General features: G+C 38.7%; 2 protein-coding genes across 2 annotated transcripts in view; both read right to left on the reverse strand.

The window, feature by feature from the left end:
* Positions 1-799, reverse strand: part of LOC114305540 (Ribosomal RNA processing Brix domain protein) — a 4513-nt gene extending 3714 nt beyond the window's left edge. The window contains exons 1-3 of the mRNA XM_028250652.2: positions 640-799; positions 169-378; positions 1-59 (exon numbers count right to left, since the gene is read on the reverse strand). The exon at positions 1-59 is cut by the window's left edge and continues 83 nt beyond it. Of these exons, the coding sequence (XP_028106453.2) occupies positions 1-59; positions 169-365 (256 nt within the window). The 5' untranslated portion in view covers positions 366-378; positions 640-799. The remainder of the gene's footprint in view (positions 60-168; positions 379-639) is intronic.
* Positions 800-46492: 45693 nt separating this feature from the next.
* LOC114285166 (protochlorophyllide reductase, chloroplastic) lies at positions 46493-49216 on the reverse strand. The gene is made up of 6 exons (XM_028228181.2): positions 49168-49216; positions 48972-49132; positions 48729-48827; positions 47658-48198; positions 46951-47309; positions 46493-46864 (listed from the first exon to the last, which is right to left on the reverse strand). Exons 1-6 carry the CDS (start codon positions 49214-49216, stop codon positions 46709-46711), a joined length of 1365 nt encoding a protein of 454 aa, XP_028083982.2. The 3' UTR covers positions 46493-46708.
* Positions 49217-72089: the final 22873 nt, after the last annotated feature.

Below are 72089 nucleotides of genomic sequence, written 5' to 3' on the forward strand. Positions count from 1 at the left end.
TGTTATCCTTCTTACAGTGGGGCAAAAGTGACACGACGTTCAACATCAAATGTCGATACCTAAATACCATAGAATTCATAAATGTCATTGTCATGGACTAATAAGAACATTTCCAGCATGGGAAAAATTTTAGAAAACAAAATTTGATAACAAATTTCAATTATCAACCTGTAATTAATGCGGCGAGAACAAGTGACCAAAACTTTCTCTTTATTTCTAAAAACTGTAGAATCAGTTACTTTCTCTTCAATCTTATCTTTATCTTTCCAACCCAAAAGTGTTCTTTTAGGCCTCTCTTCAGCACTCTCATCCTTCTTTACAGTTACAGCAACCTCTGCTTCACTATGTTTCCTCTTCTTTCCCATTGTTCCTAGAGATCTATCACACAAAACAAGAATCAATTTATGAATTCAATCCTGAACAACATTAACATTAGGTCATGAAGCGATAATCAAACAAACAAAACAACAAATCATCAAGTTCAATGAGAAAACAATGATTCAATTGATTAATCAAATTATGATGCTATAGTTACACAGAGGCATGGACACAAAGGTATACAAATTGAATATTTCTATATACAATCATGATAGGTCGAAACACGGTGAAGAGAATAGGAAACGAGGTATTGATGATTACCTGAACCACAGAAGAAAGAGAACGCAGAGAGAGAGAGAGAGAGAGAGAGAGATTCTTGGGGATGTTGCGACCTTAAACCCTAAATCCTGATACAGCTTCGCCCGATGGGCTTTTGTACACTGACGAAAGCCCGAGGGCCCAACAGGCTAAAAGTTGGGCCGAACTAAACCTACCGCCTAATTAAACTAAATTTGTGCTCCACTACGTGGATATATATTTTTTGGGTTATTTTATTTTGTTAAAATATATGTATTAAATTAATTGAAAAAAATATGAAGTTTGAAGGATTATTTTAAAATAAAAAGTAAAATGGCCAAGAAGTACAAATAAAATCATGGAATTTGTGATACAACATTGACTATGATAATAATGAGTCAGTTTTAAGATACTTGTGTATATCCTAAAATTATAAATTATAGTATTAGTGTGTATTTTTTATTAGAGACATTAATAATAATATGGCTCATATATAATAACTATATACAAACATATCATTGTTACTATTTTTATTATGGAATTATGGTGACGTTATGGAATTAAGATAGAGAAATTAGAGACAAAGAAGGAAGCTCAAAGATGGAGAGAATATGGAGAGAATTTACATACTTCATTATGTTGGTATAAAGGCCAATATATAGATTTACAAGAAGGTGAATACAAACAAAAATATAACTTAATGCATATCTAACATATCTAACTTTGCAAGACTTTTCGTCCAAAAGTTGCAAAGTTTCTAACGCTTTAGGCAAGCCTAGTCATAGATTTTATGAAAAGTCTTCATAAAAGTAAATACAAAGAGACAAAATAGTTAAAGGAAAAACTACAATTATTTACTCTGTGCTACAGTTTTCACAATTATATACACTGATACACACTGTCTACCTTCCCCGGTTTTCAAAGAGATAGACTATTGTAGATAAGTTTTGGCTGAGCGGCTTTGTTGTGTAGCGTCGGCTGAAAGGATGTGGCTGATCACTTTCCGCTTAATAATGCAGGTTGCTCCACGTGTCCTGGATAAGGTTGGAGTCAATCAGGAGACAACTGCATTTGATAGTGGGGTCCACTATGCTTCCATCATGTTGATGAGATTGTGATATTCTTCATCAGTCTCTGATGGAGGGGAATCCAGATCTTGGCTGTATTGCTCATTCTGGAAATGTTCTACATCATCTGCGATCATGGCTAGTTCTAACGGAAGATCCAAATTATTTCTCTTTTTGAGATTTATTAACATGTCAAGAGCCTCATTAATTTGTGTAGGAGATCTTTGATATGTTATGGGAAAATAGGTTACAAATAATATTCTACCATCTGTAACCATGAATGGCAATTTTGCTGAGCCATGGATGTTGGACGCTGCTTGTGAAACAGATATTAGACTGTCTATCCAATATTCTGTCAAAGAAAGTTTTTGGATATTTTCCAATCGCTCTCTCCGGTGATCTTCATCTAAATAATCATCTTCAAATTCAAAATCTTCAGTTTTTTTAAGATACCAAATCTGGTATGGTTGGAAAAAATGTTCTCGTTCTCGTCAACCAACAGTGCTGGAGATCCAGAAAGTAAAATATTTGCTCCATCGAAAGCCTTTTACTATCCATGAGAGCATTGCTTTGATGATCATTGGATAATCTATCCATTGGATTGGATCTAAAATTTGGAAAATAACTTGATTAGTTGTTCCCCAATCTATATCCTCAAAAAACCACATGTCATGGTTTGCCATGATAGTTATTTTGAGAATTCCATCATTCAAATTTAATTTATCATAAGATCGTTCTAAGATTTGTCTAATCTTATCATGATGATCTTCAACTCGATTTTTTATTAATATAAAAAATTCTTTTGGAAGCAAAGTTCTTGCTTTTTCAAATTATTAATATATATTTTTAGCCTTGAATTATATGGAAGTATGGTTGCCATCAATTCCAGTAACCAAAATTGGATGTTTCATTAATGTCCATTTTTCCTTTGGTATGGCATTCCATTTACATGAGTTAACTGTAGCTCCTGTGTCTATGAGAACACTGAGGCTATAGGGTTTATAACCTGCAAAATTAAATGTTCCCAATACATATGTATATCTTCTTTTTCCTTGGCTAGGAGAAAAAATAATATCATCATTTTTTGTTTGAAAATGATACATATATGCAGACTTAATATGTTCAAGTTTTCTTGTTCCTGAAAAAATAGGAATCTGAACATTGTTTGAAGTAATAGACTCTTGATTAGAATTATTACTTGATTCTCCAATGCTTAACTTTGAAAATGATTTGTTAGGAAAATCTTTTTCGAATACATAAGTTGATCTTTTAATTTTTGGAACTGTATTTTCAATATATAAATTTTTTCCTGATGCCTGCATTTGTAATTGTGCAGGTTTTTTTATTTTAGAAGATTCTCCTTGTCCCACTAGGTCTTGGATTAACCATTGTCGAGGGGTTTCTAAGTCGCTCCAATTCATTAGACGAGGTTGTATTACTGTGTCAAATGGTCTTGGTTCAAAGATTTCAACGATTTTATTATCGTTTGATCTTGTTTTTGTTTCAGGAAATTTGGTTAATTCGTGAATTGTTTTCCAACGAATAGCCAAATCATGAGAATTTGATTTCATTCCTAATCCTTGTGTTTTAATTCTTATTCTGACTGTATCTTCAAGATTAGGATCGTTTATGGAAATAAAGAAATTTGGTCTAACATTAAACCAAACTACTCCATTAGCCAAATTAGACTGAATTCCTCCAATGATTGCTTTCATTGGGTCGAAAAACCTTTTATCAAAAATTACTGCCAAAATAGGAGTATATATCCCTTAGCGAAATAAGGTTGTTATGGTTTCTTGAATTAATCCAGTATGAATATATTGAATTTCAAGATATTTCTTTTTCCATCTTGCAACCTTTTTCTTATCAAAAAAAGGAATATCAATATTTCCTTCTTCTGACCATTTTGCTTGAGTGTTACCACTGTATTGTTCAAACACTCTTGCTGAAAAGAAGTTGAATTTTGAAAGTTTATAAATTTCTAGAACAGCAACTTCTTGCATTTTTTCGAATTTTGCTAATTCTTCGTCGGTAAAAGCTTTTTCTTCCCCGATTACATCTCCAAGTCGAATTGCCTGCAATTCTTCTTGAGATATATTATCTGCTTCTTGAGATATTGCTTGACTATTATTAGTCAGCATGAAGATTAGTTCTTCATCTGAACTTTCTTTATCACTAGAAATTTCATATAAGATTTCTTCTTCATCAGAAATTTCTTCTCCATATATTATTTCAAAATCTTGTTCTTCAAGGACTTTGATAATTTTCTTTGCACTTTTTCCCCTTTTTGGGCATTCGGGTGCATAGTGACCTTCTTCGTTACAAATGTAACATTTACAAGTTTTATTTTTTAAAACACTTGTTGGTTTCTTTTTTCGAATATACTTTTTCTTTTTTGAAAAGTTTTGTTCTTTTTCCAAGGTTTCCATTTATATCTTCTACGTTTTTTGGAAAATCCTTTTCTTTTAGGAAATGTATTACAACCAATTTTCCAATTTTCTTTTAAAATTTTATCACAACATTTTTGACCATATGGTGAGTTAGAAATTTGATTTTTTATTTGTTTTTTCGCCTTTGCTTCTAGACACCAATCTACTATCAGCCTTAGAACATAATTAATGCGAAAACCAAGATTATCATATTCTTCCTTCCCCATTTTTTTGAGAAAATCAGGATATGTTTTAATAGATAACACATCCCATGGATTAGGGAGTTTATGAAAAAATTGATCTAGCCAGGGTTGATTTGCTGGTGGATCAATAAGATAATAATATTTTTTAAAAGTTTGAACATAGTCTTCAAAAAGACAAATATTACATAATTCTAGTTTAATCAATATATAATTTGCATCGGCTTGCAAATTAGTATCTCCTGCAAAATCACATAAATTTTCTTTTATGATTTTTGCAAATTCAGCTAAAATTGTGTCAAGTGTGAGAAAATTTGTTAACAAAGCCGTTTTTTGACTTTTTTCAATTTCAGATTTTTCCCACTGTCTTAACCATTGCAACACATCTCCCTGGAGAGTTGCTGCAATATAATCAAGGAATTTTTCCTTTGATCAACTATTTTTATAATTGGTAATAATGATGGACAAGGATTGTGCCCAATCATCTATTGCTTGTGGTTGATCCCTAAATGGAACATGAGACAAGTCTAAATAAGTACCATTTTGAGCTATTGGATACTTATGATTATTATCTTTTCTAGATATTACTAGCTCAAGCGTAGGATTGGAGGTACTTCCAATGTTAGTATCATTTTTAACTTCATTTGTTTGAATAAAGTCTAAATTTTCTCCATCTCCCCATGTGCCAAATAATTCGGGATCAATTGGCTCTTTTGCCTTTCTTTTCCCTTTATTTATTTCTGATGAAATATCTTCATCTATTGTTTCTTCAGATGAGGATGATTGGCTGTCATCATCATTAGTTGACATATTAATATCATAATTAAAGTGTTGTAAAAGAGTTTCATTTTCTAGATAAGTTTCTCTTATCTGATCTAGTAGCCTATTTCTTTCATCAATACCTAAATCTGGGTCTTTATATAATTTTCTCCAATAATCTAATATTTCAATAATATTTTCATATTTAATCCTATTATAGGTATTGGTTTGAAGTACCATAATATCTTCTGTACCATAAAATAGCCTAGAGATGTAACTATCTCCTGGACTATTCATTCCATCATTGTTTATGAAGGATATAGTTTCTAATTTTGTCACCAAATTGTTTATTTGATTTTTTGCTTCTTTATTTAAATCAATATTTGTTATAGAACCCAAATTGTCTATTTTAGATTCTATAGACTCAACTTTGGTCTCTAGATAATTTTGATTTATTTTTTTATTTTTATCTAATTTAGAAAACCAAGAACACATAATATCTGTAATATTATTTAAACTAGAACACACACTATTTATATATGCAGATTCTTTAGTAATATGCAAACTATGATCATATTTATTATTAACATTATTTTTTGTATTTCCAAAGCATACTATATCGTCAGAATTAATTGCCATTTTAGATTGTTGTTGGTACCTAAGACCCTCCTAGTGTATTATCTGGTGCCTAAAGCCTCTCTTTATGATCTTAAAGACTTAATTATGGCCAATTGTCAAAAGATCTTAATGAGTATATGGGCTTTGACATACGCTAAGCATATAGGTTTTACAACAACTATAAATGAAACAAATAATTATGAAGATATAAAATACAAAGGATACACAAAAAACTTAGACGGATTTTTAAATAATTTTTTTTATAACATAAAATACACCATACAAACTTATATATATATCAAAAATTTATACATAGATAGAAATACTTACATAGCTTGATCTTACTTTCAAAAGCTCTTCACCAAGTTCTGATACCAATTACAAAACTAAAAAGGAAAGGAGCTTTTTACTATTTTTATTATGGAATTATGGTGGCGTTATGGAATTAAGGTAGGGAAATTAGAGACAAAAAAGGAAGCTCAAAGATGGAGAGAATATGGAGAGAATTTACATACTTCATTATGTTGACATAAAGGCCAATATATAGACTTACAAGAAGGTGAATACAAACAAAAATATAACTTAATGCATATCTAACATATCTAACTTTGCAAGACTTTTCATCCAAAAGTTGCAAAGTTTCTAACACTTTAGGCAAGCCTAGTCATAGGCTTTATGAAAAGTCTTCATAAAAGTAAATACAAAGAGACAAAATAGTTAAAGGAAAAACTACAATTATTTGCTCTGTGCTACAGTTTTTACAATTATATACACTGATACACACTGTCTACCCTCCTTGGTTTTCAAAGAGATAGACTATTGTAGATAAGCTTTGGCTGAGCGGCGTTGTCGTGTAGCGTCGGCTGAAAGGATGTGGCTGATCACTTTCCGCCTAATAATGCAGGTTGCTCCATGTGTCCTGGATAAGGTTGGAGTCGATCAGGAGACAACTGCATTTGATAGTAGGGTCTACTATGCTTCCATCCTATTGATGAGATTGTGATATTCTTCATCAGTCTCTGATGGAGGGGAATCCGGATCTTGGCTGTGTTGCTCATTCTGGAAATGTTCTACATCATCCGCGGTCATGGCTAGTTCTAACGGAAGATCCAAATTATTTCTCTTTTTGAGATTTATTAACATGTCAAGAGCCTCATTAATTTGTGTAGGAGATCTTTGATATGTTATGGAAAAATGGGTTACAAATAATATTCTACCATCTGTAACCATGAATGGCAATTTTGCTGAGCCATGGATGTTGGACGCTGCTTGTGAAACAGATATTAGACAGTCTATCCAATATTTTGTCAAAGAAAGTTTTTGGATATTTTCCAATCGCTCTCTCTGGTGATCTTCATCTAAATAATCATCTTCAAATTCAAAATCTTCAGTTTCTTTAAGATACCAAATCTGGTATGGTTGGAAAAAATGTTCTCGTTCTCGCCAATCAACAGTGCTGGAGATCTAGAAAGTAAAATATTTGCTCCATCGAAAGCCTTTTACTATCCATGAGAGCATTGCTTTGATGATCATTGGATAATCTATCCATTGGATTGGATCTAAAATTTGGAAAATAACTTGATTAGTTGTTCCCCAATCTATATCCTCAAAAAACCACATGTCATGGTTTGCCATGATGGTTATTTTGGGAATTCCATCATTCAAATTTAATTTATCATAAGATCGTTCTAAGATTTGTGTAATCTTATCATGATGATCTTCAACTCGATTTTTGATTAATATAAAAATTTCTTTTAGAAGCAAAGTTCTTACTTTTTCAAAAAGACAGTGTGTATCAGTGTATATAATTGTGAAAACTGTAACACAAAGCAAATAATTGTAGTTTTTCCTTTAACTATTTTGTCTCTTTGTATTTACTGTTATGAAGAATTTTCATAAAGCCTATGACTAGGCTTGCCTAAAGTGTTAGAAACTTTGCAACTTTTGGACGAAAAGTCTTGCAAAGTTAGATATGTTAGATATGCATTAAGTTATATTTTTGTTTGTATTCACCTTCTTGTAAGTCTATATATTGGCCTTTATGCCAACATAATGAAATATGCAAATTCTCTCCATATTCTCTCCATCTTTGAGCTTCCTTCTTTGTCTCTAATTTCTCTACCTTAATTCCATAACGCCACCATAATTCCATAATAAAAATAGTAAAAAGCTCCTTTCCTTTTTAGTTTTGTAACTGGTATCAGAACTTGGTGAAGAGCTTTTGAAAGCAAGATCAAGCTATGTAAATATTTCTATCTATGTATAAATTTTTGATATATATATAAATTTGTATGGTGTGTTTTTTGTTATAAAAAAAAATTATTTAAAAATTTCATCTAAGTTTTTTGTGTATCCTTTGTATTTTATATCTTCATAATTATTTGTTTCATTTATAGTTGTTGTAAAACCTATATGCTTAGTGTATGTCAAAGCCCACATACTCATTAAGATCTTTTGACAATTGGCCATAATTAAGTCTTTAAGATTCTAAAGAGAGGTTTTAGGCACCAGATAATACACTAGAAGGGTCTTAGGTACCAACAACAATCTAAAATGGCAATTAATTCTAACGATATAGTATGCTTTGGAAATACAAAAAATAATGTTAGTAATAAATATGATCATAGTTTGCATATTACTAAAGAATCTGCAAATATAAATAGTGTGTGTTCTAGTTTAAATAATATTATAGATATTATGTGTTCTTGGTTTTTTAAATTAGATAAAAATAAAAAAATAAATCAAAATTATCTAGAGACCAAAGTTGAGTCTATAGAATCTAAAGTAGACAATTTGGGTTCTATAATAAATATTGATTTAAATAAAGAAGCAAAAAACCAAATAAACAATTTGGTGACAAAATTAGAAACTATATCCTTCATAAACAATGATGGAATGAATAGTCCAGGAGATAGTTGCATCCCTAGGCTATTTTATGGTACAGAAGATATTATGGTACTTCAAACCAATACCTATAATAGGATTAAATATGAAAATATTATTGAAATATTAGATTATTGGAGAAAATTATATAATGACCTAGATTTAGGTATTGATGAAAGAAATAGGCTACTAGATCAGATAAGAGAAACTTATCTAAAAAATGAAACTCTTTTACAACACTTTAATTATGATATTAATATGTCAACTAATGATGATGACAGCCAATCATCCTCATCTGAAGAAACAATAGACGAAGATATTTCATCAGAAATAAATAAAAGGAAAAGAAAGGCAGAAGAGCCAATTGATCCCGAATTATTTGGCACATGGGGAGATGGAGAAAATTTAGACTTTATTCAAACAAATGAAGTTAAAAATGATACTAACATTGGAAGTATCTCCAATGATACGCCTGAGCCAGAAATATCTAGAAAAGATAATAATCATAAGTATTCAATAGCTCAAAATAGTACTTATTTAGACTTGTCTCATGTTCCATTTAAGGATCAACCACAAGCAATAGATGATTGGGCACAATCCTTGTCCATCATTATTACCAATTATAAAAATAGTTGGTCAAAGGAAAAATTTCTTGATTATATTGCAGCAACTCTCCAGGGAGATGTGTTGCAATGGTTAAGACAGTGGGAAAAATCTGAAATTGAAAAAAGTCAAAAAACGGCTTTGTTAACAAATTTTCTCACACTTGACACAATCTTAGCTGAATTTGCAAAAATCATAAAAGAAAAATTATGTGGTTTTGCAGGAGATACTAATTTGCAAGCCGATGCAAATTATATCTTGACTAAACTAGAATTATGTAATATTTGTCTTTTTGAAGACTATGTTTAAACTTTTAAAAAATATTATTATCTTATTGATCTACCAGCAAATTAACCCTGGCTAGATCAATTTTTTCATAAACTCCCTACTCCATGGGATGAGTTATGTATTAAAACATATCCTGATTTTCTCAAAAAAATGGGGAAGGAAGAATATGATAATCTTGGTTTTCGCATTAATTATATTCTAAGGTTGATAGCAGATCGGTGTCTAGAAGCAAAGGCAAAAAAACAAATAAAAAATCAAATTTCTAACTCACCATATGGTCAAAAATGTTGTGATAAAATTTTAAAAGAAAATTGGAAAATTGGTTGTAATACATTTCCTAAAAGAAAAGGATTTTCCAAAAAACGTAGAAGATATAAATGGAAACCTTGGAAAAAGAACAAAACTTTTTCAAAAAAGAAAAAGTATATTCGAAAAAAGAAACCAACAAGTGTTTTGAAAAAGAAAACTTGTAAATGTTACATTTGTAACGAAGAAGGTCACTATGCACCCGAATGCCCAAAAAGGGGAAAAAGTGCAAAGAAAATGATCAAAGTCCTTGAAAAACAAGATTTTGAAATAATATATGGAGAAGAAATTTCTGATGAAGAAGAAATCTTATATGAAATTTCTAGTGATGAAAAAAGTTCAAATGAAGAACTAATCTTCATGATGACTAATAATAGTCAAGCAATATCTCAAGAAGCAGATAATATATCTCAAGAAGAATTGCAGGCAATTCGACTTGGAGATGTAATCGAAGAAGAAAAAACTTTTACCGACGAAGAATTAGCAAAATTTGAAAAAATGCAAGAAGTTGCTGTTCTAGAAATTTATAAACTTTCAAAATTCAACTTCTTTTTAACAAGAGTGTTTGAACAATACAGTGGTAACACTCAAGCAAAATGGTCAGAAGAAGGAAATATTGATATTCCTTTTTTTGATAAGAAAAAGGTTGCAAGATGGAAAAAGAAATATCCTGAAATTCAATATATTCATATTGGATTAATTCAAGTAACCATAACAGCCTTATTTCGCCAACAGATAGATACTCCTATTTTGCCAGTAATTTTTGATAAAAGGTTTTCCGACCCAATGAAAGCAATCATTGGAGGAATTCAGTCTAATTTGGCTAATGGAGTAGTTTGGTTTAATGTTAGACCAAATTTCTTTATTTCCATAAACGATCCTAATCTTGAAGATACGGTCAGAATAAGAATTAAAACACAAGGATTAGAAATGAAATCAAATTCTCATGATTTGGCTATTCGTTGGAAAACAATTCACGAATTAACCAAATTTTCTGAAACAAAAACAAGATCAAACGATAATAAAATCATTGAAATCTTTGAACCAAGACCATTTGACACGGTAATACAACCTCGTCTAATGAATTGAAGCGATTTAAAAGTCCCTCGACAATGGTTAATCAAAGACCTAGTGGGACAAGGAGAATCTTCTAAAACAAAAAAACCTGCACAATTACAAATGCAGGCGTCAGGAAAAAATTTATATATTGAAAATGTAGTTCCAAAAATTAAAAGATCAACTTCTGTATTCGAAAAAGATTTTCCTAACAAATCATTTTTAAAGTTAAGCATTGGAGAATCAAGTAATAATTTTAATCAAGAATCTATTATTTCAAACAATGTTCAGATTCCTATTTTTCCAGGAACAAGAAAACTTGAACATATTAAGTCTGCATATATGTATCATTTTCAAACAAAAAATGATGATATTAGTTTTTCTCCTAGCCAAGGAAAAAGAAGATATACATATGTATTGGGAACATTTAATTTTGTAGGTTATAAACCCTATAGCCTCAATGTTCTCATAGACACAGGAGCTACAGTTAGCTCATGTAAATGGAATGCCATACCAAAGGAAAAATGGACATTAATGAAACATCCAATTTTGGTTACTGGAATTGATGGCAACCATACTTCCATACAATTCAAGGCTAAAAATATAACTATTTGGTTAAATGATAGCAAGTTTATTATACCAAAAATTTTATGTTTTCCGTATATGTATGGAGATTTCCTTCTTGGCAATAATTTTATATATAAATACTGTACGGGAAAGAAATAAACCTTCTCGTATAATCCTGTTGATCAAGTCTGCACTCCTCTATACGTCGTCGCTTTATCACCTGAAAACACAAACGTGAGCTAGCCGGCGGGTGTGTGCCGGAAACCCCTCCGATGCCTAAGTCAGCAACTAGACAATAGACAATATGCTCTGTGTATTCAGAAAGCAAAGTTTTTGTGTTACCTCTCCGCAGGTGATATTTGTGAGCTTTATAGGTTTCGTGTGGCACAATCCTAGTAGGACTTTTATTTCTCTATGCAGAGTCCTCCTAGGATTTAACCTCCTGAAGGATAATCCTTATCCTCCAACACCCTCCTCACTGCTTAAACCAAGTGAGATGGTTCTTCTATGGTCGGGCTACCACGACCGAAGTAAAATAACCATGCTATGCTAGCTACCACATGGCCGAGATTCAACTAGCCTAGTCTTTTACTCCGCAATTTGTACCTCGGTTTCCTTGCCGAGATCGAGCTAAATTAAGAGTGAGGCTTGCTTTCTCTTCATCATGCCTTGGTTCCAAATAGTGCGGCCGAGCTATCCACGCCTATGGTAACCGAGATACCTACGCAAGATTATGACCGAGTTAACTTTGTGCGACGACCGAGCTTACCTCGGGACCGGTGTAACTTCACGATTCCCCTAGGCTGGTCTAACTTTATGGCCCTTTTACTCAGCCCTTCGTATTGCGGCCCGAAACGGCCCATTTACCCAGCTCGGCCCAATTTTCCATACAAAAGTTACACTCACAATTGACCCTTAATTCTATCTGCGAAGCATGATAGGGATTACCTGACTTCCAGCCGAGCTAAGATTCCTCTTCTGTTCCAGCCGAACTAAATTCATACCGGGCCGTACTTGTTCGGTCAGAACGTCCCTTCAATCACAGCTACTGAATCGATTCTTATTCTAATGACACATGGCCGGTCCTGATTGGCCCTCTTCAGCTGTCCCGCCGCCCTCGTACTTCGCAAAATTTGAACAGTTCCCGCCCTTCCACTTTCGTCCTTTTCACAAAACAATCTCCTCATTTTCGGACTCACCACTGTATTTCTTATTTCCCTCATTCTCTCTTTCAAGCTCCATTGCTCTCCAACTTTTGCAACTGTGAAGCTTGCTTCGTGTTCCTCTTTTACTGCCGTTGCTTCCATTTCCAGGTCTTCTACTTCAATCTGGTAAGCAAATCCATCTTTCTTGCTCTGTTTGTTTTCGTATTTGTTCAATCCATATTTTGTTTTGTGTGCTTTTGGCAAACACTTTTTCTGTTTAGCCTTCGTCTTTTATGCAAAAACATGTAATAGAACCACTCAACTTCACGAAACCTGTAGAACATCACTTTTGATCCATAACCCCAACATAACCGAACTAAAAAGTTGTTTATGGCTGGTGCCTGCATAGCCAGGCTACCCACCGGACTAACACTTCACACAAAACTAGTAGTTTCACCAAGTCAAACCACCTTCTGATTTACTTTAACCGAGATAAACGAACCGAATTAAGTTCGAACTAAGCAAACTGGAAACCTTTGCCTTCGACCGAGCTAAGTCTTCGGGGCTAAGCCAGCTTTCCTAGTTTTTAAACCGAACTAAGAAAGCTGCCCCTATAGGTTTGACTAAGGTAACAAAACCCGTAGTTCAAACCGTATAAAACCAATCCCAAACACAAACCGATCTATCGAACCCCTTGCTCAATCCGAGCTACCATGTACTTTGCTGAACCGAGATAAACCCTGTAGCATCCCCCATAGGCCGAAGTAGGACTTCTTTATCTTTACTTTGATTTTGTAGCACGGTCAATGATCTGTGCTTAACACCTTTGTTTTCCACTTTGCAGACCTAGGTTGCCCAGGCACTCCTCTGCGCGCTCAACCGAGTTACTGAGCACAATTTTTGGACCGAACTAATTTATTCATAATTTATACAATAAATGGGGAAGTATAGGTTTCTAGTAGAGACGCCAGGTGGTGTAGCCGAATTCCGAAAAGATTACAATATACCTGACGACGTCCACCTAATCTTAGCCGAAAAAGATGTCATACCTTGGGGAAATGAAGGCTTTGTCCCCTTCACCCTCTTGTCCATAATTGAGACCGGACTACGATTTCCAGTCCAACCCTTAATTTGTGAGTTTCTTATGCAAACCAGACTATGCCCAACCCAACTATCCACCAATTCATACCGTATAATAATGGGAATAGCCGAACTAAACCGCCAAGCCGGTCTCAACCTCGGTCTGGCCGAAATCTTTCACCAATACTCCATTGGTTTGAAGGAAGACGGCTGGGTGTATTATCTTAAAATACGCCGTCGTCGTGAGAAAATAATAAAAAACACACCGAATAAAGACTTGAATGACGACGATTTTTTTTGGGTGTCTGAGAACTTTGAGGATCACCAAGCCCAGATTCCTGGCCGAAGCATCAATTGGAAAAAAGGAACACCTGGTATAATTACTTCGGTTTTCTTGCATGCTTTACTATATTTCGGTTTTAAATTTTCAGCCGAGCTAACAGTTGTCTTCTTTTGTAGATTCTGCCCACCTCCATTCTCTATACAGCTACCCAAATCTAGCAACCTTGCGCGCCGCACTACGGTATCCAGAACGTAGTTGGGCTAAATTGCTAAAGTTCGAACCGACCTATAGATACAGCGGCCACCGAAAAGCGAGAGTGACCGATTTTCTGCTAGAGGAGGCCCCAGATCCGGACCCAACCTTGCCAGAAATAAGACTAATCCCACTGACCGTTGAAGAAGAAATGGCCAAAAGAAATAGAGTCAGGGCGCTATTGACCGAAACAAACAGACCCGAAGTACCTCCACCAAGCCAAACGCAACCTGCCGTTGTGGCCCTTCCTTCTCAACAGCCTTCTTCATCACGCCTATCCAAGCGCGCCCGATCTACCCCGACCGAACAGCGTCTTGTGGATGAAGACGAATCCATCCCTCCACCAATTCCACAGCTGGAGCCTTCTAACCAGGATGGCTCTTCCAGGTGGGCATCGAAGCTGAAATTTCAGAATTGCCTTATTCAAGATACTGATTCGGTGGTTGCTGAGAAGGATCACTTGATGGCCTTCAATCTTGCCAAAAGTGTGTGCCTTCCAGCAGACATGGAACACCACCAGAATTTGACCGAGCTAAAGGCCATTCGATCGGCCACCAAGTCCATGATCTTGGTATGATGCCCCTTATCTCTAAATTTTTTTTTTTCTAACTTTCAGTTCGGTTTCCTCATTGATTTCTTTCCATTCATTTCAGTCTCTTCAGAAGAGCCAAATTGCCCACCAAAAAGTATTGGAGCTCAGGAAAACGGCTAGGCAAGCCTTGGCAGAGGTTAAAGAAAAAACAACCGAGCTGAAGGAATCCCATCAAAAGACGACCGAGCTAGAGGCCGAGGTAGCTCGTCTAACCGGACTGGTTACCTCGGCTGAGGCTGACAAACAGAAGGCGTTGATCGTGATAAAAGACAAGTACCTTCGTGAGCTAGTCAAGCTTGAAGGGAAAAAGGACGCCGAAATCGCCGAGCTGAAGAAGAAGGTCGGTGATGCCAACGCTGAAGGTTTCAAAGAGGCGGAGGGCCTCTACATTCCACAATGTGAGGGGGCGAAGGACTTATTCTTTAAGTGCGGCTGGAAAAGTGCTGTGGAACAGCTCGGCTGTGGGCCCGAAACCGAGGTCTACAATGCTCCGCAATACTTCATTCCGGCCTCACTAGCGGAATATGCTGCTTCTGTCCAACAACAATTTTTGCAGGGTTCAGATGATGAAGATGAAGAAAACGAACCAACTGTTACTCCGGTAGTCAACGAGCAAGGCAACGATCAATTAGCTCGGTTGGAGTCAACGGTTGAAGACCTGACTGTTGAGCTGTCGACTGACATCGTTCTGCCAGTTGCTACTGAGACTGATCTTCCATCTGCAACCGGTGTTCAAGTTGACATTGACGCCGACCTTGAAGACCTTTTTACTTGATTCTGTACTTTCTTTTCTTTGTTGCTTTTTGCTCTTGTAACCGGGCTATGGCCCCCCCATGTAATTGCCCTTTGATGAATGAAAAATTTTCCTGTTTTGAACTCTTATTTCGGTTGATCTGCATGTTTGTGCTTGCAATGACTTTTCCATGATCTTTTCACTTCCAACTGTTATTTCGGTTTAAATTCCTGTTTGGGCTTGTCTTCTTAATAGTATTGTGGCTGAGATACTTTAATCTGGTCTCAATTGAGTAATCTGACTGAGCTATCCAGCCAACCACTTTTTAGCCGATGTTCTTACTTCGGCTAAGGAGTAGTAAGAGTTGGTTTAATCTAGCCAACCACTCTTTAGCCGATGTCCTCACTTCGGCTAAAGAGTAACAAAGAGTTGGTTTAATCCAGCCAACCACTCTTCAGCCTTAAACTTGCTTCGGCTGAAGAGTATCAAGAGTTGGTTTAATCCAGTCAACCACTCTTCAGCCATACCCTTACTTCGACTGAAGAGTAACAAAAGTTGGTTTAATCCAGCCAACCACTCTTCAGCCATACCCTTACTTCGGCTGAAGAGTAACAAAAGTTGGTTTAATCCAGCCAACCTCTAAGTTAGTTTTTCCAGCCAACTTAGAATAAAATGTTTGGTTATTCCGACCAAACGTCCTGCAGCCTGGATCCTTATCCTGGGCTTAGGAGGGGTGTTGGTTTAGTCCAGCCAACCTCTAAGTTAGTTGTTCCAGCCAACTTAGAATAAAATGTTTGGTTATTCCGACCAAACGTCCTGCAGCCTGGAACCTTATCCTGGGCTTAGGAGGGGTGTTGGTTTAATCCAGCCAACCTCTAAGTTAGTTTTTCCAGCCAACTTAGAAAAAATGTTTGCAATGTACCTAACTTCACTAAAGCTAACTTTTTCAGAGAACAACTTATGCTGAAAAGAATCGATTTGTTTTATTGAGGAAAAAAAAAATTACACATGTTTGAAAGAGGAAAGCTAAAAATAAAATAACTTGAGATTGGCGGTGTTCCATGGCCTAGGGATTGCTTTGTCGTCCTTGTCTTCTAGGTGGTATGCCCCTTTGCCTGCTAACTCAACCACTTTGTAAGGACCTTCCCAATTAGGCCCTAGCTTGCCATCTCCTAGTATCAAGGTGTTTCCCATCACTTTGCGCAGTACCCAATCTCCGATCTTGAATTGTCTTGGATGCACCGTTTTGTTGTATTTCTTGGATAACTCTTGTTGGTATGAGGCAATGTGAACCAGTGCTCTTTCTCTTCTTTCTTCCGCAAGGTCGAGCTCCAATGTTATGGCTTCTCCATTCAAGTCGGGATCAAAATTTTCGCTTCGAATTGTGGGGAGGCCAACTTCCAGTGGGATTACTGCTTCCATTCCGTAGGCTAAGGAGAATGGTGTTTCTCCTGTTGATCGTCGAGGTGTGGTGCGGTAAGCCCACAAAACATGAGGAAGTTCTTCCGCCCACTTGCCTTTGGCTTTCTCCAATCTTTTCTTCAACCCATCCAAAACTACCTTGTTTGAAGCTTCTGCCTGTCCATTTGCTTGGGGATATGCCGGTGTAGAATTATAGAACTCTATCTTGTACTCTTCACAAAAGCCTCTGAAGATTCTGCCGTCGAATTGAGTGCCGTTGTCTGAGATTAGGGCTTTTGGTATGCCAAACCGAGTGATGATATTCTGCCAGACGAACTTTTTCACATCTTTTTCCTTGATTGATGCCAAAGCTTCTGCTTCCACCCACTTTGTGAAGTAGTCTGTTGCTGCGAGAAAGAACTTCCTGTTTCCAGGCGCTGTTGGAAGTGGTCCTACTATGTCCAACCCCCACATTGCAAAGGGCCATGGGCTGGTAAATGGTAGGAGTTCTCTGGCTGGTTGATGTATTTGATGTGCGAACTTCTGACATTTTTCGCATTTATTTTTCTGAGTCTGCTTGCATGTATGGCCACCAGTATCCTTGCGAAATGGCCCTATAAGCTAGCGATCTTCCTTTTTGATGGCTTCCGCACACCCCTTCGTGTATCTCGTATAAGAATGCTTCCACTTTGCTGGGTTGGACACACTTTAGATAGGGTCCTGAGAACGACTTTTTGTATAATGCTAGAGATGGAGAGAGCCAAAATCGCTATGACTTTGCTCTAATTTTGTTGGCTTCTTTCTTTTCTTCCGGTAGGATGCCATCTTTCAAGAATAGTATGATGGGATCCATCCATGAGGGGCCTAGATCGACGCAGCATATTTCGTCTGCTTCGGGGTCTTCGATGCTTGGTCTTGGTAAATAGTCGATGAGCAATGGATGAGGGATGGATGTATCTGCCATTGAAGCAAAGCCTGCTAGTTCGTCTGCTCTGCCGTTCTCTTCCCTGCTTATCTGTTCTATCCTCACTACTTCAAATTTCTTGATTTCTGTTCTGACCAATTCTTGGTACTTGGCCATCCTATCATCCTTTGCTTCATAGTCGCTAGAAATTTGGTTTACCACCAACTGTGAGTCGCTGTAGACCATTAATTCGGTGGCCTTCATGTAGTATGCTGATTTGAGTCCTGCTAGGAGTGCTTCATATTCTGCTTCGTTGTTTGATGCTGGGAAGCCAAGGTTGATTGCTTGCTCTATAACCAGGCCGTTTGGTGAGATGAGGACTATGCCAAGTCCTGCACCATATCGGTTGGATGCTCCATCCACAAAGAGCTTCCACATCTCACCAACGAACAACTTCCAGCAAGTGGAGGGGTCGGATGATGTCGTGGGGTCAAGAATGTTGCTGGTGTTTTCTTCAAGGTCCATGCTTGCTGTCTGCCCCTCGCTATCTGATTGAACCAAGTCTTTATTTGTTGGTAAGTCTTGGTTTGGTGTAGCTTGGTTTACTTCTTCCTTGCTGTCTTTAGCTTGGTCTGCCTTGGAGTTTGATTGAGTACCTTCTGCTAGGGGTTGCGCTATTCTGGCGTCAACTTCCATCCCTAGTTTGGTTGTGTCAGCTAGGTCGACTGGGCAGATATGATGACTTCCAGGAGTAAACTCTGCGACGAAGTCTGCCAAAGATTGGGCTTTTACTGTGGTTCTGGGTTGGAACTTGATGTTAAATTGTCCCCATTCTACTGCCCACTTCAAGATTCGCCTAGAAAAGTTCGCCCTCTCAAACAAATCTTTTAGTGGGAAAGCTATGAGGACGACTATGGTGTGGGCGTGAAAGTAGTGTGCCAATTTCCTGGAGGCCATCATCAAGGCTAATGCCAGTTTTTCCAGTGGCAAATACCTTGTTTCGGCTCCCAGTAATGTCTTGCTGACATAATAGATGGGCAGATGTTGAATTCCTTCCGCACGGACCAACACTGCGCTAATTGCGTGCTGAGAGACTGCCAGGTACAGGAAGAGTTCTTCACCTGGTATTGGGATGACCAGTAATGGTGGAGAGGACATGTATTCTTTCAAGCTTTCCAGAGCTTGGTCGCATTCTTCGTCTCATTCGAACTTGGCTTTTAAAGCTTGAAATAATGGTCGTAGTCTGTTTGACGATCGGCTTATGAACCGATTGAGTGCGGCTGCTATGCCGGTGAGATGCTGTACTTCTTTTACTGAGTTTGGTATTTCCAAATCCTGAATTGCTTTGATCTGGGAGGGGTCCGCTTCTATACCCCGGTTGGTCACAAGGAAGCCCAGGAATTTGCCAGATCCTACACCGAATGCACACTTAGATGCATTGAGGCGTAACTTGTGCTTCTTCAGGATTTCAAACATCTCTCCTAGGTCCTTGAGATGGTCATTCTCATCCTTGCTTTTGACCACCATGTCGTCGATGTAAGCCTCCATCGTTCTTCCTAACAATGGTTCAAACATCTTGGTGACCATTCGTTGGAATGTTGCCCCTGCGTTCTTCAGGCCAAAGGGCATGACCTTGTAACAGTATAGTCCTCTTGGTGTTGTAAAGGATGTGACCTCTTGGTCTGACTCATGCATGGCGATTTGGTGGTAGCCTCTGTATGCATCTAGAAAGCTAAGTCGGTTGTGCCCCGCCGTTAGGTCTACCAGTTGATCTATTCGTGGTAGAGGAAAACTGTCTTTTGGGCACGCCTTGTTGACTGTTTTGTAGTCGACGCAGACACGCCATTTGCCATTCTTCTTTGGCACTACGACCGTGTTGGAGATCCATTTTGGGTAGTGCACCTCTCTAATTGCTCCTGCCTCCAGCAGGTTACCTACTTCTTCCACCACTATTTCGGCATGGTGAAGTGCCGATCTGCGAGTGCGCTGAATGACTGGTCTGGCGGATGGGTGGACATTGAGTTGGTGACAGATGAAGTTTGGATCAATGCCTGGCATGTCGTAGGGTGTCCAGGCGAACACTTCGATGTTAGAGGTTAAGAATTCCAAGGCCTCTAATCTCTCAGTGCTGGACAACGTCGAACTGAGCAAAAAGAACTTATCCGGGTTCTTTTCATCTATTTTTACCTCTACCAAGTCCTCCACCGCTTTCTGATCAGCCGCTTTGCCAACATCTGCGAATAGCTCATTGCTTTCAAGTTTTTTCACCGAATGAACGTATCCTTTGGCAGCGCGGCTGCCATTCACCGTGACGAAGCATTGCTTCGACATGATCTGATCTCCATAGACTTCTTTAATTACACCGGTGTCGTTTGGGAACCGCATTACTTGGTGGTAGGATGACGCCACCGATCGCATGGCATACAGCCATGTTCTGCCCAGGATGATGTTGTAAGTGGAGGGGACCTTCAATACCCAGAACTCCACTTGTTTCGTCACGCTTCCTGCTCTAACTGGAAGAATTATTTTGCCGACGGGCCATTCTGGCATGGAGTTGAACCCAATTAGGGGAGATACGGCAGGCGCCAAGTCTTTGTCTTGTAGCTTTAATTATTTAAATGTTTCGTAGTACATGATTTCACATGAACTACCCTGGTCAATCAGAATCCGCTTGACGTCAAAATCCTTGACTCGGAGAGTGACGACCAGGGCATCATTGTGAGGGCAATATATCCGTTCCAAGTCTTTATCCGAAAAAGACATGACGTTCGTTGCCTCTGTCTTCCCCTTCTTGATGGCAGGTTGGGCACTCAGCACCTCTCTAAAGTGCTCAGCCTTTTTGATTGATCCCCTGAGCTCGCATACACGCTCAGGTTCAAAGACTCCATGTATCACATTGATAATGCCTTGAGGTGGGGCGTCGACTGGCATCCCGTTGGGGTTATTATGGTCCTGGGGGGCTAGTTGCGTCCCTCCTTCAATGTATTTATCCAGGTGACCGGCTGCCACCAGCTCCTCCAAATGCTATTTCAATGGTGTACAATTTTCAGTGTAGTGCCCCTTTTCTTTGTGGAAGGTGCATCGCGATCTTTCGTCATAGTCTTTCTGTGCTTCTCCTAGCTTAGCTGGCCACTTAACGAAAGGCTCATCGCGTATTTCGCTCAGAACCCGATAGATCGGTTTCTTGAATACTGTGGTTATGGCCGTGCGGACCCTCAGCCATCTTTTATCCTGGTTCTCTTCGTTGTCTCGCCTGCCACGTCCGTTTCTATTAGGTCGATCTACCATGTTGACCTTTGCTGAGGTCTTCTTTTCTGGTACTGTGGTCATGCCAGATTTTGCTTTGGCACGTGCGCCATCCTCTTCCACCCTGATGTGCTGATGCACTCTTTCCATCAAGGCTTCCATGGTAAGGGGTGGCGTCATGGTAATCGAGTCCCTTAGTCTGTTCCCGACTGGAAGGCCTCTTTTATACTGTGCAATGGTGAGATTGGTGGGGCAGTCCCCAATCTGGTTGAATGTCTCCCAGTAGCGACTATTGTAGGATCTTAGGGTCTCTTTGTCGCCCATGTCGATGGAGAGTAACTGGTCAATCTCCACCGGGGTTTTAGTGTTTGTTCTGAACCTTGTGACAAATGCCTCTGCCAATTGCGCCCAAGAGGCTATGCTGTCTTCTGGAAGTTTCTCAAACCAAGTCAAGCCTAGATCGCCAAGGCTTGACGGGAAGAGGATGCACATTAGAGCCTCGTTTCGCCGATATACCGCCATAACCTGGCGGAAGTGGCTTAGGTGAATGTAGGGGTCCGTCTTCCCCTCATACGTAGTGAATTTGGACTGAAGGAAGCCTGTAGGTAGGGGCGCGTTTTCGATTGCCGGAACGAACGGTGAGGTCTGCAGCCTTGCTAATGCCTTGTCCGTTGGTTCGTAGGCAGGGCGTGGTAATGGCATTCCAACCTCGACGCTTTCATGCGATCGAGGGGCCAATCGTTGAAGGGCAGAAACTCTGCGAGGGTCGCGCGCCCTGGTGTCCTCCTTCCATCGTGCCTTTTCTTCCAGCATGATCCGCAAATCGGATGATTTGGGCAACTCCGTCTGTTTGGATGATGTCTGGTGCGAGTGCGAGGGTCGGTAGGTACTTCCCTCTGTGTAAGACCTCAATGATCTCGTTCTCTCAGACCTGGAGTAACGAGTTTTGGAGGTTCTAGACTGAGTATCGCCTGTCCTGAGGCTTCTACTCTCTGCTTGTGATGGTGTGGAAAATCTTCCATGGTCTTCTGAGCGGCGAGGGGGCGCCTTGTTTTTGCGCCCCTCTCCTGTCGCCACTCCTTTTCCCTTTATCTGGTGCTTTAGGGTCTCCATGTCCGCCGCCATCTTCCTTATTAATTCGTCTTACTCCTTCACGCGGTCCTCCAGAACTTGAGGATCAATCCTCCGCCTTTGTCTGTCAGGACTTTGTGAATGAGAGTGATGGGGGCTATGAGTCCGCCTCCCCCTAGTATCTCTCCTGGAGTTATGTCGTTGGGGCTCCAAGTCTGCCATGGGAGGGATAGAAGGTAATCCTTCACGCCTTGCACCCCCATCTGGTGTTTGCCCGTCGATGGCGGACTGTGGTAATTCTTCATTGTGCGTCATTGTTCTTGAAGAAGTAACGCTTGATCAAGAGGTTTTGTCCTGTCTGTTTTTCCTACAGACGGCGCCAATTGTACGGGAAAGAAATAAACCTTCTCGTATAATCCTGTTGATCAAGTCTGCACTCCTCTATACATCGTCGCTTTATCACCTGAAAACACAAACGTGAGCTAGCCGGCAGGTGTAGACACCCCATTTTTGACCGTCCTCAAGACTTGGACGTCACCGTTTGAACACCCGGTGATCATCCATGTTTGTGTTCGTTTGGAGTTCCCGGAGGTCTCGGCTACGCGCCTTGCCTCAGGATCTCCGAACTCGACTGTTTAGTGTCTGGTGTTGCACCAAACACTTATGTTTTGCCTTGGAGGGGCAGGGAATGCCTTGTGAGGCATCCCCACACATCACCGGCCATGGCCAGAGGCCACCGGCTGGTGTTTTGATGCCACCGGCAATGTATATTGCCGGTCAGCATTCTTTGTTGTCGGTCGGCACTCCATTTTGACAAAATGGCAATTTTGAGCAGCCGACTACTGTTCATCTGCTTTTGCAGATATTTTAATACAGCTGTATGGCATTTTGTTCCCCTCCATACACGTGTATGGAGGGATGGACTTCTTGTTAGCTTACCTTGTAAGCTTTACAAGATTGGCTCCTCTATAAGAGGAGCCCTCCCCTCTTGGCTCTAGGTTAGATTTTTTAGAGAGAAAAGTTATGTGAGAGCTCTGGCTTTAGGTTTAGGGTTCCATACATATTCTATCTCTATACCTCTCTCTCATTTGGCCTTTGTGTGTGTATAAGTGTGTTTGTGTCTTACTATTGCACACAAACACATAGTGCTACACCTTTCCTTGGTTTCTTGAAGGACCAGAGGTTGTTCTTGAGGTTCTTGGGCTGTTTTGAGCACAAAGAAGCTGCTGGAGCTTCATTGGTGAAGAGGGTCTTCAAGGGTAAGAAGTTGTCCCTTTATTCCCCATTTTTGCATACTATTTTTGCCTATCTTAGAACTGTTTTTGAGCTTAGTGTATAATACAAAAAAGTTCTGTTTTTAGGCCCTCTAAGTAGTTTGTTTAGAGTGTTTTGTGGCTTGGAGGTGTTTGACCCCTCTTAGGCCTTAAGAGGCCCCATTTTGGGCTGTTTTGTGTAAGCTCCGAGACTTTGGTGTTTGGGCCTCCTCACCATTGAAATCTTGAGGGATTTCAGTGGTAAGGATGGTGCCTTGAAGTCCCAAGAAGGAGAGGGCCACCCCCCTCTCCTTGTTGTCCTTGAAATGGACCATTTTTGGCCTCTTGAGGGAGCACCTAGCTAAGCTTCTTGTTGACCATGCCTTGGCTGTTTTTTGTGCTTATTATGTCATAATATGCCTCTGTTTTTTGTTGGTTTTGGCACACCATGCGTGCTTAGCATACCTACCTTGTAATGTCACTTTGTTGCCTTAACATGCCATAGGTTGTAAACCCTTGTTCTAGCATGTTTTAGGCTTAGCCTTGTGAATCTTTCATGCTTATTTTGCCATGTTTGAGGTCTTTCCTAGGTTGTTTGGGTCGACCTTGGCATGCTTAGTATAGCCCCTTTGCATTTTTGGTTTGTTGGCCTTAAGTGTGTGAATGTATAGCATGCATCCTTGCCTTAATTTAGTGGGTTAGAACCATTTGCCATGTTATTTCAGTCCCTTTAACATGCTTGAATGCTTGCCTTGGATGCCTCTTTGAAGCTTTGAAAGCTTGTCTTGCATGCTCCATGTTTTGGTCAATGTGCATGCCTTTGAATTTGAGCCACTTACATGCCATCTAGGTGTCCCTTGGGTGTTGTTTAGGCCTGCCTTAGATCTATTTTAAGTCCTCTTAGCCTTGTGAGGCTTGGTTGATTTAGACTTGGTTTAAGCCTCTTGGCTTGTCTTGGATTTTGGCTTTGTTTGCATGCTAATGTTTGTCTTGTTTAAATTGGCTTAGCACCTTTTGTAACATGATTTTCAATGCTTACCTTGCATGCCATTAGTCCATGTTATGCCTCTTTCAAGTGTGCTTGAGAGTCGCCCTTTTGTGCTTGAGTATTGGTCCTTGTATACATGCATGCTTGCATGCCATTGATCCTTCATTTTGGGCACTTTGGCCACTGTTTTTGGGCTTAGTGAGGGTTGCCTAAACCATGTTTAGGTCCACCCTTTGTTTGCTTGCATGCTTACCTCGCATAATTGCATGAATGCATTGCATTGCCATGTCGCATCCTTAGCTCACATGCTTAGGATTGTATCCCTTTTGCATGCATGCTTGGCCTCTTGAAGTGCTTGTGATAGAGGTTGAGTCCCATTGGTTTGTTCATGTGCATTGCATTCCATATCAAAAATGCACACTTGATTCCTCGGGCCATCACGCATGGAAATGCGCGATTGATGGTCCGAGAACCAAGGAGCGTATCCCTCTGAGTCATTAACATGATAAGGGACATGATTGGTGCATACATTGTTTGAATTACACTGCCATACTCTGCCTTGTCCTCTGCTGCTGTCAATTGCAGGTTCTGCAGGCATTCTCTGCCGACCGGCATTGTTCAGTACCGACCGGCAACCCAATGATGGCCGATGGATGCATTCACGGCCGGTGACCATATACCACTGCCGGTGGATATTCTACTCAACCGGTGGTGTCTCCCAGTGTCTAGGGAAGCAACTCTGGGACTTTGACAGTCTTTAGAGGAGTATAGCAGGGAAAACAGAGGCAGCTCATGTATGGCAGTGTACTTCCAAGCAAGACCGAGCATGCATCGCATTGGGCTCTTTTCCCGAGGTGACTTATCTGTTTTTCTTTCCTAGCTTAGTTAATTTGTTAACTAATTAGGTGATTTGTAATAATTAATTAGCTTATAGGTTAATTATCTGTACTATTCTTTCGGTCTCTCCGAGCGAGGGCGAATTTGTAATAAGTGTGGGTGCGTGTGTGTGCATGTCTTCCAATCCCCACTTCTTTCTTCCCTTTTATTTACCTGCTTATGATGGTAGACTACGGCATATTTAAATTACCATACCTTATGCTATGCATGCGTGCATCCATACATTTGTCTTGCATACACCAGGCTCGGTACATCATGCTAACTGCATTTGTATTTCAATTCTAAATTGAATACGTGCATCAATTGATTGCATTTCACATCCCATGTTTAGGTTAGCCGAGCCTACTCTAATTGCATCCTGTATGTGTTGCATTAGACATTCAAACATGGACTTGGATCATGCATTGTTTACTAACGAGTTTATTGTTTTGGCATGGAGTACGATGTAAGTATTTTCATGTTTTAGCATATCGCATGCGTGTGAATGCTATCATGACAGCATGCTTACCATGTGGCTAGATGCTTATGTGATAAACTGTTTGAATGCCTGTAGGTGAAGGTTGGATTGTCTGAGTTGGAAACACTCGTTGAAATCTGTGTTTTAGCCTACTTGCGGGTAGCAAATTCCAAAATATTTTTCCAAAACAAACGAATATGCAATGCTTATTTCCAAATTAGGCAATCTAGTCTATACTTATTTGCTGTGCGCATAACATAGTAATTCTAGGCTAATAACTGGATTAAGAACACATAACGTTTTCAAAAACGGATATCACGGTTATTAGAGGCCGATTTTCGGATCGGGTGAGAGGGGGTGCTCATAACTGACCTTCCCCGATCGTACCCAAGCTCCCGAGCCAAGGCAACTTTGGTGATGACGGACACGTGGCCTTTGGCACCGAGTCAGGGTTTCCTAAATTCCCCCATTTTAAAATATTTAGGTGGCGACTCTGTATCTGGGAAAGCAGTCCATGTTTGACACTTCTTTTCAAAAATCTGTTTCTCAAAACGATTTGCCGGATTTGGACTCTTTGGTTCAGACTAAGAACCGTGGCACAAATCGAGTCCGAACTATAGCGAGGCCCACGGGCGCGTCTATAGTTTCTGGCGACTCTGCTGGGGAGTTTAGAGAGCTTGACTCGAACTCATGATATCCTGTTTTGATTTCATTTATGTGTCTCTTTGCATTGCATGTGCATTGGTGCGCCTAGGACACAGCGTCTGCCATCTGCCATTCCTGAACGGTTTGCCGGAGGCTTGTCCTGTCAAGGCATGACCATAAGGCTGACCGGTTATGGGCTCTGACAGCATGGGAACACAAACCCCAGTTTTACCGGGGCACCCTTTTGACCATTCGACCTAGTGCATATTCGGAATCCATAGTGACCATTCCAAATTAGGGCAGGTTGCTTACCCGTTTATAGGTTGTTTAAAACTGTTGCGTGCATAGTGGAACCCTAGCTCCTGACAAAATAGGACAGGGAAACCCTACCCCAACATAGGGGTGTTTTGGCTCTCTTTACTTGCTATGTGCTTTTAGAGTGTATCTCTACAGGAACGTACATATCAGTTTGCAAGTTTGAGTAACAGGCCCGAGGGCACCAGTATCAGTGTTACTGAGAATCAGTTATCTGCGGGTATCAGGGTTCAGTTTTGGGGACAGTGATTTCTGGGAACCAGTGATCAGCAGTAGAGTACAGTTGTTTCGCTACACCCGTGTTTGATCCATTTGGGCTGAAATGCTGCTTGTTGTTCCTTTCAGTTCGGACAGCTGGCACAGAATAGCTAGTGCTCCCCCTTGCTGAGGCAGGACTCATGACGACGCAGAATTCAGAAGAGATCGTGGTTATGACAGCTGCATTAGATCAGGGGATCACTCTGCAAAGTGAGACCAATATTGATATGCCACATCCACCTAGGTCGCCTGTCGCGCACCCGGTCTGGGCCCCCCAGCTGTACCAGGCTTGCGAGCCTACTACATTTGAACTAATGGGGATGATAGGTGATCTCCAGAGGTCTGTGGTGGATCTCGCCTACGGAATGTCAGCTTCATCTCCAGCTGCACCATATGCCGGGAGTTTTGTACCCCAGGAGCCCCCGCTGTTGGGGCGAATTGTGATTGAACTTAGCCAACCGGAGATGGCCTCCAGCTATGGTAATGACATATCAACATCAACCCAAACCCTCGATCAGGCTAAGGCCAGAGGAAAAGACAAAGTGAAGGCAAATGCCGATCCTAGTGAACAACTGCTGTGGGCAGTCGAGGCTTTGAAAGCCGCGGGGATGAACAAAGCAACATATATCTGCAGTTGTGACAAGAGCTGTGGAGGATGCTTTCCCCACTCCACCTGAGGGTAGTTTAGGTCAGTCAGAAAATCGAGATAGGCCCTGTCATGCCAGAACAGTTTCTCCTATTCCCGCCCCTGCACCTGGGAAAGATCAGAAAGCCAAGGCAGTGCCTGCCGACCCTTTTGCTTGTGCGGCTAGTAAGAATGTTCAGACTTCAAAATACCTACCCCGAGGGCGCATGACCTTTCATGCTCTCTACATGTCTCTATCTAAGGCACTTCAGATCCTTGCCGAGAGGGGACACCTTAAACCCTTGGAGCCTCGGCCTCTCCCGAAAAATCTCCCTGCTACGCATGATGCTGCTCAGTACTGCGCATACCACCAGCAGACAGGCCATGCTACCGACAATTGTTTCCGCCTCCGTCATGAGGTGCAAGATTTGATCGACAACGAGGTTATCCTCCCGCCCACCTCAGCCAAGTCCGTTACCACCCAGTTATTGGATTTTGAGGACACAGATACTGCAAGTATGTAATCAGAAAGTGAACCACCTGCGGGCGGCATTTGGTATATTTTGGATGTGGCGTCTGGCACGCATTTTTGAGCATCTGTGAACGCTAGCTTTGTAAATTCTGGCTTGGGTATCGAGTCAGTCTTTTGTTTTGAGTCTGTCTCTGTGTCTTGAGTTAGTCTTTTTGCTTAAGGGTCTGTCTTGTTGTAGCAAGTCAGTCCCCCTTTGTATAGAATACCAGGTGATTCCGGGGTTGTTGCCTCGAACACCGTTTTGTCTTGTAATTACCCGTTTTTGTTTTTGAGTCTGTTTCTACCGAGGAGCCAGTTACATCCGAGAAACCTGAATGAAACAGCTGCGGCTATCATGTTTCCATGCTTATTGTTTGTTTTGGGCTAGTTGTGCCAGGGGTTTTGAATGGAACGGTCCTGCATTCTACCTGCTTTTCCGTGCCTTGAGAATTATCGCATTGACCTAAGTTCTCCAAAACGTTTTTTCAAAACATTGTGATAAAAACAAAGAGGGAGGAATTCCTCCGGTTTTGCAAAAACTTGATCAATTGAGAGAAAGAGAAGCACGCTCAGCCTTTAATGAATGAAATCATGCTTGTCAGCGTGAGTACTGGGAAGGACCCTGGCTTGATCCAGATTGGTTCCACACTATCTTCGGCGCGAGTAATTTGTCGCTTTCTTAAAAACTTTCAAAAACAAATGTTTTACGCGGCCCTGTAAAGACCTGTGTGGGATCGCTCTTGAGATTGTGCGGCCTAGGATCGCTCTCAACCTCAAGATTCGACCTGTTTGTCTTGAACCTCGAACTCATTCGGAACATTCAACAGTCAACTGTCGGAGGAGGCCCGTGTGGCCAGTTTTGAAGCAGCCCTCGAACAAGAGGCACCAAAGCCGAATCAAAGGGATTAGATCTCACCAAAAGAAGCTCGTGGAGCAACCATAATGGACAGCCGTTCTCCTAGATACAAAGAGGCTTCAACTTCAAAAACCATTTGGCATACTTTTACCTTTTGAGAGGCTCACTGGGCCGAAAACCCGGAAGGGCGACCCAGGCAAAAGTTAGAGCAAGAGCAAAGTACAAAAAAAAGCAAAAAGCAAAGAGTACAAAAAAGAAAAGAAAAGAGAAGAAAAATACGAAAAAGAAAAAGAAAAAAGAAATCAAAAAAAAAGAAAGAAAAGCTCGCAAGGTCGAAAACCCGCATCGGGCACCTTGGCAAAAATTAGAGCCTGAAAAGTGAAGGTTAAAATACCCGAGTGTACCTTAACCGAAACTACGTAAGGCTTGATTCCCATGTTTGGGATACGTAGGCAACTTCATCATGAAGTCCAGCCCCCAACGCTTTCATAGCGTCTCGGTCCATGCAATGGTTTCGATTTCATCCTAAAGTCCAGTCGCCAACACTTCTAAGGTGACTGTGTCCATATATTTGTTATAACCGTCTTCGTCATCTCTGTGTCCAAGAGTTCGACCACCACCAATGAAGACTGTTTGCGGACTGCTGCGGCACCATCCAAACAAGGGGCAACTTTCCGTTGCCACGAGTCGTCGCAAGACGCCATTCAAACCAGGGGCAACTTTCTGTTGCCATCCACCCCTTTCAAGCCAGGGGCAATTTTCCATTGCCTCCGATCCGGGGTTGCGTATCTCAAAGAGTAGGTTCCATGCTCGTTGAGCATTAGCCGTTTGCAAAAATAGTTTTTGAAAATTTTTACTGAGGTTGACTATTTTCTCGAAAACTATTTCGTTTTCCAAAACTGGACCATTTCTTGGACCCAAAAAAAAAAGGAAAATTTTCAGTGCCCACAGCTTGACTTGCGTGGTCTTCAAATCAAAATCGAACCAGTGTGTTAATCTAACTCTCATTTTGATCAAAACTGTTTTAGTAGAAAGCAAAAACAAAAAATGGTCAAAGCGATAAACTAGGGGCACAGTTGAGTCAGGTGTTCTGTCTTTCCTCGGTCATCGACGTACTTGCTAGGAGGGCACTCTATCCACCATAAGAAGTAGCCGTGAGCTAACGGTGTTGAGCATGAACCCACACCTTCCTATTTATCCATCAATCACCCTGGGGAGGGATGAAAAATGAGAGAATAAAGAATAGAGAGGTGTAAGTTGAGAGAAAAGTGAGGAAAAGGGTTTTGAAAGAAAAACCGAGCCTGAGGGTCGAGTGATGTGAGAATCACAAATCAAAAAGGGCGAAAAGTATACCCGGAGGAACCGGCTCCTCGAGGTTTAAGGTCTCTCAGTTTATAAGCACGTCCGTGTGTCGTGTCCTTTGATTTGTCAGTCTCGCCTTTTGTTTTCAGTCTTTCCCGAGCGTGTCTCGTTGTGTTTAGGTCGTGTACCTTTGTCGAGTCCTTTTCCCCTGTATCCAGTTGTGGGCTCGATACCCCGGTTAAGAAAACCCCTTTTCCAAAAGTTAATTGTTTATGCTCGGAATGTCGTGCCATTCTCTACATTTGGGGCGAACCAAAAGAAGGAAGGGAAAATTTGGGGCATCCGAGCATGTTTCAGCCCCAGCAGGTTTCACCTTTGAAGGTCGTCTTGTCAGATTGGGCTGTTCTGTTTAAAGCTTGCCGTGTGCAAAATAAACCAAGTGTTGGGTTATTGACTGTATGCAGATTAATCCTCAGCAGAGTATAGGCCGTGTGTTCAGGTTAAGCAGTGGTTTGTATGGGTTGCTTTGCCGTTACTTGGTTTGGTTATCGTGTTATTACAATGCAAGTGTTCAACATTCAAACCACAGATCAATTTCATTTACATTGAGGTGTAACATGATGCAATGCAGTGGACTATAAAAAAATGTAATGCTTCTTCAGATAAAAAGTTCGTTTCATTTCATAATCTTTTTCAAGTACAAAGTTTTGAGGAAAACAAAAATCTGCCCACGGCAGTACAAGGTAATCTAACTACCAGCAAAAAAAATCGAAAAAGAAGAAGAAAAGCAGCAATCTGGGTCATCATCAGTAGTCTCGGGCCCGGGGATCTGCCCTCGCCCTCTTCCTAGACGAAGGTCCAGGGGCATCGTCATCAGCATCGCCGTCTGAGCCTGAGTCTGAGTCATCTCCAGCCTCCTCAGATGACCTGGCCTCTGCCTCTGCCTCGGACTCGTCATCGTCATCATCATCATCATCAGGGGTCGACGCCCGAGAACTACTCCCGACATGAGTACGCCCTCCCCTGGTACGAGGACGTGCAGTGTCACCACGCCCTCCTCGAGCAGGAATAGAGGGCCCAGCCGGAGCACCACTCACCGGAGGGATCTGGAAGGGAGGCTGAAAATCACAAAGGGCAAATACGTCAGAATAATGTGAGCAGTGTATCAGTGCAGAATGCAGTGTATGGGTACAGTGTGAATGCTGTGAGCAGTGTATTAGTACAGAATACAGTATATGAGTACAGTGTGTGAACGCCGTGAGCAGTTTGTCAGTGTAGAATGCAATGTACGCAGTGTATTAGATGCTGTGAGATCAGTGCGTCAGGTGTGGTGTCGTGCATCAGATTACGCGAATCAACTTATGAATGGTTTGAGGCCATTGTCAGAAGAACATACCGGAATGCTATAGAGGGCCAGGAGGTCAAAGGTCCGCTGTAGCATCCCCATCATGGAGGCATTCAACTCCACGGACTGCCGGGTGTACTCGGAAGACGCCTGCAAGAGTATAAGATATATCAGTATTCTACGGAATATCAAATAAACTAAAATCAAATGCAGATGCAAGATGCAAAATGAAGTAATACATACCGGAGACAAGTCGGGGATACCGGCTAACTCCTGACCAGCCGGGGGAGGAGCAAAGGGGATCTGGTAGGTCGCCCCATCCTGCCCTCTATATGACAGTACAGTGGGCAAGGCGGGCCAGCCAGTCCCCCGTCCCCCCCGAGCTCCGCTCCTGCCATGCACTCGAGCCCTCCTCGATGTGCTCGCTCCAGCCCCAGCTCCCGCTCCAGCTGCTGGCCTCTCCCCCTCAGCTCGGCGACCACCGTTCAAGGGTCACGTAATGTAGGTCCGGACGTACTCTGCGTAGTCGCCCTCACCTCTGTGATGCTCCTCACTCCAGCCAACGGTGAAGTCCCTCATCTGCTCAAGAGAGAACCTCTCCGTATGCCTCATATGCGTAGGAGGCGGACCCGGAATTATCTGCTCCGGTAAACCTAGGGTCTAACGCAAGAAACGCTTGCCCAGGTACCAAGCCCGACAGACCGGGCCCTCCAACAGAATCTGGCAACGGGCAGGCTCCTCCGCGCCCTCATAGTGATCTCTCACCACAGCCGGCAACGGAGCCCAAGGCTGCCAGGTGATCTGAAAATGAAATGCAGTTTATTATCTACCGTTATCAAAAATATACGGTGCGAAGCAAAGCCAAAATAATAATAAACTCTAAAGTTGAACATACCTCCGCGGCGGTGATGGTGTCGAAGTATCGGCGGAAGAAAATAAGAGACTCCTGTGGTCTCCGCACGCATCGCACATCGAAGCGATGAGAGAAGGGGACGCTGAGTGGGATCTCCTCATCGGGTACTGGGGCAAGCCTAGGAAAGCAGGCATATACCCACAGCTGCAGAATAGATATCAGTATGACTATCAGGTAAGGCAAAATACAGAATAAAGCAGAAATGGCAGAACCGTGTGTTGTGCAGTGTATTGTGCGGAGTGTACAGTGTGTGCAGTATACAGTCAGTGTAAAGCAGAGTATATGTGTGCCGGGTGTGCAGTGTACAGTCAGTGTGGGGCAATGTACAGTATATGTGCAGTGTGCAGAATACAGAAAGTAGGAAGTAGAAATGTAAAAAGGGAAGAGGACGTACCTCCCAGGCTCGCCAGTAGCCACCGAGAAGCTGTCCGCTGAGGCGGGAAGAAGAGCTCATATAACCATACAAAGTGGCCAGAGCGGCGCCACCCCAATCATAATAGCGGATCTGCCTTACGTCCACCAGTGCGCTCAACAGGCATAAGGGCACGGTGTTCGCCCGATCGGCGAAGAGAGTCGTCCCGAAGAGGAACATGATGAAGCCCCGCGCGTACTGGTCTACCTCCTCCGGGGACATCTGCGCCTCCTCTGCCAAAGCTGGCTGGATCCGAAAGTGGCTCTCAAACCACGAATACCTGACGAACCCCGCTCGAGCGAGGGGAGGCTGCGTACCGAGCAGGTATAGCTGGGCAACGTCCCACTCATCCATATCCGTGTCGAAGGGGATCGGATCACCCCCTATCCCAATGCCAGTAAGCATCGAGAAGTTGTAAGGGGTCATCGTCATATCCCCTGCGACGGAGAAGTGGAAGGAGTCGGTGGTATCCCACCACCTCTCCTCTAGAGCGGCGAGCAAGGGCCTGCAGGTAGTCAGTCGAGAGAGCCCCCTGCAGAAGATGCCAAAGCCGGCCTCGTCGATGATGTCGCGAACCGCATCTGGCAGCTCGAGGTACCAGTCCCGAGCAACGGTGTTCCCATACCCGCGGATGGTATGGGAATCCCCCTATAATCAAAAACAACAATTGCAAGGCAATATTCAAAATGCAATTCTGAGAAGCATACAATGAACTACAACGTGTGACGTGTCAGCGTGTTTGGGTAGTTCAGTACAGTGTAGCATGCGTGCATATTTCAGACTCAAGCCAATACCAAGTACCAGTGTGTATGCAGTGAAATACAGTGTGCGCCGTGTGTTTGGGTGATTCGAAGCCAGTGCAGTGTGTGTGCATGTGTCAGTCTCAAACAGATATCAGTTGCACGTATGTTTACAATCAACTACGGTATACAGCATATCAGAATTAAGCAGTTAAAGAGCATAACCAGCTACGGCAGTTTTGCATCCTACATTGCAAAAAGTAAAGCAGAGAAGGAAAGTTACCTCGGAAGCGCCGAAGAACAGGTGGGAGGTAGGCTCACGCAGTAGTAGCTCGCGTGGCACGTGCCTCTCGAAGCTCCGAAACTGGCGTAGTCCGTCGGGGATCATCTCATGAACTGCAGGCCTGTAGGTCTCCGGATCGAACGGCTGGATACGGAGTGGCAAGGGCTCGGCCTCACGGTCCATCTCAAGCTCCGGAGGAGCCCCGCCCTGTGGAAGATCATCCGCCATCTCGAAGAGAATGTGAAAATGGCCGGAAGACGAAAAACCGGGTAAAAAGGCAAAAAGTCAACAAAAAGTCAAACCCCGAGAGGGTCAGAAAAGGCCGAAAAAGCCGGAGTGCGGAAAAGGCACGGGTATCGAGAAAAACTCGAGAGAAACAAGCCCCGAGTGGCGAAAATCAAGAAAGAAACACCGAAACGAAGTTTCGTTCGGTTGAAAATGTCCGAAACGCGAAGGAGATCGCGAATCGAACAACGAAATGGGAGCTAAAACGCAAGAAAATGAGAGAATCAAGGGAGGAAAATGCCCTAGAGGGGAGGGGGAAGGATTTTCGACCAAGAAGGAGTGAAGAAAATAGGATCAGAAACCCTATTTTAAAAGACCCGTAGCAAAATAAAAGTACTGCCCCAATACAGGAATTCTTTGCCGATCGGCCACACTTTTTGCCGGTCGGCAAAATATTGTGCCGATGGAATTGTATGATGGCCGGTGTACGGCCGGTGATGCATTTTGATGGCCGGTGGACATCCGGTGGTCTCCTACAGTGATTTTGGAGCCTCCTACACCCTTGTTTGAGTTATTCGTGGGGTTCAGGGCCTTCATTGCTCAAAACAGTGCAAAACAGTGCATCCCCGACACTCAACCGGCCTCCGTTGTGACCTAGGGTCATGTCTTCTGTGCGTGGCACTCGAATTCGTGCAAGGTGTATCCTTTCCGTATCCTTTTGGCTTTTACGAAACTCAAAAGTTGCCCCCCTATGCATCACATATCTATTGCACTGTCTTGTGCATTTCAAATCTATCGCACTGTCTTGTGCATTTCAAAATCAATCGCGCTGTTTAGCGTATCGCACTGTCTTGTGCATTTCAAAATCACTCGCGCTGTTTAGCGTATTGCACTGTCTTGTGCATTTCAAAATCAATCGGGCTATCTTGCGCATTGCACTGTCTTGTGCGCTCGCGTTGTCTAACGCATCGCGCTGTTTTGCGCATCTCGTTGCATTTTTACATGCATTCCCTTGCGCTATCTTGCGCATTGCACTGTCTTGTGCACTCGCGTTGTCTAACGCATCGCGCTGTTTTGCGCATCTCATTGCATTTTTACATGCATTCCATCACGCTATCTTGCCCATTGCATTGTCTTGTGCACTTGCGTTGTCTAACGCATCGCGCGGTTTTGCGCATCTCGTTGCATTTTGCATACATTCAATCAATTCATTGCTTGCATAGACCGCATATTCGTAATAAATTCATTACTTGCGTAGACCGCATGTTTTGCTTGCGTAGACCGCATGATTGTACAAATCCATTACTTGCGTAGACCGCATGTTTTGCTTGCGTAGACCGCATGATTGTTCAATTCCATTACTTGCGTAGACTGCATGTTTTGCTTGCGTAGACCGCATGATTGTTCAATTCCATTACTTGCGTAGACCGCACGTTTTATTTGCGTAGACCGCATTCTCTTGTTCAATTTCATTACTTGCGTAGACCGCATGTTTTATTTGCGTAGACCGCATTCTCTTGTTCAATTTCATTACTTGCGTAGACCGCATGTTTTGCTTGATTGTTCAATTCCATTACTTGCGTAGACCGCATGTTTTATTTGCGTAGACCGCATTCTCTTGTTCAATTTCATTACTTGCGTAGACCGCATGTTTTATTTGCGTAGACCGCATTCTCTTGTTCAATTTCATTACTTACGTAGACCGCATGTTTTGCCTGCGTAGACCGCATAATTGTTCAATTCCATTACTTGCGTAGACCGCATGTTTTGCTTGCGTAGACCGCATGATTGTTCAATTCCATTACTTGCGTAGACCGCATGTTTTATTTGCGTAGACCACATTCTCTTGTTCAATTTCATTACTTGCGTAGACCGCATGATTGTTCAATTCCATTACTTGCATAGACTGCATGTTTTGTTTGCGTAGACCGCATATTTGTTCAAATTCATTACTTGCGTAGACCGCATGTTTTGCTTGCGTAGACCACATGTTTGTTCAAAATTCATTACTTGCGTAGGCCGCATGTTTTGTTTGCGTAGACCGCATGTTTGTTCAAAATTTTATTACTTGCGTAGACCGCATATTTGTAATCAATTCCATGACTTGCGTAGACCGCATGCTTATGTTCAATTTCATGACTTGCGTAGACCGCATGCTTATGATCAATTTTGTTGCCTGCGTAGACCGCGTGCTCCACTTACATCATTGTGCCTTCACGGCATTGTTATGCTTCCCACTTGCTCTGCGTTGTCACGCATGTTTAAATACATTAATATGCATATTGTTAATCACATTGTACCTGTTAAGTTTGTTTTGTTTTCAGGCACGATATTGTATGTACGGTTCATTTAAGGCTGGTGCAACCAGACGAGCCGCACAGGTATTGTACGGTCTAGGAGACCCTAAATCCTCTAAAGGTGCAAGTCCTTCGGTGTTTGTCGTGCCCGAACGACTTTTTTTTGATAAGTTGCATTGTCGTGCATATCTTAAGTCGCGTGTTGTCGCGCATTCCATGCAACATGCATTTTATACATCATTTGCATTTCAAAAACAAAAAAAACAAACACACATGCATTGCCACGCATCATCATAAATAGTTGCATTGTCATGCATCATTAGAACATAGTGCGTACTGCATTGTCATGCATGTTTGTAAATATCCATTCCATTGCATATTTGTAGATATTGCATTATAGTTTGCATGCATTTATTGCATCACCTTCCATCTATGGCTTGCGCCTTTCCATGATTGAGCTTGGTCTGGTATGTGCCCATACTTCTCACGTCAAAATATAGTTCAGTGGACCGTTCTATGTTAGACGCGGCTTGTACGTGTACATGCCTTTCCTAGGCAAGATTTGGTTTGGCCCGCGTGCCATATCTGCATTGCATTGTAGATCGCATGCATTCACTGCATCACTTTCCATTTATGGCTCGCGCCTTTCCATGATTGAGCTTGGTCTAGTATGTTCCCATACTTCTCGTGTCGAAACATAGTTCAGTAGACCGTTCTATGTTAGACGTGGCTTGTATGCGTACATGCCTTTCCTAGACAAGATTTGGTTTGGCCCGCGTGCCATGTCCATTGCCATCTCCCCAGCATATTCATTATATTGCATTGTAGTGTAATTTTTGCATCCGGCATTGGGATCGTAGTCCTTTCCCCAGCGGGTCGTTTCCCCACTTATGTCATTTCCCTCCAAATATTTGTTCTTGTGTCCGTCTACATTACTCATAGTTCAGTAGACCGTTCTATGGTAGACGGACTTATTACCTCCATCAATCTATTTGACATAGGTATGGTTTCGAACCGCTCATGATTGGATCATGATTCAATTGCTTTGCATATAGTTTGCATTGTTTCAATTACATTGCATCTTCATTTACGTTGTTTATTGTTTTATATATATTGCATATCATTTTGCATCCATTTTTGCATTGTCATGCATGTTGCTAACAACATCGTACCTGTTGAGTTGTTTTCTTTACAGGCACGATATTGTATGTACGGTTCATTTGAGGCTGGTGCAACCAGACGAGCCGCACAGGTATTGTATCCTCCGAGTGAGACGTACCGAGAATTGCATAATTCTCTTACATCCTTTCTGCATTGTAGTGTAGTTTGGTGTACGCTAGCTTAAAACTGTTGCATGTGTGCTTCGTTACAGCTTTCTTTGCATGATCATAAGTTATGTCCGGCTCTGTGCATTGTCTTGCATTTTGCCCCTGCCTTCGGGCACATACCTTGTTAGTCTTGCATGTTTGTCTAAGTCTTTGGCCTTGTCAAAAATGGGTCGTCTCTGGGCTTTGACAGTCACTCCCGTCATTGTTATGACTTTCGAGTTCTGTCAAAGAGGGGCAACTGTAGACACCCCATTTTTGACCGTCCTCAAGACTTGGACGTCACCGTTTGAACACCCGATGATCATCCATGTTTGTGTTCGTTTGGAGTTCCCGGAGGTCTCGGCTACGCGCCTTGCCTCAGGATCTCCGAACTCGATTGTTTAGTGTTTGGTGTTGCACCAAACACTTATGTTTTGCCTTGGAGGGGCAGGGAATGCCTTGTGAGGCATCCCCACACATCACCGGCCATGGCCAGAGGCCACCGGCTGGTGTTTTGATGCCACCGGCAATGCATATTGCCGGTCAGCATTCTTTGTTGTCGGTCGGCACTCCATTTTGACAAAATGGCAATTTTGAGCAGCCGATTACTGTTCATCTGCTTTTGTAGATATTTTAATACAGCTGTATGGCATTTTGTTCCCCTCCATACACGTGTATGGAGGGATGGACTTCTTGTTAGCTTACCTTGTAAGCTTTACAAGATTGGCTCCTCTATAAGAGGAGCCCTCCTCTCTTGGCTCTAGGTTAGATTTTTTAGAGAGAAAAGTTATGTGAGAGCTCTGGCTTTAGGTTTAGGGTTCCATACATATTCTATCTCTATACCTCTCTCTCATTTGGCCTTTGTGTGTGTATAAGTGTGTTTGTGTCTTACTATTGCACACAAACACATAGTGTTACACCTTTCCTTGGTTTCTTGAAGGACCAGAGGTTGTTCTTGAGGTTCTTGGGCTGTTTTGAGCACGAAGAAGCTGCTGGAGCTTCATTGGTGAAGAGGGTCTTCAAGGGTAAGAAGTTGTCCCTTTATTCCCTATTTTTGCATACTATTTTTGCCTATCTTAGAACTATTTTTGAGCTTAGTATATAATACAAAAAATTTCTGTTTTTAGGCCCTCTAAGTAGTTTGTTTAGAGTGTTTTGTGGCTTGGAGGTGTTTGACCCCTCTTAGGCCTTAAGAGGCCCCATTTTGGGCTGTTTTGTGTAAGCTCCGAGACTTTGGTGTTTGGGCCTCCTCACCACTGAAATCTTGAGGGATTTCAGTGGTAAGGATGGTGCCTTGAAGTCCCAAGAAGGAGAGGGCCACCCCCCTCTCCTTGTTGTCCTTGAAATGGACCATTTTTGGCCTCTTGAGGGAGCACCTAGCTAAGCTTCTTGTTGACCATGCCTTGGCTGTTTTTTGTGCTTATTATGTCATAATATGCCTCTGTTTTTTGTTGGTTTTGGTACACAATGCATGCTTAGCATACCTACCTTGTAATGCCACTTTGTTGCCTTAACATGCCATAGGTTGTAAACCCTTGTTCTAGCATGTTTTAGGCTTAGCCTTGTGAATCTTTCATGCTTATTTTGCCATGTTTGAGGTCTTTCCTAGGTTGTTTGGGTCGACCTTGGCATGCTTAGTATAGCCCCTTTGCATTTTTGGTTTGTTGGCCTTAAGTGTGTGAATGTATAGCATGCATCCTTGCCTTAATTTAGTGGGTTGGAACCATTTGCCATGTTATTTCAGTCCCTTTAACATGCTTGTATGCTTGCCTTGGATGCCTCTTTGAAGCTTTGAAAGCTTGTCTTGCATGCTCCATGTTTTGGTCAATGTGCATGCCTTTGAATTTGAGCCACTTACATGCCATCTAGGTGTCCCTTGGGTGTTGTTTAGGCTTGCCTTAGATCTATTTTAAGTCCTCTTAGCCTTGTGAGGCTTGGTTGATTTAGACTTGGTTTAAGCCTCTTGGCTTGTCTTGGATTTTGGCTTTGTTTGCATGCTAATGTTTGTCTTGTTTAAATTGGCTTAGCACCTTTTGTAACATGATTTTCAATGCTTACCTTGCATGCCATTAGTCCATGTTATGCCTCTTTCAAGTGTGCTTGAGAGTCGCCCTTTTGTGCTTGAGTATTGGTCCTTGTATACATGCATGCTTGCATACCATTGATCCTTCATTTTGGGCACTTTGGCCATTGTTTTTGGGCTTAGTGAGGGCTGCCTAAACCATGTTTAGGTCCACCCTTTGTTTGCTTGCATGCTTACCTCGCATAATTGCATGAATGCATTGCATTGCCATGTCGCATCCTTAGCTCACATGCCTAGGATTGTATCCCTTTTGCATGCATGCTTGGCCTCTTGAAGTGCTTGTGATAGAGGTTGAGTCCCATTGGTTTGTTCATGTGCATTGCATTCCATATAAAAAATTCACACTTGATTCCTCGGGCCATCACGCATGGAAATGCGCGATTGATGGTCCGAGAACCAAGGAGCGTATCCCTCTGAGTCACTAACATGATAAGGGACATGATTGGTGCATACATTGTTTGAATTGCACTGCCATACTCTGCCTTGTCCTCTGCCGCTGTCAATTGCAGGTTCTGTAGGCATTCTCTGCCGACCGGCATTGTTCAATACCGACCGGCAACCCAGTGATGGCCGATGGATGCATTCACGGCCGGTGACCATATACCACTGCCGGTGGATATTCTACTCAGCCGGTGGTGTCTCCCAGTGTCCAGGGAAGCAACTCTGGGGCTTTGACAGTCTTTAGAGGAGTATAGCAGGGAAAACAGAGGCAGCTCATGTATGGCAGTGTACTTCCGAGCAGGACCGAGCATGCATCGCATTGGGCTCTTTTCCCGAGGCGGCTTATCTGTTTTTCTTTCCTAGCTTAGTTAATTTGTTAACTAATTAGGTGATTTGTAATAATTAATTAGCTTATAGGTTAATTATCTGTACTATTCTTTCGGTCCCTCCGAGCGAGGGCGAATTTGTAATAAGTGTGGGTGCGTGTGTGTGCATGTCTTCCAATCCCCACTTCTTTTTTCCCTTTTATTTACCTGCTTATGATGGTAGACTAAGGCATATTTAAATTAGCATACCTTATGCTATGCATGCGTGCATCCATACATTTGTCTTGCATGCACCGGGCTCGGTACATCATGCTAACTGCATTTGTATTTCAATTCTAAATTGAATACGTGCATCAATTGATTGCATTTCACATCCCATGTTTAGGTTAGCCGAGCCTACTCTAATTGCATCCTGTATGTGTTACATTAGACATTCAAACATGGACTTGGATCATGCATTGTTTACTAACGAGTTTATTGTTTTGGCATGGAGTACGATGTAAGTATTTTCATGTTTTAGCATATCGCATGCGTGTGAATGCTATCATGACAGCATGCTTACCATGTGGCTAGATGCTTATGTGATAAACTGTTTGAATGCTTGTGGGTGAAGGTTGGATTGTCTGAGTTGGAAACACTCGTTGAAATCCGTGTTTTAGCCTACTTGCGGGTAGCAAATTCCAAAATATTTTTCCAAAACAAACGAATATGCAATGCTTATTTCCAAATTAGGCAATCTAGTCTATACTTATTTGCTGTGCGCATAACATAGTAATTCTAGGCTAATAACTGGATTAAGAACACATAACGTTTTCAAAAACGGATATCATGGTTAGTAGAGGCCGATCTTCGGATCGGGCGAGAGGGGGTGCTCATAGCTGACCTTCCCCGATCGTACCCAAGCTCCCGAGCCAAGGCAACTTTGGTGATGACGGACACGTGGCCTTTGGCACCGAGTCAGGGTTTCCTAAATTCCCCCATTTTAAAATATTTAGGTGGCGACTTTGTATCTGGCAAAGCAGTCCATGTTTGGCACTTCTTTTCAAAAATCTGTTTCTCAAAATGATTTGCCGGATTTGGACTCTTTGGTTCAGACTAAGAACCGTGACACAAATCGAGTCCGAACTGTAGCGAGGCCCACGGGCGCGTCTATAGCAGGTGTGTGCCGGAAACCCCTCCGATGCCTAAGTCAGCAACTAGACAATAGACAATATGCTCTGTGTATTCAGAAAGCAAAGTTTTTGTGTTACCTCTCCGCAGGTGATATTTGTGAGCTTTATAGGTTTCGTGTGGCACAATCCTAGTAGGACTTTTACTTCTCTATGCAGAGTCCTCCTAGGATTTAACCTCCTGAAGGATAATCCTTATCCTCCAACACCCCCCTCACTGCTTAAACCAAGTGAGATGGTTCTTCTATGGCCGGGCTACCACGACCGAAGTAAAATGACCATGCTATGCTAGCTAGCACATGGCCGAGATTCAACTAGCCTGGTCTTTTACTCCGCAGTTTGTACCTCAGTTTCCCTGCCTAGACCGAGCTAAATTAAGAGTAAGGCTTGCTTTCTCTTCATCATGCCTTGGTTCCAAATAGTGCGGCCGAGCTATCCACGCCTATGGTAACCGAGATACCTACGCAAGATTATGACCGAGTTAACTTTGTGCGACGACCGAGCTTACCTCGGGACCGGTGTAACTTCACGATTCCCCTAGGCCGGTCTAACTCTATGGCCTTTTTACTCAGCCCTTCGTATTACGACCCGGAACGGCCCATTTACCCAGCTCGGCCCAATTTTCCATACAAAAATTACCCTCACAAATACCTTCCAATGCAAGTACAGGAAAAAGCTATTTCATTAAGCATAAATAATGTCTTAATTCATATTCCCTTGTTAGAACAACATAAATACATTTGTGATAAAGAGTTTGCGCCTGTGCCGCGTGGTGATTTAACTCCCATCATCAAAATTATTGATGAATCACGTTGGATTTATAAAATTTTAGAAGAAAATTTTAGTGAACATCCATTAAAACTATGGCAACGTAGTCCACGTTATTGTAGTTTAAAATTGAAAGACCCTAATCTTATCATTAGAGTAAGACCAATGATCTATACTAGACAAGATATAGATGAATTTGATATTCAACTCCAGGAACTTTTAGACAAAAAGTTAATTGAAGAAACTAAAAGCCTTCACTCTAGCCCAACTTTTATGGTAAGAAACCATACTGAAATTAAAAGAGAAAAAGTCCGAATGGTAGTCAACTACAAACGGCTAAATGAAAATTTAGAATTTGATGAATATTTTATTCCACGAAAAGATGTTTTGATTAACTTAACCAAAGGATCAAAAATCTTTAGCAAATTTGATTGTAAAAGTGGATTTTGGCAAATTCAATTGACTGAAGAGTCATAAAAATTGACAGCCTTCAGTACACCTAGAGGACATTACCACTGGAATGTTATGCCCTTTGGATTAAATATAGCACCACAGGTATTTCAACGGTGGATAGATACAATTTTTAAAGACCTTAAAGATTGTTGTGTAGTTTATATTGATGATATACTTATCTTCTCTAAAACCAAGGAGGAGCATAAGAAACATTTAAAATTACTTTGTGAAAAATTCCAAAAACATAGAATTATTTTGTCTCCAAAAAGATTGAACTAGAAAAAGAATCAATTGAATTTTTGGGAATAATTTTAGACCAGAAAGGTTTAAAATTACAAGAACATATTTTGTCCAAAGTACAAGATTTTCCTGATACTCTCGAAAATATAACACAATTACATAGTTTATTAGGCATTTTAAATTATGGACAAAATTTTATCAAAAATCTTTCAAAAATAGAAATTCCCTAGTTAACCAAATTAAGGAAAAATTTTATTTTTGAATGGACAGCAGAAGATGTTGCTTTGATTAATCAAATAAAAGAAAATGTTAAAACTTTACCAGATGTTTATCTTCCTAAAACAGGTGATAAATTAATTTTAGAAACAGATGCCTCATAAGCATGCTGGGGATGTGTTCTTAAAGCAATACCAAGTAATTTATGGTAGGATAAAGAGATACCTTTATTAGAAAATGGGATTAGACCAAGAAAACATTCAATACCCATAAAATTACAAAAAGAATAGTTAATTTGTGGATATAATTCTAAAAAATTCAATACCCATAAAATTACAAAAAGAATAGTTAATTTGTGGATATAATTCTGGAACATTTAAACCAAATGAACAGAAATATATTATCTTTGAAAAAGAATTACTTGCAATAAAATTGGCAATAAAGAGCTTTCATATTTATTTAGCCCCAAAAAATTTTATTGTACGCACTGATAATAAGGCAGTAAGAGATTTCTTGATCAATAAAAAACCTATTGAGCAAGGAAGACGATTAGCCTGGTATAATAAAATTTCTGAATATGCCTTTGAAGTAGAACATCTTAAAGGTACTAACAATTTTCTTGCAGATTTTCTTAGCAGAAATTATTTCAGAAAATTAAATTGCTAAACAAGTAAATTTAATTTTTTCAGAAGACCTTTAGACCAAGAGGAAACAATGGACAAGGGTAAACAACCCGCTCAAGGAGATTGGGTGACAATTGCTAAAAAAGCAATCCCCAAAGAAGAAAAAGTTATGTTTGCAGGAAGACAACTTGGAATTTACACAGACTGGAACGAAGCCAATCTGCGAGTTTGTGGATATTCAGGAGCGAGTTATAAAGCATATGATAGCATGACTAAAGCTAAAAAAGCTTTTTACAGTGCACCCGCTATGCCAGTTTATCAAAAGAATTTTTGTCAAATGAGAACTAACCCAGTTCCAGCTAATATTCAGACATCTAGACCAGATGAATCTGAAATAAAAGATTTTTTCAACCCTGGTATATCCAGAGAAATTTATACATAACTCAATGGAGTTTGGAAAACTCACATTGTAGACAACAAAGTGAAATTTTGAAAACACATGGGAGTTCTGGCCAACAAATTAGCTGAGCAAACAACTAAATTAAAAGATTTGTAAAATCTTTGTTTCAATATTCTTAAATAAATGAATTGAAATGAAAATTTTAATTTTAAAAAAATAAACAATTTTTTTCAACTATCAGACCTCATATCAGAAGATGCCTATGAGTCTTTAGAAAGGAATGATAATTGACATGCATGGACTTACATTTTTCAATTTTTAATTATTATTATCTTAGAATGATATGGCCCATTGTAATCCTCTTGCTTTCATTTGAAAAGATTCATGGGTTGATATCATCATTTTTTAAAGGGCAAATTACATTAACAGTCCTTATAGTTTGGGACTCGTGTCATTTTAATTCATGATTTTTTAATTATGACATATTTGACCTTGAATTTTGAATCTTGTTCCAAATAAGGATAATTGAAGATACCATTATTTAATTTCAAGGGCAAAATCGTCAATTTAATAAAATATAAACTAATTTGACAAAAATAAATATCAAAAAAATATTTTTAATTTTTTTAAAATTATTTTTATCCACCAATGATAAAATTATGTAAAATTGATAAAAATTAATAAAAATTACTTGATTAATTTTTAAAAATTAATTTTACATGATCATCATCCAAACACATAATAAAAATTAATTTGGTAAAAAAATAAATAAATGTCTAAAAGATTTATCAATTTTACATAATTTTATTTTTAGTGGGTAGAAATAATTTTTTAAAAATTTAAAAATATTTGTTTGACATTTATTTTTATCAAATTAGTTTATATTTTATCAAATTGACGATTTTACCCTTGAAAGATCTAATGATATATTCGATTGCCCTTATTTGAAACAAGATTCAAAATTCAGGGTCAAATGTGTCACAATTGAAAAGTCAGGGACCAAAGTGAGACAAGTCCCAAACTATAGGGACTATTAGTATAATTCACTCTTTTTTAAAAGTCATTGTATTATTATTAGGAATGAGATTTATATAAAAGAAATTATTTTTGCACCGTATTCTATTAAAAGATCCTAGTGACATAAATATTGGGTGTTCATGTACGAAATAGTGATATTATCATATTGTTTGGCGCAACTTATGGAAGTGCTTATAACATATTTTAGAAATTATTTAGTCCTCTTGGGATAGTGTAATATCTAAAAGGAGGAGACAATGTCTGTTTCGCCCTATTCCATTTGAAGCCCTCCATCGATCAGTTTGAGATGGGTGTCATGTTAAACTCATTACTAATGTCACACCTTCAAATGTAAGTGTTTTACTGCGTGGCTAGAGTACATGTCGTTAAAAAGAATTATGATTCATTAACATAGTTTTTCTTAAGAAAAAGACCTATCCACAAACAATGATGGACAATGACATTTGTCAAGTGTGTTGAACTGACATTCAGAAATGCCTACCAAGTGTTCGTGTTTTTGGATTTTGTTGTTTCATCTTCTGGGGAATTCTGAAACTGAATCGGGGGTTTGTCATGGCATCACTGAGAATACCCATGTGTTTCTTGTACTCTTAACCAGTTTATGGGTAAAATAGTGCCAAAGCTTTAGCTTGCTTTCAATTTGAAGCTGTAGTATGGCTTATCATTTTGGACAAAACTGAACCATATGAGGCTAGATTTCCTGCTTATGACTGCATCATGACACTGGAGGTTGGTTACTGTTACGGATTGGTGTCTAATGGCTTCAAAACCAGATGCAGCATGATATTTGTTGAAGCATTCAGAAGCTGTAAGCATTTTTAAGTTGTTTAATTTTTATGTTCAAATCAATGATGCTGAGATGGGTTATGGTTGAATGTAACTCTAATGGCCTCTTAGAACTAAATTCATTCGACAGATCAAAAAATTATGGTTTATGATTTCTCAGTCCATTAAAGTGGAAAGTTGTTGCGATCATCATTTTTCTTCATGCTGAAACTGCCAAATTAATTGACATTAGATAAACAAGGTACTGATTTTATTGACAACTAGACTCAAAAGTCATCTACTTTACAAGAGAAAATTGCTCACATTTTGGCACAACACCATATCCAAATTCCATGTACTCAAAACAGGATTCTGATATTCAGTTAAGCGTCCTCCCCCACCACGAAGATTAGTCTGATGTTAAGAATCCTATCTCAAAGCTCTCTCTGTCTCTCTCATTTATGCCAGACCCACAAGTTTCTCACTAAGTTCCCATACTTTCCGAGCTTTCTCCACATCACTCGCTTCTTCAGACAATTTGTTCTCAAAGGATGCAGAGTCCTTGTTCCAGCTCCAGTAGACACCCGACTTTGTCAAACTCGGATCACTCACAACCTGAATCAGAAATCAACTTCTTCAGTTTATGCAGAACATACACTACAAGACAGGCACTTAATTGTGCTAGTTTTAGTCTTTTTTACCTGTGCAAGTCGCTTTCCAGCTTCTTCTTCGGATACAAAGCCCTTGGTGATGTACTTCTGGAATGGAGGGAAAAGGAGCCTGAACAAGGGGATGTGTTCCCTGAACAAACCTGTCGTGGCAATGCAACCTGGGTAAAGGGAAGCAAAGGCGATACCAGTTTCCTCATGGTAACGTCGGTGGAACTCTTGCATAGTGAGCATGTTGCAAACCTTGCTGTCTTTATATGCCTTGGCACCATCAAATTCTCCACCATCTACCATGGCTGAGCTGTTTAGTCCATTCAACCCTCCGGCAAGCCCTCGCATGTCCCCTAGGTTGGCCTTTGGAGGCACATTCCCAGCCAAGGTGTTCGTGTTACCTAAGGCATGTTACAAAAGCAACACCACATTTAGAGGTTGTTTGGTATTGACCTTTTCTTTAGTTGCTTTTTGGCTTTTTTTAGAAGCTAAAAATGCTAATGCATATGAAAAATTGCTAAAAAAAAGTTGCTTTTTTGGCTTTTCAGCTGATGACAAACAGGTTTCTGATTTTTTGGCTTTTGACTTTTTTAGCCAAATTATTATTTTTTTTTTAGCTGCATTCCAAACAAGCTAAGAGTATTCACAGGTTCCTTAACAGGTCTTTGAGCAGAATAATGATAAGTATCATGTGTAAAAATAAAAGAATGAATTTGTGCCAACATAAGACTCTGACATCTGTTATGTACCTGTAATTGAGCCGACAATGATGAGGCGCTTCGATGGATAGTCAGACTGCTTCAAGTCATCGAGCATCAACCGCGAAAGGAGGAAGTGTCCAAGATGGTTAGTCCCAACACTAAGTTCAAACCCTTCAGCAGTAAAAGTTGGCTCCTTAGCAGTTGGCAAGTAGACAGCAGCATTGCAAACCAGGACATCAAGTGGCCGACCTGATCGCTTGAAGTTGTCAACAAATTGCCTAACACTGTCAAGTGAGGCAAGGTCTAAATGCATGACTGTGTAGTTCTCTTTGGCAATGCCGGCCGCTTTGGCTGCTCTTTTGGCCTTTAGGAAGTCCCTGCAGCCCATGATTACATGCCATTTGCCTGTTTCAGCTAGAGCCTTGGCTGTGGCTAAACCCAATCCGGAGGAGGCTCCTGTGATCACAACACTGCCCTTTCTTAGGGTTTTCTTCCCTTCAGGTGCAGCCTGGTTGACTGCCGGAGTCGTGGTAGCTGCTGTTTGTGCTCTTATAGCCCCATGAGCTAGCTGCCATTGGTTTGATTCCTTCTGTGGATCAAACCCCATTTTAAATTGTTCATCAAAACCATGAATTTTCGAAGGGTCATCCTAATGACGGCCCAAAGTAATTTTTACAAGTATCAAAGCATATTCACTTATCTTTACACTTTTCACACATTACATTTTACTGGGTAGTCATTAGCATTTTCCAATTTCAAATCCTGATAAGAAGTTGGACTTCAACACAGTAAATTTCTGTATATTCACACATTGCTTGCTTAATTTCAAAAACCATACGTTTCTGTACCAGCTTTTCCCCCCCTCTATTAGGGTTTTTTAAATACAAAAGCAATTGATAACCATTTGTTATCACATTCTTTAACAGAACAATTTTCAAACACTTGAATCTCAATGGATAAGAAACAAACTCCATAAGCCATATAAAATAAAATAAAAATTAATTGGCTAAATTATTCTAACCTTCCTTAATTTTGTTTGTTCAATTATGTCAAATCTATAGAATTTGTTGTATTTTTACCAAAACTCGGGGAAAAAATAGTGCAATTTATAGTTGGTACCTTGAATCTTAATGCAGAATTGCTGGATTCAGCTTTGACATGATCAGAGAGTGAAATTCCAAAAAGAGAAGAGTCCTTCAAAGAAACACTAGGCTTTCCCTGAAACCAGCAATACATTTCGCACAATGTTAATTCAAAGAATTCACCATTGATTGTCAGTAACAAGAACAAGAACAAGAACAAGAACAAAAACAAAAACAAAAACAAAAAAAGCAATGTGAACAGAAAAAAAGGGCAATGAACCTCTCTGGGAATGGAGAAAGCAGAGGGAAGCAGAGCAGCAGCCTGGAGAGCCATGAGCACCTTCAAATTGAACTGGGTTTCTTCCAAATCCTCTCCAGAGGACTCTGTTTGGATGAGTAGAAAGATGGAGCAGAGTAGTGACTGAGGGAAAATTTCAGACAACTGTGGAGATATATATATATATATATATATATATATATGAGAAAGTGATGCTGTTTGGTGACCAAAAAAATGGGCCCTGTCATTTGGATACGAAAGGCAATGGAGGATAAGATAATTCTAGTAGATGAATTCTGCCACATCAATTCCAAGCAACCAATCAGAATTTGAGATTTGGATTTCTTATGATATTTTTAGATATTTTCTTAATAGTTACCACTATTTTGAAATTGGGCTGTAATTCTAGCTAATAAATCTTCAAGCTGTTGTATAGCTAGTTGTAAGGCTTCTTGTTTTATAGTTATCTGTCTATTTATTTGAGGTAATTTCAAACTATAATTTTCTAGAGATCTACCGGAGGCTAATGATAATAGAAATTGATATCTTAATTTTTGATCTTCTAATTCTCGTATAAGCTCAGTACTGGTTCTGACTTTAATTCTAAGTTCTTCTTCTAAAGGCATAAAATTTTGATTTTTAAAATTTTTTTATGGACAATATTTCCTTAATATTTCTACTCGGGTTGCTCTCCTTATATTCTAAAATTCTTTTTCTTTGGCAAAACTATTTTTAGGCAATGTTTGTTTTCATTACATGTACTCCCACCTTGAAGCTAAGTTTCGTTCAACATAGTATATTTTTATTTTCTATTTTTTACTTTTCCTCTTCTGCCTACAATTTGCCCTCAAACGCCTAATCACGGCTCACACGGGCTCTTCAGCTAAGGTCACTCAGTAATAAAATAGAAAACAACAGATACTACGAAGGTGCAAAGCATGTAATATTAATGAGCAAACAAGCATTCCATAAACTTAGTTTTTTCAAAAAGAAAATAAATTTTTAGAATAGAAGAATTACCCTTTTGAAATATTTAAGGAAAAAGGGAGACTACTCACACTTCATATTAATAAGTAGTATACTTACAAAAATTATGTTACAGACTCTGACTTTCTGAAAGACTTGGAACACTTAGAATTTTTTAGAGGGGTTGGAAGTTTTTACAAAGTGGAGTGAAGGGAAATTTTTCATTCTGCTTCTTTCGTTGGCATGAATGCCAATTTATATACATGGTTGATAGATACACACAAGCCAAAAAATCTATACGTCAAAAGCTTGGACTCAAAAGTCTTAAAGACTACCTAAGTCTAGGCCATAGATGTTACAAATTTTTCTATGCCATAAATGCATAGATTTTGACTCAAATTACTATTCTAGATATGGATAGAATTTTATAAATAAAAGATTAGAATAATGACATTGGGTACTGCTTTGGGCCCCATCGCATATCATTCAATCCTCATTTTTTTATAAAATTTTGACACTATAATTTATTACAAGACACGTGTAAGGATTTTCACAGCTTTTCTTTAATGGAGCAGGGTGGGGGTTATCTGCTCTATTAAAGTAGTGAGTGAAGGAAAAGCCTTATCACTGAAAGACGCAAATAATTACAGACACAAATATTTACAGAATCTTTTTTCGTTTCCTGGTGTACATTTCTCTGATAATTGAAGAGAGGCCTTATCTTCTACAGATTTTGTCTTCTTCTACTGAAGTACCAATTATTGATATAGACCTGTGGAGTGAATCTTCAAGGTGGATTTACAAAGGGTTAAGGAAAATTTCTGAGTCTAGAAAACAAGGGCTTGTTAGGATACTTCCAAATATTACAATAGTCTATTTATAGTGTGCACGGTTTTTTTTTTTTTACCCATACATTCTGTCTAAGAGATCGTCTAGGTCTGCCGCTGAAAGTTGGTCATAAAAAATCATCCCCCATGGCTGGTTCATCTTCCCATTGATTATCTTGGTCATATTCTCCCATTAGTGGTGACTCATGAGAGACGCTATGCTGATAATTAGGATACTGACTTTCATCAACGAATGTTTCTTTCCTGAAGGGATATCCTGGGATAGCTAGGTTACAGTATATCTTCTGATTTCTATCTTCGCAAACTAGATGTCCATAATTTCCATTATATGCTAATAGAGGATTATTAGAGAATTTCCTCCATTTATTGAGCTGATCTCTGAGTGAAAATTTTCTGCATGGCCAGGGTCTCCGATTGAAAAGTCCTAGGTATCCCGGAAATGTTGAGATTCCTCTGAGGTACATTTTATACTTGGCTGGGATGCACCTTATTTCTTTCCACTCTGGTAGCTTGTTATCAATTAATGCTTCTACATATGGATGATGCTCTTCCATTACACAAAGTACTGAACGAGCAAGTTTAGTTCTAAAGCTATCTGTCTGATCTGGATCTGAAAAAATTATTCTAGAGACAAAGCCGTAATCTAACAATTGTGAGGCCGTTAGATAACGCGTTTTGCCCCTAATCTTTATCTTCAATGGTTCGAACGTTGCTAGATTTATCTGGCAAAGGTAGATGCTGAAATCTAAATTACACTGGCATCGACCAAAATGTTCTGACCTGTCCATACATCTTTCCTCTTCTAAGCAGGGCTGCTCTTCATCTTCGTAGAGATAAGTCCATTGATAAGCTATACTACGGCATTGAACTCCTGCTATGGAGAGGTCTTGAAGAAACTGCTGTATAGTGACTAACTCGTTATTTCTACTATCTTCGGCTAAGGTGTATATGTAAGGTTTAAGGTCTTCTATTTCTTGGCTTTTCTCACAAAAAGATCAAATGATAGAATGCCTGAAGAAATACATTCTAGCACTCAATTGTTCAAATTCCTCACTGGTGAGTTGTCTGATTTCTAGGTTAGGAAAGGGAGCAGTTGCTTTTCCTGGAGCTAATTTTTTAAGCTGGTTGCTTAGGGTTCGAATAGTTGCTCTCAATTGTTCTTCTTCATCTTGGAGCTGGTCTAGCTCTTCATTGACCTTTTTGCCTTTATCCATAATTTTCTTGAAATTTCTGGTAAGGCCTTCACAATGTCTGCACATTTGGAGAGGATTTTGAGAATCTATCTGAAGACTATTACTACTACTTCCCGTACTACTGCTTCTAATTATCTGGCTAACTGGAACTCCACTAGTAGCAAGAATGGTTGACTACACCTTGCCCAATGTGTCCAGGTAATCTTTAGCTATCTGGTTGATAAGGTAACTGGTTCCTATTTGTCTTCGGGCATAGGTACTGGCTTACTCGAAATCATAAAATCCTTTATACTGAGGTGTAGGAAAATTTTTAACTAAGGGTTCAACTTCTATCCAGTCATGGTAAATACCAGGCTTGGTTCCTTTAGCTACTACATAGAAAGAAAAACTTTCAGACAAAGGTTTATTTTGGATTTTTGAAAAATATATACTAAAAGAGTTTAGGGCTGACAGACGTTTAGCTGGGTGGTTATGACTGTTCCAAAGGTTATCTAGTAGACATTGTTGAACTGGGTCTAGCTCAATTCCTGTTAATGGTCTGAATTTGTTTCTGGTTTCATGAATGGGAAGGGCAAATCCCCCAGAGTTCATGGTTTTATTGTTCTCCATTATCTGCACAAAAATTAAACTGGTTATTTTCTTTCTCTAAATAAATCTTCCTACTTAACCAATCTATTAATTTGTTATCACTCCCTTTAATATGTTCAAATTCTACTTTATATCTTTGTCCTACTATACAATCTAAAAATTTTGCCCATCTTCTGGTATTTAATTTGCGCTCATTAAGTTTATTATGAAATCTAACTATAGCTTCACAGTCTATTCTGATTGTAAAGGGCTTGTGTAAGAATAATCTAAATTTATTTATTGCATATACTATTCCTAATATCTCAAAATCTAGGTTAGTCATGGTAGTATCATTTTCTTTAAATTTTCCAGAACTATATCTACAAATGCGCTCTTTATTTTTACTATCATACTTACTAGGTTTAGCTAATAAGACTGTTCCCCATCCTAACTGACTTGCATCTGTCTCTACGACTATATATTTTGATTCTAAGGGAAGTTGTAGGTCGGGTAGATTTCTACAAATGTCTTTTATTTTTCTAACTAAAGCTATATCTTGTTGATTGAAATATTTTTGTCATGTAGGTGTTGTCGTACTATATAGAGGTCCTATTATTTTACTAAGGTTAGGAATGTACATTCGTGCATAATTTAAAATTCCTAGAAATGATTGAAGTTGTTTTGTATCTTCTAATTTATCTGGATAGTCTAAAATTTTCTTGACTATGTGAGATTGTAACCTGATTTTTCCATCTCCTAACTCCATTCCTAAAAATTTTATATGGGATTTATTTAATACCATTTTTCTCTTACTAATTATTATTCCACTATTTATGAATTCTTCTAATACTATATATAAATGATTTATGTGACTATTTTTACCTGGGCTAAATACTAATATGTCATCTATGTATATCAGTATAAAACTATATTTATTAAATATACTATCCATCTTACGCTGAAATATGGAAGGTGCATTTTTTAGTCCAAAAGGCATAATTAGCCATTCGTAATGTCCTTGTGAGCAACAAAAGGTTGTCCAAGGTATGCTTTCCTTCTCCATTTTTATCTGCCAAAATCCCGACTTGCAATCAAATTTACTAAATATTTTTGTTGTCTGTATTCTGTTTATGAGCTGATCTTTATCTAGTATGTTATATTTATCGTCTTCTGTATTATCATTTAATCTTTTATAATTTATAACTATTTTGGCATTTCCTCTTTTTGATTTCTAACCATGAATGCAGCGCTCCTATGCGGACTATGACTAGGTCTAATTACTCCTAAATCTAGTAACTCCTTAATCTGTGTTCTAAATTCTTCTATATTTGCTGGCGTATGATCTATTTGTGCTGATGTAATCCTATAATCTTTATTTTTTATATCTAAACTGGCTAAAACTTTATTTTTTTCCCAATATTTCATGGGTTGTTCTCCTAAAATCTCTGTTGTTTCAGCTAATTTTATTATTTCATCTAAATCATTTTATATTCTTCTGTATACTGGTTTTTTTTTTAATTTTCTTATTTTTGCGAAGATTAATTCTAGGTTAACAATTTGTTGAAAATCTTCTAGGTTCCAATAGTCGCTATTTTCTTCAAAATCAAACTCTTCTAAATCTTCTAATTCATAATTTTCTATGTCTAAATTTTCTAAAGAAGTATTTACTATCTCATCAGGTATATATTTTTGGGCTAGCTCGGGAAAAATGTTTCTACTAGGAAATAAAAAACTAGCGGGAATTGAATATACTCCTATGGTAACACCTTGTAAAGGGCATATGTTGTGGGTGTATTTACAGTTCGTTTGAAGAAACTAATGTTGTTTTGGCTGATAAACAGGCCACCTTGTAAACTAAGTATGAAATTAAGTCCTAAGATGAAAGGATGATTTTGTCGAGTATTTCCAATCCAAACTTGAGGTAAATGGAACCATTCTATATGTTGAGTTCGAGATCCTATGTGATGAAAACTAATCTATGCTCCGTTGATGCAATGTGTATATGTTGTTTAGTTCCATCGGCTATACTGACTAAAGCTGGGGTTGTTAAAGCTGTGCTCCATCCTGGTGAAACTATGTGTTGTTCAATGTATGATTTACTGGCTCCTGTATTTATCATGGCATCTATACTAAGGGTTTTTTCTACAAATTTAATTACACAAGAGATCTCAACTAAATTTGGCTTGGGTATAACAGGGTAATTAAATGGTAAATATGTTTTGGGAATACTGACTAAAGGGTTGAGAATCAACTAAGTTGACTAATTCTAAAGAATTCATATGTTCTTCGACAAGTTTATCTTTTAAAGGGTATTTAGTATGAAACTGTTCTAACTGTTGTTTAAGCTGTCTATTTTCTGCTTCTAAACATTCTATGTCAAAATTAGCTTTAGTTTCTATTTCTCGCAATTGTAACTTCAGTTCTCTTACTTGTATTTCTAACTCTCTAATTGTTAGATGTAATTCTCTGCTTTCTAAACTACGATCTTTTAGCATCTCGTTGTTATTTTCTAATGTTATCTTGCGTGTCATGTTTAATTTTTCTAGACAGATTACACAATAGGTTGTACTGCATAATAAACACTGAGCTCTCTTATCTTTAGCTGGAAACCAATTACAATAACTGCATCTAGTGGTATCAAATCCTAGTCCTATTTGAAAATTGTGCTGACATTCAGTATCTGCGTTGCATTCCATCATAAAGAAAGTATCATGAGAATGAGTCATCCTATTTCTTGGTTGAGTTGTCCTAAAAGATTATCTACATCTGTATCACTTTCTGAATCACTATCTGAACTTATGGCTTCTATTTGATATTCATAATCACTGATTATGCTATAGACTTCTGAATCATCGCTATTTATGCTAACTATATCTTCTTCTAAGTCTTCTATAATATGTAGTCTTTCTATTTTTTTATTAGTATTGGGCCTTTGTCTTTTTGGGCAGTTTTTTTGCAAAATGATTGGGTTCTCCACATATAAAACAATTGCATTTTTTACTATTAGGTTTTCTAACATATCTTTGTTTTCTTTTATCTTTTTCTTCTTTATGTAGTCACTTATAATTTATCCTATTAAAAGTTCTACTTTTTCTAATGAATTTCTATTTTTTCCATGGTTTTCTATATTTTTTCTTCAAATATTTTTCTTTTCTATATTTTCCATATTTTTTGTATTTTTTCCTATTATATTTATCTTCATATTGCTAAGGAGTATATATTACACTGCTACAAAAACCATAACTTTGTTTTTTCAAATCTTTCTGTATTTTAACTTCTATATATTTTTCTCTGAGCTTATGAAATGTATAAACTATTCTAGGTCCTATTCCTAAAGTTCCTTTTATTTTTACTTCTTCTGAGGCTATTTTTGCTGGTAAATTTGCATAATAAATTGACCATTTATTTTCTATCTCTCCTCCTAGCTCTCCGGGTAGTTTTCTAAAATATTTATTTCCTATTTCTTCATCAAAATTTTTTCCAGTTCTAGTTGCTATGGCTAAGTATTCTTTACTAAAGGGTACAATATATTTCCAACTTCCTAATGTTATCTGATCTAACTCAGTTAATGCTATGCTTTGAGCATAATCATTTCTTCTAGATGGGTCATATCCTATAAGTATTTCCTTTATAAAACTAGTAAAATTCCATGGGTTATCTCCTAGTCCTTTAAGCTGTCTAATTGTCTCATCATATTTTCCTTTAAACGTTAAATATATATTAAAAGCTGAATCTCCTAAAAGTGTCTCCATATATTCCCACATATTTGTTGATTCAAAGGGATTACTCATCCATGCTTTTACCGCATCTTTTTCCCATTTTCCTATTACTTCTTGCCATATTTGAGAGTCGAATCTGGCTAAATCTAAAAGGGTTCCTTGGTTATTGGCTGACTGTAATTGTATACTCATATTTGGTTGTTTACGCTTTCCATGAAATCTATAACTTTTATTTGGGTCTGCCTTACTACGCCCTGAACTAGCTAATGGTCTTCTTCCTCTTACTGCATAATGCATTGGTTCTACGGGATCTTCAACTGTTGGTTGTGGGTTACTAGTTCCTGTGCTTTCTGTGTTCATATAAAAAGTATCTTCTAAATTAGATTGTTTTGGTATTCTAAATATCTTGCTAGGATGTATTTTATCTTCTATAATGTCGTCTACGTATTCTGTATGAAATTCTTGATCTAGAAATGACGCTGCTTCATCATGGGTATCTCCTGTGGCTAAATATTCATAATATCTGGTATCTAATATTTTATTCATGTCGTCTAGGGTGAAATTTTTCAAATCTATCTCATCAATATTATATATCTTATTTTGTGATATTGTTTTTTCTCTGTCATTACATAAAGCTGATTTATGTCACTATGATTATCTTGATTTTCTTCCCTATCTATACTACTAAATTCATCATCTTTAGATTTTTCTGGTGCTACATACGTATATTGAGTAAATCTTACTGCATAGCTTCCATCTACTTTTTGATATAATAAGTTATCTTGAGGGGCTAACCTTTTTTATCCTAGAAAATCTCCTAAATTCCAATCTAGTGCTGCATTATCTTCATAACTAAATTTTTTAGCTGGTAGTGCCTTTATTCCTTTTGCGCCTAATAACTTAACTATCTGATCATTTGTAAGTCTATAATGAGTATTACTTTCTGAGACTGCTAAGCCTAAAAATCCTGTGCAGACTAATAAATTCTTTTCTCCCTTTTTCATTTTGTATCATTTACTCTTTATTCCTATTTTTATCTTTTTATGAAAGGTCGAGGTTGGTAATAGGAAATCTGGTGTAAAATAGACTATTCCTTCTTTTGAATTCATGTCTAATTCATAGATGCCTAAAATACTTTGTTCTACATCATTAAACCTATCATCATAAAGACATACAAAAACTTTAGTTCCTAAATTTTCTCTAGTTAAAGCCTTAACTCCTATCACAATTAATCCTAAGTGAGTCATTTTGAGGTGTTCTTCTACTGCATAATTATAGCTTTCTCTATCTATTAAATTTAGCTCTATTTTTTCATCTTCATGGGTTACACTAATCATTTGTTCACCATAGTGTTTAAATAGATATTGTTTTTTATGAATCTTACCTAGCTTGTACACATATTTGGCTGGAATTAATTCTAATTTTTCTTTCTTAATTTTTTCTATTTGTTGTTCTACATCTATAAATTCTTCCATTTTAACATCTTCATCCTCATTACGCTTTTTACTACTACTTCCTTTTACTAGCTGTTTAAACATCTTTATTTTCTGTAAGTTCTACAAATAGGTTTCTTTGGTAATTTAAGCTTTTCGAAATATCTAGCTATATCTTCTTCGTTTACCTGAGATTGGGGTTTGCTTACTTGTCCTTCTATTCCTTTTCCTTTTTGAAGTATTATTCTTTCTAGAGAAGCTAAACGATTTTCTAAACTGTGTAGTTGTTTTGATAATTCTTCAAATTTTTCACACAATCTGATTATAAATAAAATTTCTATATTATTTTGTCTTACTAATATTTTATCTGATTGATTTATTCCTTGATAGCTACTGATTCCTTCTGGGTTATTATGAAAATCTTCTGTTTGTTTTAAAATAATCTGTTAGTCCCTATTAGCTTTTTTTTTTTATCACTACTCATAAACTAAAATCTTACAAGTTGCTCTAAAATTTTTAATTTCTGTTTTAAATTATCTTAAATTTGGTTGATTTGTTCTATTTGTTTAGCTATTTGATTTATCTGACTATGAATTTTTTCAATTAGTTGTTTAAATTCTAACTCTATTTGCTTCGAACTGCTAGTATTTGTAGCTGAAATTAGAGTTTCTATTTCTAACTTAGTGGGAAATTTTTCTAAATTTAAATCTATTCGTTTTTGTAGGATAGAACTACACTGATCTTGGATGTAATCTAATTTTTTATCTTGATCTTTAATTATAATGCAAGTATTACGAAGATAGTCTATAGATGAAGTAAAAAAATTACTAATTTTATCTACGTCCTTTTTAATATTTTCTACAAAATTAATCTGATAATCTATAATTCTATTTAACTGAGGATTATGTTCACTATGAAGCTGATGTGTAAAAGTACCTTCAAAATTACAACGAAATTTATTTTTATCTATATTAAGATAATGATTATGATGGCTGAGTTCTAAATCTAAATATTCTACTCTTTTCATACACAAAATTAAATCATACTTTAAAATTATTAAAAGCTACTATAATATGAAATTTATAACTAAATTGTCCAAAAATAAAAACTACTCTATTTCCATAAGCAAAATGCATAAACTAACTTAAACTGTCATAAAACCGAACACTGCTTTGATACCAATTTTTTTGGGTGATGAGTTAGTGGTCTACCACTATTTTGAAATTGGGTTGAGAATTATCTAATTAATTCTACAGTTATGCTAATAAGTCTTCAAGCTATTGTATGGCTAGCTTTAAGGCTTTTTGTTTTACAGTTATCTGTCTATTTATTTGAGAAATTTTTAGACTGTAATTTTCTAAGGATCTGCCAGAAGCTAATGATAAGAGAAATTGATATCTTAATTCAGGGCATAAAGTTTTGATTTTTAAATTCCTTTTATGGACAATATTTCCTTAATATTTCTACTCGAGTTGCTCTCCTTTTATTCTAAAATTCTTTTTCTTTGGCAAAACTATTTTTAGGCAATGTTTGTTTTCATTACATGTACTCCCACCTTGAAGCTAAGTTTCGTTCAACATAGTATATTTTTATTTTCTATTTTTTACTTTTCCCATTCTGCCTACAATTTACCCTCAAACGCCTAACCACGGCTCACACGGGCTTTTCAGCTAAGGTCACTCAGTAATAAAATAGAAAACAACAGATACTACGAAGGTGCAAAGCATGTAATATTAGTGAGTAAACAAGCATTCCATAAACTTAGTTTTTCCCAAAAATAAAATAAAATTTTAGAATAGAAGAGTTACCCTTTTGAAATATTTAAGGAAAAAGGGAGACTACTCACACTTCATATTAATAAGTAGTATACTTACAAAGATTATGCTACAGACTCTGACTTTCTGAAAGACTTGGAACACTTAGAATTTTTTAGAGGGGTTGAAAGTTTTTACAAAGTAGAGTGAAGGGAAATTTTTCATTCTGCTTCTTTCGTTGGCATGAATGCCAATTTATATACATGGTTGATAGATACACACAAGCCAAAAAATCTATACGTCAAAAGCTTGGACTCAAAAGTCTTAAAGACTACCTAAGTCTAGGTCATAGATGTTACAAATTTTTCTATGCCATAAATGCATAGATTTTGACTCAAATTACTATTCTAGATATGGATAGAATTTTATCAATAAAAGATTAGGATAATGACATCGGGTACTGCTTTGGGCCCCATCACATATCATTCAATCCTCCTTTTTTGATAAAATTTTGACACTATAATTTATTACAAGACATGTGTAAGGATTTTCACAGCTTTTCTTTAATGGAGCAGGGTGGGAGTCATCTGCTCTATTAAAGTAGTGAGTGAAGGAAAAGCCTTATCACTGACAGACGCAAATAATTACAGACACAAATATTTACAGAATCTTTTGTCGTTTCTTGGCGTGCATTTCTCTGATAATTGAAGAGAGGCCTTATCTTCTACGGATTTTGTCTTTTTCTACTAACGTACCAATTATTAATGTAGACCCGTGGAGTGAATCTTCAAGATGGATTTACAAAGGGTCAAGGAAAATTTCTGAGTCTAGAAAACAAGGGCTTGTTAGGATACTTCCAAACATTACAATAGTCTATTTATAGTGTGCACAGTTTTTTTTTTTTAATTATTAGTGTTCGGTTTTAGAACAGTTTAAGTTAGTTTATGCATTTTGCTTATGGAAATAGAGTAGTTTTTATTTTTGGACAATTTAGTTATAAATTCCATATTATAGTAGCTTTTAATAATTTTAAAGTAGGATTTAATTTTGTGTATGAAAAGAGTAGAATATTTAGATTTGGAACTCAACAATCATAACCATAGTCTTAACATAAATAAAAATAAAATTCGTTGTAATTTTAAAGGTACTTTTACACATCAGCTCCATAGTGAACATAATTCTCAGCTAAATAGTATCATAGATTATCATATTAACTTTGCAGAAAATATTAAAAAGGACGTAGATAAAATTAGTAATCTCTTTACTTCATCTATAGACCATCTTCGTAACACTCGCAGTATAATTAAAGATCAAGATAAAAAATTAGATTATATCCAAGATCAGTGTAGTTCAATTTTACAAAAACGAACTTATTTAAATTTAGAAAAATTTCCCACTAAGCTAGAAATAGAAACTCTAATTTCAGCTATAAATACTAGCAGCTCAAAACAAATAGAGTTAGAATTTAAACAACTAATTGACCAAATTCATAGCCAGATAAATCAAATAGCTAAACAAACAGAACAAATCAACCAAATTTAAGATAATTTAATATAGAAATTAGAAATTTTAGAACAACTAATAAGATTTTAGTTTATGAGTAGTGATAAAAAGGCTAATAGAGATTACCAGACTATTTTAAGACAAGCAGAAGATTTTCATAATAACCCAGAAGGAATTAGTAGCTATCAAGGAATAAATCAATCAGATAAAATATCAGTAAGACAAAATAATATAGAAATTTTATTTCTAATTAGATTGTGTGAAAAATTTGAAGAACTATCAGAACAACTACACAGTTTAGAAAATCGTTTAGCTTCTTTAGAAAAAATAATACTTCAAAAAGGAAAAGGAATAGAACGACAAATAAACAAACCCCAATCTCAGATAAACGAAGAAGATATAGCTAGATATTTTGAAAAGGTTAAATTACCAAAGAAACCCGCCTGTAGGACTTACAGAAAATAAAAAAATGTTTAAACAACTAGTACAAGGTAGTAGTAGTAAAAAGCATAATGAATATGAAGATATTAAAATGGAAGAATTTATAGATGTAGAACAACAAATAGAAAAATTTAAGGAAGAAAAACTAGAATTAATTCCAGCTAAATATGTATATAAGCTAGGTAAGGTTCGTAAAAAACAATATCTATAAACACTACGGTGAACAAATGATTAGTCTAACCCATGAAGATGAAAACGTAGGACTAAATTTAATAGATAGAGAAAGCTATAATTATGCAGTAAAAGAACACCTCAAAATGACTCACTTAGGATTAATTGTGGTAGGAGTTAAGGCTTTAATTAGAGAAAATTTAGGAACTAAAGTTTTTGTATGTCTTTATGATGAAAGGTTTAATGATGTAGGACAAAGTATTTTAGGCAGCTATGAATTAGACATGAATTCAAAAGAAGCAATAGTCTATTTTACACCAGATTTCCTATTACCAACCTCGACATTTCATAAAAAGATAAAAATAGGAATAAAGAGTAAAGGATACAAAATGAAAAAGGGAGAAAAGAATTTATTAGTCTGCATAGGATTTTTAGGCTTAGCAGTCTCAGAAAGTAATACTCATTATAGACTTACAAATGATCAGATAGTTAAGTTATTAGGCGCAAAAGGAATAAAGGCACTACCAGCTAAAAAATTTAGTTCTGAAGATAATGTAGCACTAGATTGGAATTTAGGAGATTTTCTAGAACAAAAAAGATTAGCCCCTCAAGATAACTTATTATATCACAAAGCAGATGGAAGCTATGCAATAAGATTTACTCAATATACGTATGTAGCACTAGAAAAATCTGAAGATAATGAATTTAGTAGTATAGATAGGGAAGAAAATCAAGATAATCATAGTGACATAAATCAGCTTTATGTAATGACAGAGGAAAAAACAATATCACAAAATAAGATATATAATATTGATGAGATAGATTTGAAAAATTTCACCCTAGGCGACATGAATAAAATATTAGATACCAGATATTATGAATATTTAGCCAGAGAAGATACCCATGATGAAGCAGTGCCATTTTTAGATCAAGAATTTCATACAGAATACGTAGACGACATCATAGAAGATAAAATACATCCTAGCAAGATATTTAGAATACCAAAACAATCTAATTTAGAAGATACTTTTTATATGAACACAGAAAGCACAGGAACTAGTAACCCACAACCAACAGTTGAAGATCCCGTAGAACCAATGCATTATGCAGTAGGAAGAAGAAGACCATTAGCTAGTTTAGGGCGTAGTAAGGCAGACCCAAATAAAAGTTATAGATTTCGTTGAAAGCGTAGACAACCAGATATGAGTATACAATTACAGCCAGTTAATAACCAAGGAACCCTTTTAGATTTAGCCAGATTCGACCCTCATATATGGCAAGAAGTAATAGAAAAATGGGAAAAAGATGCGGTAAAAGCATGGATGAGTAATCCCTTTGAATCAACATATATATGTGGGAATATATGGAGACACTTTTAGGAGATTCAGCTTTTAATATATATTTAACGTTTAAAGGAAATATGAGGAGACAATTAGATAGCTTAAAGGACTAGGAGATAACCCATGGAATTTTACTAGTTTTATAAAAGAAATACTTATAGGATATGACCCATCTAAAAGAAATGATTATACTCAAAGCATAGCATTAACTGAGTTAGGTCAGATTGAAAGGGTAATTTGTAAGCAACTTGTGTCGAGCTAGGAAAGTCTTCTTTGGAAGTTGGGCCGCGCAATGAGCTGAGATAAGGGCTGGTGTAGCTCGGTCTTAGGCCAAGAAGACATCTTTTATTACGGATTTGGGCCGAACTATGGGCCGAGATGTTTGGGCTTCGCAAGTTGGACCTCGTCCTTATTAGTTCGGTCGGAGACTGCTGCAGTTAGCTCGGTCTAAACAGACAAAATCGAGGTATCAGTGGGGGGAGCACCGAGCTAAAGGATAGCTCTGCAGGGCGTCATCTCAGAGTCAAGACTGACAGTGGTGCTTAAAGTATCACCGAGCCGAAATAACTTGGTTGACCGTAATGTCAACCGAGGTAAAGATGTCAGCCGAGGTAAAGGAGGTAACATCAATGGCGAGGGCTTAGCTGTGTATAGCTCGGCAGGGTGGCATTCGATAGATCGGCTTTCGATCACACGGTCCGAATGGCAGGGGACCAAGATAAGGCAGTTCGGTCAGGAATATATAACTGAGGTAAAAGGGTTCAGCCATCTCACTTGGCTTGTAGTGATGAGACTCCTAGGAGGACTCTGCTAAGGAGAGTAGAGTCCTACTAGGATTGTGCAAAACCATCTCACTTGGTTGGTAGTGAGTAGGGTGTGTGATTCCTAGGAGGACTCTCATAGAGAGAGTTGGAATCCTACTAGGATTGTGCCAAAGTAAAGTCTATAAAAGCTCATGACCAGACCTATGGACAGGTATCCCAATTCTTACTCTAGAATACACAGAGCTTATTGTCTATTGTCTAGTTGCTGACTTAGGCATCGGAGGGGTTTCCGGCACACATCCGCCGGTTAGCTCATGTTTGTGTTTTCAGGTGGCAAAGCAACGTTGTTTGGAGGAGTGCAAACTTGATCAACAAGATCATACGAGAAGAATTTTTTCGTGCTCGTACAATCAGATAACATAGGAAGTTGGAAATATATTGTACCCATTATTAAAGAATATTTAGCCATAGCAACTAGAACTGGAAAAAGTTTTGATGAAGAAATAGAAAATAAATATTTTAGAAAACTACCCGGAGAGCTAGGAAGAGAGATAGAAAATAAATGGTCAATCTATTATGCAAATTTACCAGCAAAAATAGCCTCAAGAGAAGTAAAAATAAGAGGAACTTTAGGAATAGGACCTAGAATAGTTTATACATTTCATAAGCTCAGAGAAAAATGTATAGAAGTTAAAATACAAAAAGACTTGAAAAAACAAAATTATGGTTTTTGTAACAGTGTAATAAATACTCCTCAGCAATATGAAGATAAATATAATAGGAAAAAATACAAAAAATATGGAAAATATAGAAAAGAAAAATATTTGAAGAGAAAATATAGAAAACCATGGAAAAAACAGAAATTCATTAGAAAGAGTAGAACTTTTAATAGGATAAATTATAAGCGACTACCCAAAGAAGAAAAAGATAAAAGAAAACAAAGATATGTTAGAAAACCCAACAGTAAAAAATACAATTGTTTTATATATGGAGAACCCAATCATTTTGCAAAAGCCTGCCCAAAAAGACAAAGGCCTAATACTAATAAACAGATAGAAAGACTACATATAATAGAAAATTTAGACGAAGATATAATTAGCATAAATAGTGATGATTCAAAAGTGTATAGCATAGTCAGTGATTATGAATATCAAATAGAAGCCATAAGTTCAGATAGTGATTCAAATAGTGATTCAGAAAGTGATACAAATGTAGATAATCTTTTAGGACAACTTAACCAAGAAATCGGAATGCCCTCCTCTCATGACACTTTCTTTATGATGGAATGTAATGCAGATACTGAATGTCAGCATAATTTTCAAATAGGACTAGGATTTGATACCACTAGATGCAGTTAATGTAATTGGTTTCCAGCTAAAGATAAGAGAGCTCAGTGTTTAGTATGCAGTATAACCTATTGTGTAATCTGTCTAGAAAAATTAAACATGACACACCAAATAACATCAGGAAATAACAGCGAGCTGTTGGAAGATCAGAGTATAGAAAGCAGAGAATTACATCTAACAATTAGAGAGTTAGAAATACAGGTAAGAGAACTGAAGTTACAATTGCAAGAAATAGAAACTAAAGCTAATTTTGACATAGAATGTTTAGAAGCAGAAAATAGACAGCTTAAACAACAGTTGGAACAGTTTTATACTAAATACCCTTTAAAAGATAAACTTGTCGAAGAACATATGAATTCTTTAGAATTAGTCAACCTAGTTGATTCTCAACCCTTTAGTCAGTATTCCCAAACACCGTCAGATAATACATATTTACCATTTAATTACCCTATTATACCCAAGCCAAATGTAGTTGAGATCTCTTGTGTAATTAAATTTGTAGAAAAAACCCTTAGTATAGATGCTATGATAAATACAGGAGCCAGTAAATCATACATTGAACAACACATAGTTCCACTAGGATGGAGCACAGCTTTAACAACCCCAGCTTTAGTCAGTATAGCCGATGGAACTAAACAGACATATACACATTGCATCAACGGAGCACATATTAGTTTTCATCACATAGGATCTCGAACTCAACATATAGAATGGTTCCATTTACCTCAAGTTTGGATTAGAAATACTCGACAAAATCATCCTTTCATCTTAGGACTTAATTTCATACTTAGTTTACAAGGCATGTTTATCAGCCAAAACAACATTAGTTTCTTCAAATGAATTGTACATACACCCACAACATATGCCCTTAGCACCATAGCCCATTCATCAGAGTTGCGTGCGGAGCGTGGTGGTACCATAGGAGTAGATTCAGTTCCCGCTAGTTTTTTATTTCCTAGTAGAAACATTTTTCCCGACCTAGCCCAAAAATATATACCTGATGAGATAGCAAATACTTCTTTAGAAAATTTAGACATAGAAAATTATGAATTAGAAGATTTAGAAGAGTTTGATTTTGAAGAAAATAGCGACTATTGGAACCTAGAAGATTTTCAACAAATTGTTAACCTAGAATTAATCTTCGCGAAAATAGGAAAATTAAAGAAAAAACCAGTATACAGAAGAACAGAAAATGATTTAGTTGAAATAATAAGAATAGCTGAAACAACAAAGATTTTAGGAGAACAACTCATGAAATATTAGGAAAGAAATAAAGTTTTAGCCAGTTTAGATATAAAAAATAAAGGTTATAGGATTACATCAGCATAAATAGATCATACGCCAGCAGATATAGAAGAATTTAGAACACAGATTAAGGAGTTACTAGATTTAGGAGTAATTAGACCAGTAATAGTCTGCATAGGAGCGCTGCATTCATGGTTAGAAATCATGCAAAGATAAAAAGAGGAAAAGCCAGAATGGTCATAAATTATAAAAGATTAAATGATAAACAGAAGACGATAAATATAATATACCAGATAAAGATCAGCACATAAACAAAATACAGACAACAAAAATATTTAGTAAATTGGATTGCAAGTCGGGATTTTGACAGATAAAAATGGAGAAGGAAAGTATACTTTGGACAGCCTTTTGTTGCCCACAAGGACATTACGAATGGCTAGTTATGCCTTTTCGACTAAAAAATGTACCTTCCATATTTCAGCGTAAGATGAATAGTATATTTAATAATTATAGTTTTATACTGGTATACATAGATGACATATTAGTATTTAGCCCAGATAAAAATAGTCACATAAATCATTTATATATAGTATTTGAAGAATTCATAAATAATGGAATAATAATTGGTAAGAGAAAAATGGCATTAAATAAACCCCATATAGAATTTTTAGGAATGGAGTTAGGAGATGGAAAAATCAAGTTACAACCTCACATAGTCAAGAAAATTTTAGACTATCTAGATAAATTAGAAGATACAAAACAACTTCAATCATTTCTAGGAATTTTAAATTATGCACGAATGTACATTCCTAACCTTAGTAAAATAATAAGACCTCTATATAGTACGATCACACCCACATGACAAAAATATTTCAATCAACAAGATATAGCTTTAGTTAGAAAAATAAAAGACATTTGTAGAAATCTACCCGACCTACAACTTCCCTTAGAATCAAAATATATAGTCGTAGAGACAGATGCAAGTCAGTTAGGATGGGGAACAGTCTTATTAGCTAAACCTAGTAAGTATGATAGTAAAAATAAAGAGCGCATTTGTAGATATAGTTCTGGAAAATTTAAAGAAAATGATACGACCATGACCAGCCTAGATTTTGAGATATTAGGAATAGTATATGCAATAAACAAATTTAGATTATTCTTACACAAGCCCTTTACAATCAGAACAGACTGTGAAGCTATAGTTAGATTTCATAATAAACTTAATGAGCGCAAATTAAGTACCAGAGGATGGGCAAAATTTTTAGATTGTATAGTAGGATAAGGATATAAAGTAGAATTTGAACATATTAAAGGGAGTGATAACAAATTAACAGATTGGCTAAGTAGGAAGATTTATTTAGAGAAAGAAAATAACCAATTTAATTTTTGTGCAGATAATGGAGAACAGCAAAACCATGAACTTTGGGGGATTTGCCCTTTCCATTCATGAAACCAGAAACAAATTCAGACCATTAACAGGAATTGAGCTAGACCTAGTTCAACAATGTCTACTAGATAACCATTGGAACAGCCATAACCACCTGTAGACACCCCATTTTTGACCGACCTTGAGACTCAGACGTCACCAGTTGAGCACTTGGTGATATTGCATAATGTGCTCGTTCAGAAGTTTCAAAGTCTTGGCTGCGAGCCCCGCCTCCGGATTTCCGAACCCTCTTCTGTGCCTTGTCTCGGTTTGCGAACCAGACTTGGTTTTCTCTGTTTCTTTTCCTGAGGGAAGGGAGAGGTCCCGTAGACTATCTCTCAATGCCCGTGGGCTACATTTGGTGGCCGTAGGCCATTTTTCCCATTTCGGAGCCCGGTTTCCGATTTTTGGGGCCGTCAGGCCGTGTGCCTCGGTTCGGGACCGCCTAACCATCTCCGTTTGCTCTGATTTTTGACATACATCTTATTTGCTCCCTTTTGAGGGACACTGGGGGCTGAGAAACCCACTTCGAGGTCGAATACCATTTTCGGTGCTTAACAGCCCATTTTCGGGACCCCGAACTGCGTGTTTTGGCCCCAGAACATTCGTTTTGCAACGGTTTTCGTTCATTTTTGGCAGGTACCTCTGTTTTATCACTAGGAAGGTCACTGAAGGGTGGGAGGCCAGCAATTGTTGCAGCAACCAGTTATCTCTCCTCCGGAGCCTCCCGGCGCCCGTTTTTCCAACTTCCGGGCTAATGTTGAACACCTTGGAGTTAATGTTGCCAACTTTGAACCACATATCTGTGATCTACACACATAGGAGTACCTCCCCAGTAGCTGGCCGGCCAGAAAATCACATTGACCCTTTTGACCCCTAGCCGGCCGGCCGGCCACCTCCAACAAAAGTGAGAGGCCGGCCGTGTTCCTCGCACTGTACACTTTACAGCTGTGGGGCAATATCCCCCAGACAAGATATTTATCCGGGGGATATTTTGTGGGGGAGTTTTCCTCTCCTTTTCCCCCACCTTTACACCCCTTTTTGAACCCTTATAACCAGCTGGTGGCCTCCTTTGTAAGGGTTAGAAAATTTACTCTTCAAAGCTCCATAGCCAACACTATCTTCTTCCTTCTCAATTCTTCAAAAAACCCTAAGTCACTAACTATCATTCCTTCTACACCACCAAGCTCTACCACCACCATCTCATTTCCAGCAACAAGGAGGGATTCTTGAAGGCTAAAGAAGCTGCAAATCCATCCAAGAAGCAACAAAAGTTAGAATCTTCAAGGGTAAGTAACAATTTTACCCTTTTGAACCTTTTTCTTGATCTATTTCTAAGCCCCACTTCTTTTTGGTTTCAAGATCCGGCCCTAACTGAAAAGGGCCATATTTTGAGCTCATCTTCACTTCTCATTAAGGGCTCAACCCTGTTTGAGCCCTCCATAATACACTTGCTTCATTGATCATCTTGTATGTCATAGTTTTGCATGCTATTTTTGACCCATGAGCAATTTATTTTCGAGCATGTTGTAAACTGATATTAGGCTTATTTTGAGCCCCTATCCAACATTGAGGAAGGGCTCAACCTTGTTTGGTGTCTCCATGTGTCACTTGTAGTTCAATCCCTTATTTGGCCCCATTTTTGCATAAATTGATAGCCCTCTTTGCTTCTGTTTTTGGACCTTGGTCCGAACTGAAAGTGGCCTTGTTTTGTCCTATACTTCATGTTTCATTCACACTTATTTTCTGTTTGGTGATTATTTTATATACTTCATGTTATAGCACCTTTTGAGCCTTGTTTTGCATCACATTTTTAGCATGTTTGTATACTGATTTGAGGTCTGCCATATACTGTAAATGTTAATATTTTTGGTCCATCTTCAGTGTTGTAGAAGGAAATTTTTCAGTTTGAGTTTTGCTTATACCACTTGCTTCATTACCCCTCTTTTGGCCCCTATTCTTGCATGCTATTTTTCCCCTGCCTATACTTGCTGTTTGGCCATGTTTATAACTGTGAAAGTGCATCTTTTGGGACTGTCTAGCTTCTGTCTTTGCATTGCATGTCCATATTGTGCATGTTTGGCATGGCTATAGGCCATTTCGGATGCCTAATGTTGCATTTCGGGACGTTTCCTTGCATTTCATGTCATTTCGCTTCATTTCGGGACTGTTTTCCCCCATATTTTAGTGCTGAAATTCCATTAGTATGTTTGCATATCATTTTATCCATATTTCATCACATTTTAGCATCGCCTCGGTTTGCGTGCCCGTGTGCACGCATTTCGAGGCACTTCATTTTTATCCGCCGGCATCCGACGTGAGTGTGGCTGAGGCTCTCTCATGTTGGTATAAGCCCATTTGTCATTTCCATGTCATTTTCATATCATTCTGTCATCGCCTCGGTTTGCGTGCCCGTGTGCACGCATTTCGAGGCACTTCATTTTTTATCCGCCGGCATCCGACGTGAGTGTGGCTGAGGCTCTCTCATGTTGGTATAAGCCCATTTGTCATTTCCATGTCATTTTCATATCATTCTGTCATCGCCTCGGTTTGCGTACCCGCGTGTACGTATTTCGAGACACCTATCATCGCCTCGGTTTGCGTGCCCGCGTGTACGTATTTCGAGACACCTATCATCGCCTCAATTTGCGTGCCCGCGTGCACATATTTCGAGGCACCTAATTTTCAGTGCATTCTGTCATTTTCTCGGTTTGCGTGCCTGTGTGCACGCATTTCGAGACATCTCATTTTCATAGCATTGTGTATGTTAGGATTGCATCTTAGTTGCATTTCACGCATATCATGGATATTGCATCGTGTCCGGAATAGGAGTTAGCCCGGGCACGGGAAATGAGGTACATTTCGTACTCCGAGTGACGGAATGTGTCTCAATTCCCCCAGTCACCGACACTCCGGATTGTCCATGATGGAGTTAGGTTTTAGCTGTAGTTTCATGTGCATTCATCCTATATTGAGTTGTGCATTTCGACTCCTCGGCCATCATGCCTCGGTATGCGTGATTGGTGGCACGAGGATCGAGACATGCATATATCTGTGCAAATACATTGCTATGCCCCTTTCCTGCTCTCTGTTGCAGCAAAACCAGGAATCAGCAACCTTTTGGGGCTTGGCACGCATTTCAAGAACAGGTGTAAACAGAGGCTAATTGGGGCATTCCGGTGGATTTCCGCGCAAGACAATCCGGACATGCATCATCCATCAGAAGCAAGGCAGTCCCTGGCTTGCACGCCAGTTTTATTTGCTTTCTTAGTTAATTCATTAATTAATTAGGATTCTGTAATATTCTCATATTCGGACTGTAATATTTGGACTGTAATATTCTTTTATTTGGGACTGTATATTTATTCGGACCCTCTGCGCGAGGGCCACAACTGTAATAAGTGTGCGTGTGTATGTTGTATGTCTTCCAACCCCACGTCTTTCTCCTTTTTATTTATCCGCTTTTGATGGTTAGATTAGGGCATGTTTAAATTAGCATACAGTATGACAGCATGCTTGCATCATTCATCTATATTGCATGCACCGGGCTCGACGCATCATACTAACTGCATTGTACTTTCAATTTCAAAGTTGAATACATGATAGTTGTAGCATTTCATATACCATCTTAGAATAGCCGAGCCTGCTATAGTTGCATTCTGCATGTGTCACATTAGGCATTTCTGTATATTTAGGATCATGCATGATTTCTAATAAATTCCTATTTTGGCTTGGAGTACTCGGTAAGTTTTATGCTTTAGCATCCTTACATGTGTGTGAGTGACTGCCATGAATAGCATGCTTACCATGAGGCTATGTGCTTATCTGATATATCTGCCTGAATGCCAGTGGGTGAAGGTTGGGTTACTTAAATTGGAATAAATCATCAAATGTTTCAAGCCTGCCTGCGGGTAGCAAACCATTTTCAAAAACAAACATGAAATGTTTCGTTCCAATTCAGGCGACCCGGTCTACATTTGTATGCTGTGCGCATCATATAGTAACCTAGGCTAATAAACCGGAATAAGAACTCACAATGTTTTCAAAAATTGATATCATGGTTAGTAGAGGCCGGTCCATGATCGGGCGAGCGGGGGTGCTCACGAAGTGACCTTCCCCAATCGTACCCAAGTTCCCGAGCCGAGGCAACTTTGGTGATGACGGACACGTGGCCTTTTGGCACCGAGTCAGGGTTTCCTAAATTTCCCAAAATAAAATATTTAGGTGGCGACTCTGTATCTGGCAAAGCAGTCCATGTTTGGCACTACTTTTTCAAAAATCAGTTTCTCAAAATGATTTGCCGGATTTGGACTCTTTGGTTCAGATTAGGAACCGTGACATTTCAAGAGTCCGAGCTGTAGTGACCCCAAATGAACAGAACGGGAGCCAACCCTCCCGGGGCGTT

Source organism: Camellia sinensis, chromosome 8, assembly GCF_055761805.1.
Source record: "Camellia sinensis isolate YWXY chromosome 8, ASM5576180v1, whole genome shotgun sequence".
NCBI lineage: Eukaryota > Viridiplantae > Streptophyta > Magnoliopsida > Ericales > Theaceae > Camellia > Camellia sinensis.

Excerpts from the sequence above, each read along its gene's own strand:
- LOC114285166 (XM_028228181.2), bottom strand. The coding sequence starts at position 49,216 with ATGACAGGGCCCATTTTTTTGGTCACCAAACAGCATCACTTTCTCATA. Across the intron at positions 48,828-48,971 it reads CTTTCTCCATTCCCAGAGAG|GGAAAGCCTAGTGTTTCTTT; the intron begins GTTCATTGCCCT and ends TGCTGGTTTCAG. Across the intron at positions 46,865-46,950 it reads CTGGAAAGCGACTTGCACAG|GTTGTGAGTGATCCGAGTTT; the intron begins GTAAAAAAGACT and ends TTTCTGATTCAG.